This window comes from Harpia harpyja, chromosome 5 (genome assembly GCF_026419915.1).
Source record: "Harpia harpyja isolate bHarHar1 chromosome 5, bHarHar1 primary haplotype, whole genome shotgun sequence".
In the NCBI taxonomy this organism is placed as follows: domain Eukaryota; kingdom Metazoa; phylum Chordata; class Aves; order Accipitriformes; family Accipitridae; genus Harpia; species Harpia harpyja.
In genome coordinates this window covers 10,959,016-11,018,377 of record NC_068944.1, presented here as the reverse complement: position 1 = coordinate 11,018,377, position 59,362 = coordinate 10,959,016, and the positions used below count along the sequence as shown (strand labels likewise).

At 45.1% G+C, this 59,362-nt stretch overlaps 1 protein-coding gene across 1 annotated transcript; it reads left to right on the top strand.

Moving 5' to 3' along the window:
• The first annotated feature begins 749 nt into the window (after positions 1-749).
• SCGN (secretagogin, EF-hand calcium binding protein) lies at positions 750-31,744 on the top strand. The gene is made up of 11 exons (XM_052787868.1): positions 750-851; positions 1,511-1,581; positions 13,527-13,619; positions 14,176-14,265; positions 15,207-15,263; positions 16,163-16,240; positions 26,705-26,760; positions 28,258-28,303; positions 28,415-28,474; positions 29,147-29,215; positions 30,991-31,744. The coding sequence occupies exons 1-11, from the start codon at positions 779-781 to the stop codon at positions 31,117-31,119; spliced, it is 822 nt and encodes a 273-aa protein (XP_052643828.1). The 5' UTR covers positions 750-778; the 3' UTR covers positions 31,120-31,744.
• Positions 31,745-59,362: the final 27,618 nt, after the last annotated feature.

Sequence of the window (59,362 nt, the reverse complement as noted above, 5' to 3'; positions counted from 1 at the left end):
AAGTTGCTAGAAATGATTCCGGGAGCACACACAAAGAAAGACACAGAGCCCGATCCCACGTACTGGAAATCACTGCAGATGAATATATGGGTGACATTCAAATCACATGTAGTGTCAAGCAGTACCATCGTGAATATAAATATCAGCCTTTCTCTATCAGCACTGAGACCTCTGACCCCAGGGTTTCTTCTTCTGATTAGTATTACAGGAGGAAGGTGGTGTAGATTTCCATCCGTCTTCATTCCTGTGAGGGAAACCCTCCTGAGGGCTGGGGGGGATGAGAAGGGGTGAGATCCCTGCCTGCTGCTGCTTCGTTTTCATAAACCGAGGAGGAGGGTTACAAGTTGTAGCAAACTTTTTTCCAAATTTTTTTTTTCCTTCCCGCCGCCCCCAAACACCACTTCTTCTCTGAAGTCTCACGTTTCCCTCCGACACTTCTGCCTTCCTCCCGGGGGAGTTTTAAAACTTTTAAGGCTGTCTGCAAACGGCGCACGGCTCTTTCAAAGCGCCGGCTGTGGCGGGCGTAGATGAGACGGTCCCCACGGGACCGACCCTCACGCGTGGCCGGGGAGGTGGTGGTGGTGGGGGGTGCGTGTGTGTCTTCCCCACCCCTTCCTCTCCGCGCCCCCCCACGGGGCCGCCCCCGGGGCGGAGCCGCCTCCCTCAAAGCCGGGGCCGCCGGCGGCCCGCGGGCAGAGCCTGCGTGGGGTTTGCGCGGGGTTTGCGCGGGGGTTGCGCGGGCGGGCGCGGGGGGGGAGCGGGAGCCGCCGTCAGCACCATGGAGAGCGGCACCGCCCGCCGCCTCGACGCCGCCGCCTTCCTCGGCGCCTGGCGGCGCTGCGACGCCGACGGCAAGTGGGGTCGGCCGGGGGGGGAAACACGCGTGGGGGGGGGACACCCACGCAGGGGGTGTCTGCTGGGCGGGCGGGTGGGCGCCCGGCTGGGTGGGTGCCGCTTAGAGGGTGCCCAGGCGGGTGGGTGCTGTGTGCGTGGGTGCTGGGGTGGGTGGGTGACACGCGGGGGGGGGGGGGGATACCGCCCGAGTGGGTGGCCGTCTGGGCGCGGGTGCGGTGTGGGGTGCCTGGGCTGTCGCACACGTGGATGGGTGCCTGCCGACGCGTCCAAGCTTCACCCCCACGGGGTCCTGCGCGTGTTTCGGAGCCCCACTCTTCCTCCCCATCGTGCCCTGATATCGGGTCTGAAAATCACCCTTTATGGCTCCGAAATTGCTGCCTTTTCATCACCTCCCCGTTCCTTCTGCCGTTGCCTCTCGTGGTCCCGGTTCGTGGGAATATTTTCCTGAAAAGTTTTCTGTAAGGAAAACTCCTAAGGTTGCTCTGCAACGCCGTGCCCAGCACCCACATCGATGTGAACTGATCAAATTGAATAGGAAAGCCCCGAGGGGGCAGGCAGGGCCCCCAGCTGAGACCCCTACCATGCAGCCCACGACATGGTTTCCCAGAGCTCAGGCAGTGCCACCTGACCGTTAATATATTTGACTTTTCTTTAGACAATGGTTACATAGAAGGGAAGGAGCTCGACAGTTTTTTTCATCACCTCCTGGAGAAACTGGGACCAGAAGTAAGTACTGCGCTGCGTTAGTTGTGCATCAAGTCCAAGCAAAAGGGTCGTTTTGCTGAGAGGTGATTTGTATTTGTTGTTCTCTGATTGCTAGCTTCCTTAGCAATCCCCGAGGCAAAGAGCTTTTCTCTTGGCAACAAGGTGGTATTTAAGCAGGTATGACAACAAGTGCAATCACCTGAGAAGTTTGATCAGTTGCTTTCAGTCCAACAGCTGCTGTCACGGTGAGATTGCAGTTGGCACCAGCCGAAGGGGCTGGTTGGAAGCATGGAGAGAAAGTCATTTACTGCCATTGAATAGAAACAAATGAAAAAGCACCGGCACACAGTCTGGCAGGGCGAGCGGGAGGACAAGGGTCCTGATGTATTCAAGCAAGCGCTGATTAGTTTTGTTAGTATGATAGGTTTCTTTCCAAGGTCAGTTTTTAACAAATATGCTGTCATTTATTTTAAATGGTGCTTAGGAAGAAGAAGTATGTCTCTATTGCTGAAAACGGCTAGAAGCCAAGCAAGAATCTATTCTGTTGCTCGTAAGGTCAAGACCTGGCTCTCGTGTGTTTCTGGGATTCTCCCCTGATTTTCTCTCCTATTTTTGGCAGCATTTCCCCTCTCTCACTCTCTGCATCCCAGTTCTACCAGAAGTTGCACGACAACTTACAGGGGCTGGTTTCCTTAGATCCAGGTCATGCGTTGCCTTTGACTCTCGCCATCAGTGAAGGAGAAATCCTACCACTCAGGTCAGCTGCTCAGAAGTATATTCAGAGAATATATTCTGATAACGGGCTTAATATTTTTGCTACACAGTGTGTGCCCAAGTAGGAAGAGAAAATGAGTAAGCATCTTCCAAATGAAAGGGGAGGGTGTGCCAAAAACCAGAGATGAAACAATTCCTTTAAGCAAAAAGTAATTAACGAAAAGGGAAAAGGTAGCTGATAAAAGGCATAAATTCATGAGTATCAAGTGTAAAATCAGAATTATACTGACAAGCTAATTAGGATTCTTGGGTCTTTGGGGCTGCAATAAAAAAATAGAAGCTGTGAATAATTTTTCAAGCATGTTTTTGTTTAATTTGCAAGTAGATTTGGATCAAAATATCGACAGTTTCTGCAGAAATGTCTTTCTAGAGCATGGATGGTTAGATGAACAGATAGGCATGTAAAAAGACTTCAAAGCAAATCAAAAAAGATTCAACAATAAGCACTAAGAATCATTAGGGACACAGAAAAACTGACTTGAAGAGAAATTGAAAAGTTCATGATCGTTTACCCAGGAACAAAAGATGAAATTGGGAGCTGCTTATTTTGGGGTATTGAAACACCAGCGCAAAGCATGCTCAAATGAACCCAGTGACAGCAAACGCGAGGTCTTGAAGGGGAGGCTTAAAATGAGGCTGCAGAGCTCAACACTGCAGCGGGTCACTGAAGCAAGGGACCTCCAAGGTGGGCTCTCTAGAGTGAGCTGTAGCTGGTGATAAAACCGAGGTTTAGCCAGGGATCTCACGCTGCAGGCAGCTTCCTAATGATGAGAGGTCAAGAGGAAACTCCCAGCCCCGCTCTCGCCCATAGCTGCCCTTACACATCCCTCCCATGAGACTTTGGAGACAGCATCACACCAGCTGGGTTGCAAACCCGGTGTGTTATAGCAGGTTTTGTGGTCTTGCTGATATCAATGTGAACTCTATTATACTGTGTTAGGTGTCAGCACACAGAACATGCAAAATGAGGGTGTTCTAGCAATGAACAGTTCTGCTTCAAGAAATCAAGAACAGTTTCACTGATTGCCAAAAGTCATTGCTCAGATGACTCCAGCTTAAACGAGCGCCCTCATCTAGCTTGTATCTCCTTTGGTTCTGCTGTCTAGGTTTTGCCATTAAAAGAAAAAGCTTAACAAATTGAACAAAGAAAAGAACCAACTCCTTCTCTCCGTATTAAACAGAAGAAATAGGCTCACTCTAGAAGACAGCGCTCACTAACTGCCAGCGTGCTCAAACTGGCTCTCAAGTGGTTTTGATCTTCTCCCCGGGTTTTCTTGCCTATTTTTGGCAGTATTTCTGCTCAAGTAGTATTACCCTGATGTGTTGCCTTGTTCCCCTTTGCCAGCAGTCTGGTTTCGGTTCTCATGGGCTTGTAGGGACAAAACGGTCTCCTATCCAGCAGGCAGAGCAGTCTGCCTCGGTGGCAGAAAACCCAAGGAGAGCTTTGTCCTGGGGGGCTGAGATCCTAGGTATGGGGATCGCCTGCAGCGCTGGATTAAAGAAAGGTCTCTACTACCTTTGTACAATATGTTTGTCTAACAGTATTGAGCCATTTTTCTCCCTTTCCCATGATTTGTGTTATACAGGCTTATCGTTATAGTGAGAGGGGTAAAGGATCCCCTTTGCACTGGTTTTCACCATCCTTCAGAAAGAAAGTGTCCTTCATGATACAAGCTGTGAGCTGGGACTGAGCTCGTTTTGACCTTTACTTCTTCTTTGGGCGCTTAACGCCTGTTTCCTTGCACAGTAAAAGAGGGAGACAGTAGTACACTGGCATAACTTCCAGATGTGTCACAAGGATTAATTAGTGACTGTGTCTGAAGTGCTATACAAATGATAAATAATGTTATCAGCACTGGAAGTTGTCTCTGCTTGAATAGCGAATGGCTTCATAATTATATTTTTTCAGCCTGCACTCTCTAAGCTGTTATTTTTCTTAATGACCACTGTACTCCTTCAGCTCTGTTTTTCTTCCCAGCTACTCTGCAGCATCCCCAGCTGACACTAAATGCCAGGGGATGGGAGCAGCTGGGAAAACAATGCAAAAGGGAGCCCGTCGGGAAGCTGAGAGGCACAGCTCTTCCTGACAGCTCTGACCGAGGAAGGAAACTTGAAATACCATCCAGGGAGGGAGGCTAATTCATCATCTTTTATTGAACCATCAAGAATTTGGAGGGGGGAAAGGGAAAACTTTGCAACAAAGGTAGACCTACAATAAACCAACCCAAATTCCAGATGCTGCTTTCTGTCCCTCCTCCTCCAGCAACGGGCAATTGCTGGAGGCATTGGACAATGTCCTTAATAATATGCTTTAACTCCTAGTCAGCCCTGAAGTGGTCAGGCAGTTGGACTAGATGATCGGTTTAGGTCCCTTCCAACTGAAATATTCTATCCCATTCCATTCCATTCTAAAGAAAATGCCTTCAATTTCCAGGTGCGTGTTACATATCCATAAGGCTTCAGTGATTTATGGCACTAAAGTTTATATAAATTCTCCATCAGCTAGAGGGCCTTCTGTGATTTGGTTTGTTTGGGGGATATGAGGCAGAATCGAGGATAATTCAGCCACGCACCAGCACAGATTTGTGAACTGCTGGCATTACCCATCTGCTGGCATTATTACTCCTATGACTTCTCTCTAACCATTTGAGCCTCCAGCTTCCAACCTGCTGCTGCATGGCTGCTGTGAGCTGCCTGTGCTCTCTCCTGCTCGCTCATAAACTTCTTTCTTCTACATTATGGCCACCTTTCTATGCATTTTCTAAAAGGTTTTATACTGAGGTGAAAACTTAGTGGAAAGGACAGTTTCTTTCAGCACTGAAGAAGTAATTTTATTGGAACAGGAACTACAGCCCCTGCCTTTCTCTCTTATATTGCTGTACATCTTTCTTTATCAGTATAGAGATCATTCAGCATCTTCCTTGCTTGCTCTTTGCTATAGTTTTAATGAAGCCCTATGTGTTGTCTCATAATAATTAGGCAAGAAGAGTTTTATAGATGAATGGCTATAAATTTTGGGTTTGGATTACTGAAAGTTTCCATAAAACCAATGATGTCTGGGCAGATATAGAAGAAAATGCACGTTGCCCTTATGCTTGCAGGGCTTTCACAGAAAGGTACTTCACTTTGCTTAAATATTGTACTAAAATTAGACAGAAGACTTTCAGATAAAAGTCGGTTGCCCTCACGTAACTGTAAGTCTGTAAGTGACCACGTGTAAAAATTTTTGAAGTGTAAATTTGATCAGACAAGACAGGTATGAGCCTTGTTATAATGCCCCTGCCCCCAAACCATAGTTTTGATTTGGATAGTTATGACTGGAAGGGACTGAAGTTAATCTTCAGGAGCTCACCCTGAATAGCCTTAAAGGATTTGTCTTTGCTTTTTACTTCCAAAGAAGATGAGCAGCCTCCAGCTACTCTTGCACTTCATCCTTGCTTTGCACAATGTAATGTCTATGTAAATTAGGTGTTTAACTTAGTATGGTCAGGAATGCAGCAGCTAGTCATTCAAACAAAGTTTAATGGCCAAAATATCAGCCAGCCTCCAAGCCATCCAAAGCAGACTTCCCCTATGTTTTGCCACCCTAAGAGACCCAGGATCACAGACCAGGTGTCTGGTGACCAGCAGGTCAACAGCAAGAAGACCCCTAGCAGAAAGCATTCATCTTGCATCCTCCTTCAGACTAATTCAGAAGTCTAAACCCTGAGTCCATCCTGATTGTTAAGACATGAGGAAGACATTCTTTTCTGTGAGGGTGGTGAGGCACTGGAACAGGTTGCCCAGAGAGGTTGTGGATGCCCCATCCCTGGCAGTGTTCAAGGCCAGGTTGGATGGGGCTTTGAGCAACCTGGCCTAGTGGAAGGTGTCCCTGCCCGTGGCAGGGGGGTTGGAACTACATGATCTTTAAGGTCTCTTCCAACCCAAACCATTCTATGATTCTGATTATTGCCAAATACAGCTATTTCTTTAGGTGTGGTTTTTGTCAGCCTTGATTAGCCTGACCAGGTCCTATTCCTGTTCCTGCACATTAAGGCAGGGCACTGCAAGTGCCTGGAAGTATCTCTAAATGCAGACTCAACATGCCTATGAGAAAAAACAGACATGATGTGTTTTCATTGCCCAAAGGCATGTCAAAAAACTTTCAGCCTAGCAGAAAGAGCAGAACAAAGAACCTATCCAAAGCCTAACCACAAAACCGTGATGGCACAGGGAAGGCTGTAATAAATAGCCTTTGTTGGATGCTGATGTCTACTATGTGAAAAAATATTTCCCACATATGTGCTGATGAGAGCTAAAAAAAGAACCAAAACACAACACGGGATGACAGGATAAGCGCTCATCTATTGTAGCATGCAGGATTACAGTAAATCCTAACCAAAATACAGGGCCAAATTCTCAAGTGATAGCACTACGGTTAAGTAAGCAAGATTGGTCCAAATGAGAAGTTGGCCCAGGAGCTGCAGGGTGAAATCCCACGCTAATGCAGGCAATCCAACGTGCAGCTGCATGGATGAAATGAAGTCATTCGTGTGATTCATTTTTTTAATACTAGGGGATTTAAAGAAGAAATGTTTGGCCAAAAAAAAGATTCTTCTTCTAAGGTCAAAGCGTACGTTACTGATGTCTCATCTGGTCTTTGCTGGCCTCCTGTCTGTACTGTGTGGCTTTTGGCATGGTAATAGTTGTTGAGTTTGTTTTCCAACTAGCCTTCTTGGCAGACATAATTTATTTTCATAGATCTTGTAGGAACTTGATATCACTGGAATCCTTTGCCCTTCTATCAAATTTGGCTGAAACGTTGTTAGGAGAAACATGTGCTCAAGCCAGCATTTTCAGATAAGCCTCATTTTTTTTTTTTTTCCAAGAAACAGGCTATAATGGTCACTTATATTTAGTTTCTTCTTGCCTTTTATACCCTTATCAATACTGTGGCTTGCTTCCAAAAATCAAGTCAAGGAGGAAAAAAAAAAAAATCAATTTATGACAAGACTGTCTTGATCAGCATGAATTAAATGAGACGTCCTCTTTCATCAAGTAGGAAAGGCTCCACACTGCTCCATACATTCGCTTTTTACCCCCCAAAACAAATGACCCATAGTTGTGTTTTCATCAAGGCAGGCTGCTGCCAAGCACATGGATCCCTTAAGGAGCAAAAATTTAATTAGACAGCACAAGGCAAAGAGTACGGCAATATAAAACGAATGGGTTAACAAAGAAGACAGATTACAGCCAGGTTTCCAAAGCATCATAACCAACCATGACAAAGAAATTAAATGCTGTGGAGAACAACAACAAAAAAATGTGAGCATGCCCTTTCCATTATTACAAACGGTATTAAAACCAAGATTACCTTTGTGATGCTAAATACTTCTAAAGGGTTTTTGCAAAAGGGAAGACGAAGACTGGACATGGAAAGGCGAAAGCAGAAAATTAATTTGTTATGGCAACGTGAAGCATAGAAGCTTTCCTCTGCAAAACTCTGTGGAAGAGCATCCATAGTAAGACATTTACTCCTTAACCCCGAGAAATGTATGAACAAAGCCATAGCAATATTTTAAACTGTGTGCTTTTATGAGGACAGAAAGGACATGGCCTTCTCCTCATGGTACGTAGTAAGGATTTCTTCCTTGACTGCACAGTGAGAATATGCAGCAGCTCTTGGAAATCACGCAGCATCCGACCTGTGAGGGACCAGGGCAGCTGAAGCTTGACAACTCCTATGAAGCAACCTGAAAAGGGGTTAAAGCATCTCTCCATTCCAGGCTAGCTCCCATCATCATTATAGTCCAATGAAGATCGTATTTCATGGAAATTAGCAGAGGGTTGGGGTTTTTTTTTCCCTTAGATGAGCATCAGGAAGATATTGCTGGGGGTTTACTTCTGCTGCAGGACCCTTTCTTGCCAAGTACTTGCTCTCCTAGCAACCACACTCTTCCTCAGTCCAACCCTGCGCAAAACTGGAGGCAGGTCCTGGTTCAGGTATGTTTTCCAGACTGTGGCAGGGAATCCTCTCCATTACAATGTTGACTGATGCTAAACATGAGCATCTCTATAGCTGTTTCTGCCTTAAGTAGGCAGCAGTTCAGGGGAAATTGTGCTCCTCTGTCAATTAGGGCTATTACTTCTTGATTAACTCAGAGAGGTGCATTGCAGCAGGGAAAACAAGAGATGACAAGAAAGGCCTCCCCATACAGACAGCTACCAGAAAGGATGCAACAAGTCTGCAAAATTTTAGCCCAAGCAGTGAACACTTCAGAAAGCTTTGCAAACCTTTGAAACTGAGGAGGAATCTGCTGCTTGAGACAGGCAACCCAGTCAAGACAGCAGTAGTTCTGATAAAAAAAGCTGGGCTCAGCTACAGCCATTACTTGCCGCAAAGCCATTTCCCCCTGTCCCAGATCATAGAGACAAGAGGCACGAATTTGTATTGTGCTATTTGTACAGTTGCTTTCCAGAGCAGAAAGGTGGTGTATTTTTTTTTTTTTTATTACCCCTCCTGTAATTCATAGCATTTGAACAAATGAAGCGTGAGCCTGAGGCATTTGCAAGCAGAGCATGTTTGGCTTCTAGGCTTTCCTGCTTGTTGCAATCTGTAGTTGAACAGCGAGTTAATAATTAAAGGGAAGGAGGGAAAAACAAACTTCCCCAGGAAGCCGGTGGCCATAGCCCTCGGCGCAGCACCTGTGTTCCCGCCTGGATGTCCCCCCCTTCTTGCTCTCCTGATCTTTCTGCCTCTATCGCAGGACTTGCCCCGATCTGGGAGGCAAGGAAATATTTGTGGGAGCCCAAAGGCAGAGAATAAAAAAATCAGGCCTCTCGACCAGTGAGCTGCCAAGCTTTTACCTTTGGCCTCCCCTCAGCAACCTCGTCGCAGGGTGGCCGAGGCAGCGAGGGGGTCCCCGTACCCCCCCCAGCCCCAGCCCCAGCGTTGGGTGAGAGATGCCCTCTCACACTGCCGGCTGGTTGCTGGTTCCCTGCCCAGGCTGTGCCTGCAGAAACTGCTTTGACTGTAATTTCTTACCTGTGAATAGTTATTTTGTCCCTCTTAGGAATACCTGAATCTTGTCTGTACAAACCACCAATACTATTGAAAAAAAAAAAATCTGCTTAACGGTCACATGACTGTAATTGGTTGCTATATCTACAAGGCTTTTAAAAAAATTTAATAGTCTCCATATTGTCTCTCTTTAATTTCCCTGGCTTTGCTTGCTATTTGTCTCTGTCCATCTCCTTTCTTTGGAGCAGAGCTTGGAGCCCCAGCAGGGGTGTCCCCTCCTGAAGCCTTCCTAGGGCTGCCAGGACATTGCACCAGTACAAATAAAACCAGGGACAACACATTTGGCTAGTAAAATCCTGCCTCAGCTCCATAAATCCTGGACTATTGCATAGACAGTACTTTTGCCCAAATACTCTTCTCCCTCTGTTTCTGGAGCATGCTTTTGTCTAGGCATGCTGAGCGCTGAACCACACACAAGCTTCCCAGTGCCTCTGCCTTGCTGTAGCAATGCTGCAGCCCTGATTTGGAGGCAAAACCATACACGAACAAGATCTAAGCAAGCCAGAGAATTGAACTTGCTCCCTAAGCCTTCAGGGAAGGATTGGCAACTCCAGCCATCTGCCCCACTGTCCTGGCTCTGCCCTGCAGCCTCCAAAATCAGATTACAGAGTCAGCAAATACAGCAGGAGTCTGCAGTTCATGTCATTGCTTGGACAAAGGGAACAAATCATGCAGATTATGTGCGAGGTTTTTTCCAACTATTTAAATGTTTTTGGAATGGAAAGGCAACCGGAGCAAGCTACTGGTCTGCACCACAAGTAGGTTGATCTTGGAGACCAGGTCTCCCAACCTTGGTTTCTGCTTGGAAGTGGCATGGCTTATTTGATTTTTTTTTTTTTTTTAATCTTCTGGGATTGGGGTTTTTTTGGTAAACATAAAGGTCACCTTTGAAACCTAATGGTCATAAACCAAGGTGTATCATTCTCAGTGTAAAAATTTGTAATATACAAATAATTTTGCCTTGAGCGCGCATCTTGGGAAAGCCAGTTTGTGCAGTACCTTTTAGTTTGCTTTTATTCTTTGGGAGTAAAGGTTGGGTTTTAGTAGATCCATTACGACTTGTGTTTCATAAGTAGAATATTTATGAACAGAGAGAGATTGTCCAATTTAAAAAATCCACTGCAGTGTAACCCATTGGACTAAAAGCAGTTGGAGCTATGTAAATATTATTTCAGGTATTTACTTGATGTATCCCATAGTTTAAATCAGTTAAAAATAAAAAAAAAGGCAGTCCTATTTTTATGTAGATAACAATGTTCCTGCTACACAAAGCTCAATGAAGTGGTGGTTAATAGCTGACACAAATTTAAGCAATAAGCTTTCTTAACAAATGACTGGTCTGAACTCCACAGCGCACTTTTCAAATATCAGCTATGATTATCGTTTCAGAAATAACTTATCCTACTGGGCACGGAGGAGGATAATTTCAGAGTACTTTGCAAGCCTATTGAAGTCAGCAACTGATAGGCTTGCCTAACTCCCGGGAGGTGTCTCAAAGCGCCAAGGTGCCGTCAGAAGGCAATTTAAATACCACGAGGGCGAGTTGTAATGCCAAAGGGAAAGAAAACTGTACGTGCGTGTTCAGTGGTGTGCTGTGCCCCCGATGCCCACACCTGGGGGGCCCAGCAGTGAGGACCACCCGGGGCAGTGGTGCGGGCACCCAGCCACGAAGCCCGCAGGGCTTGCTGGCCACCACCGCGGGGATGGAGTATCCTGCAGCCATGCCCTGGGACCTGCTCAGGGCCAAGGGCAGGCCACCTCGGGCACATCCCTGTGGGATCGCTGCTGGGTGATTTATCCCCTAACAACTGGGAGCTGCCAGCCCTCGGCTTTGTAACCCAAGGATGCGCCCCAGGGGATGCACTCAACCTGCCCTACAAAGATCCATGTGTCTGCCCCTGTCCTCCCATTCCCACTCCCAGATTCCCAAACTTTCCATCATCTGGCACATCCTAGTCCTGTATTACCCTAGATAGTGGAGAGATCAAAGAGTTTCACTTGTTCTAAGCAGAGCTCCCTCTAGGTTGTTTTGACTTGACATTTATAAATCAAAGCCAATTAACTCTTTCTCCCCTGATTTCAGTGTAGGATCCTCTGCACTGACAGTGCTATTAAAGATTTCCCTATAAGCCCAAAATGACTTTGTGCAGGTAAGTGCTCATGAGCTCTGAGGCTGCTCTGAAATAAGGTGAAGGGAAATTAAATTATATCATAAATGATCACTCTTACTATCTGCCTATCCATCCACCTATAGAGATCTTTTTTCTGTTATTACTGGCAGCAAATTAAAGCTTTTGGGAAATAGCAGTCACATCTAAACACACGGGGAAAGGTGGTGACAAAGTGGGTGCAAAGGTAGACCTTAGCTTAATGAGCCTAAGCCAAAGAGATCTCATTTTCTTCTTGCTTACCTCATCGGTGACATCCTAGTGTGTTTCTATGCCTCTGACACTGACTGTGGCAGCTGCTGCTGAGCAAAGGCTCTGCAGCAGTACTGCTTGAGAGGAGCTAGAAATTGCTATCGTCAGCTGGCTACTACTGAATGTGGGTACGGCCAAGGAAGTTTTGGGGTGTAAGGCACGTTCGGTTTCCAGGGTGGTGGTTTCAAATACCCATCCGAAGTGAGAACGTGAGCTGCAGTTGCTGAGCGTGCAGCCCGGCCATATTACTCTGCTCAGAGGTGACAAACCTTACAGCAAGATCTCCTTCTACCCCGTGCAACTTTTTGCAGAACAGCACAATTGCTGCTCCAGTTCATGCAGAATCACGGCCTAAAGGAGCACATAAGGCAGTGAATTATCTGAGGCTTGGACACGTAACATCCAGGGCATCACGCAGAGTGTGCACACCCGCTGTTCACTCTGCCTGGACAGGGCAACAGTGTCCTTTCCTAAGAGTGGGGTTTAGATTTGCTTAGCCTCTGAACAGCCAGGTAGGCTGCACTGAGCTACGCACTGAGTAAATTTGAGAAAGTCACTCATGGTCTTGCGTCACCATATTAAGAAAGGGATTGTACAACCTGATGGGCCTGCAATAGTAGCTGAAAGGCTGAGAAACTGGGTTAGAAGACCCAGAATACACAGCTGTAGGCCTAAGTCCACCTGGACGTAGAAATGATAAAACCTTTGAAGGGCTTTTCTTCAGGGGTTGGGAAGAACTTAATTTATTATCTTGTAAAAAATGCTGCAAGATGCCAAGAGCCTGTCTGGGTTCTCCTCCTCCCTCCCTCCTGTCCCAGACAGGGCCACCTCCCACAGGACTGGAAGAGGAGCCAGGACCTGCTCAGTGCGGGTGCAGAGGGTAACGTTGGACTTCATTAATTGCTTGGGTGAGATTAACTTGGTGATCTTCCCAGCCCAGCCACAAAGCTCATTTGACCAGAAGCTTTTTCCTAGGGTGGGGAAATTGTGCTTTGTGTAGCCCAGTCAGACCAGATACCCTAATGGTTACTGCTAAGAAAAAGAAATCATGCCTGATGAACCTAAGCATTGTATTTCACCTGTCACAGCGATGCCTGTCGAAACATATAACCTGACAAGTCCTGAAAACTCCTCACTAGGTATAAATTGATTATGGGCTTGAGCAGATGCAAAGGGAATGTGAATTGCTTGGAATTCCATGCTATTAACCCAGAAACACCAATAGGGCTTGGTGCCAAGTCTGGAACCAGTTGACAGGCAATAATAAGCAACAATCTAACTCCACTGACACCTTTCAAGGCTGATGATCTAATGAACTACAGAGATGTAGTTCAAGGATAAGGACACCTTCCTGAAAAGCACAAGTGGAAAATGAGCTGCGTGGAAACTGCTGTAAGGCACACTCAAGCAAAACCAAACCCCAGTGATATTGTGGGAGCAGTTGGCTAAAGAAGCAGGTGCCACTGAAATACTTTGGGGTCTCCAAACTCTGGTCTTCCAACCAAAAGCTTAGCTGCTACAAAGCTATGCATAGGACTTATTTCCAAAAATTCAGTCGCGGTGGTGTGTTTGTGGGCTTTTAGAAGCACTATCCCCAGTTGTAAGGATGCAGTGATCCTGCTGGTTATCTGTGAGTGAGGAGAGATTTCCTCCGGGAGACTCTTCCAGTGCCCTCAGCAATTTTCATGTGTCTGTTGTTTTCCCCGTGGCAGAACACCATCACCGAAGAAAAAGTTCAGAGGATGAAGGAGCAACTCGTGTCTGCCTACGATGTCACCACAGATGGACGCTTGCAAATCCAAGAGGTATCTCTTCCCAACCCTAGCCCAGGATTTCTTTTGTAGAAAGACAGAGAATTAGGACAGACTTTTTCTTAGGGCCTGTAGCGATAGGACAAGGAGTAACAGTTTTAAACTAAAGGAGGGTAGATTCAGACTAGATAGAAGAAAGAAATTTTTTACGATGAGGGTGGTGAAACACTGGAACAGGTTGCCTAGAGAGGTGGTAGATGCATTCAACATCAGGTTGGACGGGGGTTTGAACAACCTGCTCTAGTTGAAGATGTACCTGCTCATTGCAGGGATGAACTTTAAAGGTCCCTTCCAACCCAAGCCATTCTATGATTCTATGTTTAGGGCCTATAGCAGAGACTTGGGAGATATGCAAGACAGAGCTTGGGTGGGAAGGAGGTGAGTCACGGAGTACTACATTAGCCAGATCTGTTGGTCTGGGGTCTATTTCCAAGGCAGCAACATGCCCAGCTTATATTTTCCCATACTGGGTCAGCAGCCACCCAAGTGTTATCTTTACTTTCATGGTTTGGGTTTGTTTTGGGGGTTTTTTTATGTGTTTTTTTTCCAGCTTGCAAATATGATCTTGCCGGATGATGAGAACTTTCTGCTGCTTTTCCGACGGGAAACTCCCTTGGACAACAGTGTGGAATTCATGCGGGTCTGTATCCCCGCATTGCCTCTTTCCCTTGCACACTAACAGTTTCTTCAATACGTACACTTCCACCCTCGGTAGAACATAGCATGGGAAATACATGGGTATTGTGGAAGCAAACCACGTTCTGACCTGTTCAGGTAGAGAAGGTTGTACATTATTTACACCAGCGAAGCAGAGATGTGGTAGCTAGGACTGGACCAAGGGCACCCGGAGAGTTCATTAGACTTTGCAAGTGCTCTCAGCCACCTATCAGTCATGCCACCAGAGACAAAACCTTACAGTAGTACCTACCCACTGATAAATCCAGCCCTGTTGGGAGCTACAGCCAAAGCTGCAGTTCCTCACCTGCAGCATAGCACAGACCAAGAGGGCAGACCAGGCATGTTTTAAACACCATTTTATCCTGAAGTAGTAGCCTGGCAGGGCGTGGAGTGGAAATCTCCATAAGTTGGGCCAACTGAGGAGCACAAGCCCATAATGTTTCCTTAACCTTGCCCAACCTCCCTCCAATGTCTGCCCCTAAGTACCCCAGCACAGAATTTCAATTTTTCCAAGGCTGCTTGCAGGAACTTTTATTTCACATCCAAACTAGGGACTTCAGATCAATGGCCAGTTGGGTACAGCCTTGACTTTTATTCAGGGCAATAAAAGAAGCTGCATGTACAAATTAGGTAAGAAACACAAAGCGCTTTCTTAGTCTTTTTTTCCTTTTATAGACAGTGTGTCTGCATTAAGTATGTGGTAGCAGCATGTCACATGTATAACATCCAAGTAAGAGCTATTGTGTGGAAAGTTTATTTCATTTCATCTACAATTAATTAAATATTGGATAATGCAACAGCTTGCTCATTATGGAAGTCCTGATTTGAATCTTTACGATCTATCACCCGAGCAGATGATTAACTGCAATATTTATGTGATTGTATCAATCTATCCCCATTCAGATCTGGCGCAGTTACGATGCTGATAGCAGTGGATTTATTTCAGCTGGCGAGCTCAAAGTAAGTTACTCTAGCAAGTCTCTTTGGGCTTGGTCTACAGCTCGCTGATGTCAATGGGAGCCTTTCCATCGGCTTTACCAATTTGCTGCCTTTTTGTGCAGTTGCCGAGTGGCATTTCTAGGTTGTTCACAGTACGTTTAAGGACTGGGGACCCTCCAGCTTTCTGACACGGTTGCAGGGACCCTGCCAGGAGGGAGGATGCTCTGCTGTTGTCCTTGCTGTCGTGCTTCCCTCTTGCCTGGTCGCATGACCTCACTTGTCTCGATGACCCCCAAGTACCCAAGGAGCCCCCCAAACGCTGCCTCACCTTGGCTTTGTGCATGTGCCTCTCTCCCAGCTAAACAGAGCCAAAGCTGTCGTGTTTTATTAATGGGATTTCTTCACAACCTCTTCCTGAGCCTGCAGATTTTCTGAACACTGATTTCTTTTTAAAGCTCAGGCTATTGAGGCAGAAGCCTGTTCGGAAACTGTAACTCAAATGCTTTGAGCCAGCCGGGCATAGAAGTCCATCTGCAGACCCTGCGCTGACGTCTCAGTGTGTGGCTCCAGCCTGTGGCCCAGCGAAGAAGATGTTTAAGCGTTTTGCTGAATGGCAAATATTTTGATTTGAGATCAATTAGCAAATATTGCAGGACTTATGTTATCTTTTGCTTATTTTGTGAGTTAATGATGACTCATTCCAGTATGCCTGCTCTGGGGAAATCTGGTTATTTTCTAATTTATTTGAGAAAATATGTTTCACCTAAAAAAATGTGAACTTTATGTGAAACTGACAACATTAATACTAATTAGGAATGTGAAATTAGATTCATGTAACCCTGCTGAATTTGGATTTAATTTCATACTCTTATTTCTTGAATTTACTCTAAAAGTAAAATTTGTCTCTTTCCTTACTACAGGATTTCCTGCGAGATCTCTTTTTGCAGCATAACAAGATGGTTGCTGAAGTAAAGCTGGAAGAATATACTGATACCATGGTAAGAAAAGATAGTGTCAATATTGTTTAGATTATAGTACTGCCTCAAAATCTCCTTCAGGGTCAATGTCTATAGGGCCATAAATGCCCTCTTAAAAAGTGTATCTTCTCTGGGAGATCCCTGTGGAAATTTAGCACATGCTGCTGCTGTTTCTTTGCTCTGCACATTGGCTGTGAACAGCATTTCAAATATTGTTGTTTCAGCAGAACTGTTTCCTATGAGAAAACAGCTTGACTTTACACCAAAGCAAACTGAGCTCTAAACCCCTTTAAAAAATAGGTGAGGTGCACCCTTCTTCAGGGTATGTTCAGCCTCAACTGGATCTCCAGGTCCTTCCCTCCCTCCCTCCCTCCTAGCGAATCCTTTTGCTCCCAAGACACACAAGTATCCGGCTCTTCTGCTCTGCAAAGCTCAGCAAGCCTTGCTGGCTCCCTGCTTCTTCCCTGAAAGACTGGGAGGTTGAAAGCTTCAACTCTTCTCCTGCCTTATCACACTATAGTTTTTGTACTGCAATCAGCAATATAATATTTGGTGTAAGTTTAGCATCAGTCACCTGGATTTCAGAGCAACTTATTATATCTAATCATTTAAAAACAAGAAAAGAAAAAAAAAAAAGCTCATTTCTGAAGTCATTCTCAAGGGTATTATTTGATTTCCACTAGCAGACATCTACCATTGCAATTTTCTAAATGATTTTCAGATGGGACTGCCTTGATTCTTGGCACAAAATCTGTGTTTGTACCTAAAAACCAGCTTGGTATGCAAGCAAACAAGGAGCTCTCCACATATTACGCACTAGCACGTTATGTATGCATGATGCATCTGTGCCTAGAAATGTGACCCTTTAGAGCAAAGTGAAAAACTGTACCATTACAGAAGAGTGTAGATTCTTTTTCATATTTATAGGACAGTGAAGGGAGAGGAATGCAAGCTACAGAAATTATTTTCCAACTGGCAGAGCTTGAAAACAATAAAATGCCAGAAGCTACAGCTAGAACAAAAATCTTTCTGGTAGTATTTGCAGGTAGCAAATAGCTTTTATGCTGCTCCATTAAGGTTTCCATCCCCAGTGGCTAATCTCTGATCAGGTGCTGGGGAACAGGTGATCTGAAGCTTGTAGACATTGGGCGGTTCATTTCTTTCAACTCCTTTCCCTTTCCCATAATGTCCCAAGAAAGATCTGCGATTTCTGCTGCCCCAACACAGCTAGATATCAATGCAGCCCAGGGCAGACAGCCAGGAGGTCTGGTTTCTATTCCCGTGTTTTTTTATAGATTGGCTTTGTATCTTTGGAGAGGTAGTTTAGTCTCTACGTTACAGGATAAGGTTTGATCTGGGAAAAGGGATGCTTTGTATATCTGGGGAAATCTATGATCTGAAATGCAAACCTGGCTCGTGAGCACAAAAGTTTGCAAAGCTGCAATGCCGAAAGAATCAGGGATGTTAATGGTTATTAGAAAATAAGGATATGGCAGATGATTTTTTTTCCTTGCGATTCTTTGCTATAAACTGAAGATCAAGGATGTTTACAAACACACCTGATCCCAAGAGCTAAGGCAGGGTGGAAATACAACACACGTAATCTTACCCTGTGATATGCTGTAGTAAAATAGAGGGTATGAATTCTGTACGTCTCAGCAAAGTATCCACATGAATAGCATCTCTATAGTAGCAGATAAGCTGCATGAAGTGATTGCATGGGAACTTATCTGAAGCAGGAGGGCAAAATTATAAGTAGGGAAGAAAGATTCAGTCTTACATTTGCAGGGCTGGATTAAAAAGCGAGAAGTGACTCGAGGAGCCAAGAGCAAAGGTACGATGTCAAGGCCCAGGGCAATGAGAGCTCTTTGCTTTCTCTCTGGTTTCCGTGTGGAACGGGGAGTCCTGATGGGACTCTGCCACCATCACCACCGTCTGGGAAAACAGGTGGACAGTGGCCCTTACATTTCATTCCTGAGGCTTTCGCAGACTTTCTGGTGTATCTTCAGCAACTGGCAGCACCAATTCCTTTACTGCAGAATGGAAACACTTGTATTTCTCTCCCCTACCGCTTTGCTCCCACGCTTTTATCTGTTTAGAGCCCAAGGTCTTTGGGACAAGGGCCTGTTTCTGCTGCACACAGCTACAGGGTCTCTCAGGGTGGCCTGTCTATCCAACTCAGGGCTTTCAAGTGCCACTGTAATAACATTCAGTTGAAATCAGCTGTGTCCTAAGGAGCTATAACCCCATCTGTCTCCAGAGGAATTTACAGATCTCTGCTCTCTTTTCTGTACATCCTTAGCCGGCTGCACACATCTTAAGCAGCTACTGATATACTGAGTGGACCCTAGAGCCTTCTGGACATAGGGATAAAGGGAAAAAGAAACTATCATTTTAAAGAAGCTAGCCCAAGCATGAGAAAAAAAAAAGAAAAAAAGGCAATTTATGATTCTGTGTTGGGTATTTGCAGCTTTAGCTTGTGGGAGGTGTGAGCAGACATCATACCCACCAGGGCATGCTAAATACTTGCCACTTACTTATGCTGCTATGAATGATCTTACACCACATTAAAAAAAACCTGGGAAGAGGGAGAAAGTATGTCTTTTGGAAGAGATTGGTTGTCTCTAGAAAGGAACATCACTTTTTCAGGTTGCTTAGGAGACATTTCTTAAGAGGCTATTCTGTTTCCTTGTGACCTTGACATCCTCTCTTCGGAGAACACTGATATAGATCAGGGATTTGATGAACGAGTGATGAACTCTTGGAAAGAAAACAGGTAGTGAACACGTTGGCATTGCACAAGCCCTGTGAGTCTGCTAAATCAAATCTTAAAGAGCACTAAAACCACTGGGGAAAGTCACGAAAGAAAAACATTTGAGTTCTCAAGACTCTTCATGGGGGAATTAAAGTAGCAACCCTGTGCTGAGGAAGCCCCTTTGCAGGCACAGTTCTTGTTAGTTTTCATGCCTATGTATATATATGTTTGTATTAATAGTCATTAAGTGTGTATTAATATTTATTTACATGCACCCACTTGCATGAGAAGATACAGTCACGTGCAGTTCTGAATCCTTGAAAAGATTCTGTAGGTTTGTCGCCTTCCCATGGGCATAGACTGAGCTGTTGGCAGGGAGCAGGTGCTCGGAGGCTGAAGCAAAACCTCGTATTGCTCTGAGCCTCTCGGGGCCATGAGAAGATGCCCCAGGGGTCCTGCAACGTGTGCTCTGGGAGAAAGGGTGGGCATAGCTGAAAATGGAGGTTTTTAAGAGCATGGTGAGAATGTTCTGCCTTCCTGAAGTAACACAAGCTGGAGAAATGAAGATTTGCCCCCTTGGTGCTTCATGATGAGAAGGAGGCTGTGGAGGATGACAGTAGTACTAACAACCTTTCCCAATCCCTCCCAACCTCCCCTCAGCCCCCAAAGTCAAGCTATTATTAGGCTTCTGGGTCCTGGTGAAGTTTCAGCCCATGACTACCCAGCTCACACGTGTGTTTGACAACATTTTGTCATGAGTGACGGCTTCCATATCTGTGCATGCACGTAGCTGGGTACTTAAGCAGAATATTGTAAATGCCAGAACACGAACTGGAATTAAGACATAGTTTCAGATGAAATTAAGTATTCATCCTTTTTTGTTTGGTAAGAACAAAATTCTCACTCAACTTTTGCATCTTGGCATATGCTATTACCTTGTTCATAGAAACACTGATAGCTCATAGCTTCCCGGATAGCAGCATGCTACTTCTAGTTTGTAATCTGTTGTGGTTTAACCCCAGCCAGCAACTAAACACCACGCAGCCGCTCACTCACTCCCCCCCACCCAGTGGGATGGGGGAGAAAATCAGGAAAAGAAGCAAAACCCGTGGGTTGAGATAAGAACGGTTTAATAGAACAGAAAAAGAAGAAACTAATAATGATAATGATAACACTAATAAAATGACAACAGCAATAATGAAAGGATTGGAATGCACAAATGATGTGCAGTGCAATTGCTCACCACCCGCCGACCGACACCCCGCCAGTCCCCGAGCGGCGAATCCCTGCCCCCACTTCCCCGTTCCTATCCTGGATGGGACGTCCCATGGTATGGAATACCCCGTTGGCCAGTTTGGGTCAGGTGCCCTGGCTGTGTCCTGTGCCAACTTCTTGTGCCCCTCCAGCTTTCTCACTGGCTGGGCATGAGAAGCTGAAAAATCCTTGACATTAGTCTAAACACTACTGAGCAACAACTGAAGACATCAGTGTTATCAACATTCTTCGCATACTGAACTCAAAACATAGCACTGTACCAGCTGCTAGGAAGACAGTTAACTCTATCCCAGCTGAAACCAGGACATAATCCCAATGTCTACTAGCCACATGCAGGGCAAGGTCATTACTGAGGCAAACTTCAGCAAATTAAGTTATATATACTGCTGAAACAGTCACACCTGCAACACTGGCATTCACTTTTTGCATTGCCTTATGTTGATAATGTCAGACTGAGCGTATGAAAGTCCTTTAGTTTGAGCATTATTATATTTTAGCAAAATGTAAAGGATAAACCCCCTCAAACCAGCATAACATCTTTGCCTACTACAAGCTAAAATTCTAGAGAGGCAATAATGTAAGTGAACTAATAATTCAACAAGCATTGGTCATGAACTACAGCATTTGAAAGTTTGTAGATGGAAATGGCTGAGTATGAAATCTTAGCCCCAGAGAAGTCAATATAGAAATCTTCCCACCTGTAATGATGCCAGGGTTTTGCCGTGCTTATCTGCAAAGGTTCTCCTGAGGACTGAGCTACGTACCCCGAGCACACAAGCCTGCAGCTGACTAGCTGAGGGCTCCTCATCTTCTCAGTGCAACAGGGAACAGGTTGACTTCTCCCTGAAGACAGTCTGCGTCCTTGAGTATGCATCGCGGACTACCTTTACGGTACCTTGGGGGGATTTCTGGTGCTTTTGTGGCTGCTGCCTGTCCCCGCAGCGAGGACAACGCTAGAGGCTCGGTGTGGTCATTTGTTTGGCTGTGAAAGTCTGTCTGTCTGTCTGTGGTCAGTGCCAAGGCTGGTGTACTTATGTAGGGAAATAGAAGTCAGAGCACAGAAAATCCAGGTGATTTAGCCCCTTAACACCTTACTGGCCAAGTTAGCTTATCTGTGTTAATGAAGTCTCTTATGACCACCAAAGAAATGGTGTAATAAAGGAAAGACAAATATTTATTGTATTGGCAAAAGCCTAAGCAGAGTTCGTTATGTTCATTCACACACGGAGCACACTTCCCAAAGCTCTAGAAATATGACAGGAGTGGAGTATAGCCTAAAAGACTGGTTGCCTAAAGGAGCAGTCTTTGTACGTCCCTTCTCCTGGTAGTGGTCCATGCCGGCCTCCCTCCCAGGTAGCTCCGTAAGGATGCCGTGACCCCCAAGAGACTGCATCTCTAGTGATGCACTGGCACTGCAACCATCACATCTCCTAACCCCAGCCACCATCTATGGGAGCCCCCCCATCCTTGGAGAGCTTCCTCCTGGCTTTGGGGGGGTGCGATTCCTCTTGTTGCTTTGCTGTGTGTGATAGAGGACCCACACAGCTGATGAACACAATGGAGGGAAATCTGCCTCCCGTCTCCCTTCTAGACTTAATCCTGGTGGTGCTGTCATCTCCAGGTTTGTGCCACACTTGCTCCTGCATAAGCCAGGGGAAGCAGAAAATCCCATTAAAGCTGAAACTTCATTTCTGAAGATCAAAACCAACAGAACTCAGGAGCCTGCAGGCTTTTGAAAACTCCAGCAGATAACGCCTTGGTCTTTTAGGAACCAAAACACTCTTAGAAATCCTGCACTGAACGACTCATCTAGATTCCACAGGCAATCTGGTCAGGCAGAGCACTGAGTTTTTGTCCTGAGGGTAACTTGCTGGCCATAGGGCCCTTCTGTCGCTCTGCAAAAGCCTTTATGCGCCCGTCCTTCCCTAAGGAAAGAAACCATAGGCAGTCCTGCAGCTCGAGCACGTGCCTGTCTTTATACACCCTTAATAACTTTTGTACTCACTGGCCAATTTTAGTTACAGCTGTCAGGTATAGGTGCCCCCAAGGTACATATCTGTGACAGGAGGAGGTCAGGCAAGAGCCGACTCTTTCTGTGTCCCACCTGAGGGATAAAACACTTTATTACACACAGAGAACCAGAACCAGAGAAGGTTTAAAAGCAGGTTTTAGTGAGTCCAGAGATGGCAGAACTATTTATTTTAGTTGTTTACTTCCTTCCTTATCTCTGTCATGGAAAATAATTCAGATTTATAATCTTATATTGCTCTTCAAAGCACGCATGTGTTTGTCATATCATGGTGTTTCAGTGGCCTTCTTTACAACACCGGACTGGGAAAGCAGAGGTATTTCCTTTTGCTGAACCCAAAGCCAATGGCAGTTTTGATTTTGCTCTTAAAAAACCAAGATGTAACAACTTTTATTTTGCAAACCCAGCTTTTACTTATGCTCTGTCTGCCTCAGAGTGCATGGACTACTTTCAAACAAACAGAACTAAGGCTTCCTTGGTGCACTGCCATTAAAATGTCAGTGAATTAATTTGTGCAAACATTTTAAAACACGGGGTAGCTTGACAGTAGAATAAATGCATCATTTTATAAAGTATACTGCTAGATGCAACAAAGCTTTTAGTAAAACGGAGTGCTATTTAAACATGCCAGACCTTATCCTTAACCACATGGAGATGTTTCATATCAGCCTGGCAGCATAAATATACCTTTCAAGAGTGTGAACTGAAAATCCATCAAGTTTAACATATCAAGATGGTGTGTAAAGGCAAAAGTTTAAATTAGAAACAATCTCATAACAATTTCAAATACCTGCTTCTCCCATGATGTATGCTTTGTCACATGGGGTGGGTACCCTCTGTCATTCTTTGTGTGCTTACATACACAATTAGCAGATCAGATCAAACACTCGTGTGCTTGAAATTTGAAAGTTTAATTAATAAACATTTCCCCAGGCTTTTCCCGAGTAATGCAGCCCAAGATAGATTGCCATGTAGTGGGCATGCATGAGCTCCAGTTGTCCAGCTAATAGGATTAGGTCTATCTTATTAGCTGTGGTACCTGAACTAATTCAGTGAACACTAGTCCATCTTCCCTACATGTTTTCCATCTTTCATATGGAAGTCACTGGACAAGAATTAGCTCAGCCTAGCTCTTCCAACCAGACTTTTATTTTCTCCCTCTTGACTGGTATGGATAATCAAAATATTGCATATGTTTGAAACATTTATTCAGGATACTTGTTGCAGAAAAAGGCTAAACAACTTGAAAACACAAAGATTCGCTCTTGGTATTGCAAAAGCAGAGCTGAATGTAGGAGGTCAGAGAGGGGAGCTGGTTAGCTGTTAAGTAGACATGGTCAGCCACTGAAAGTTTAATGTTAAGCTCAAAGATAGGGTGCAAACTAAGCCAATTGACTGGGGATGTGGCTTTTCAATAAGCATTCCACTAAGGAAAATATTATCTCTGCAGTTAAATGTGTTTTAATGGGATCTGCACTACTGCTGGAATACTGTAAAGGGTTCAGAAATGGATAGAGTTGAAAACCACCAGCTCGGAAAATTGGTAATGAAGCAGAAAGACTTTCACATCTAAATCATCACCTCTGATCTAGCCTAGATTAGAGGTGCACCCTAGTAAGGGTGCACAAAGCTCTTCAGCCTCCTGGCTATTTGCGACTTCTGAAACTGTGAAAACGTGCTGCACCCACAAAGTAGAGCAGATGCAGGGCAGGTGGGACACTCAAAGTCCCAAGACAAGAACAGCTGCTCTAGGGTGCTTACTTATTTATTCTGTGGAAAAAGAGACGAGACTTGAGATGTTTCACTGAAAAAGTGACTTGTGGCTTGTCTCAGGCCTACAAGAAACGAAAAATGGGCCCTAGGTCTTCCTCTTGGATTGGGAACCACCAGATCTGGCCTGGTCTCAGAAGCTGCCACCATGGTCAGACAATGCAAGAAAATAAAAAACACTTTCAGGAACTCAGAAATGTGTAGGAGAATCTGGGTGAAGTTCGAAGACTGCTAAAGGCAGTAAGTTTTAGTGTGTTTTGGTAAGGACATTGTACCTTTGCATGAAGAAAAGACTAGTGCCTTCAGCCGGAGCTGCCTTGTCCTGGGCAGCAGAGAGCTTCTCCCCGTGCTTCCCACCAAACGCTGTCCTCTCCCACCGCACCAGGCGCCCCGCTTTATGGTGACTTCCTACAGAACGTGTAACTAATGCTCCTCGGTGGCCTCAGTGGAGGGATTTAGAGCGACACTTTCAAAAGCACTTAAGTTACTGTAGAGCTGAGGGACTATGGTATTCCCAACACCCAAATGTTGGTGCTTTCTCTAGCACCAATAGTCTATGGAGTATTTTTCAGAGTAATAGTGTAAGCAAGCTGGATGTTGCAAAGCCATCTGTGGTGGAAGGTCTGCAAAAGTGAACTAGCAGGGGTATCTCCCTCTCTCCTCACACAACAAACAAAATCAGGTTAGGCAGTGGTGTCCCATTTGGAGAGAGGCTTTTAAAATCTTATCTGGGATGAGTTATTTCTAGAAGGAACATTAACCATTTTCTATTGCCTGCAGAATAACTCCTTTATCAGCCAAGGACTGAAAGCTCAGGTTTGTCTCTCTGATGGCAGCAGGAGGCTGTCATTGCAAGGACATTTCTCCTTTCAGTGGCACCAGCAAAGGCAGCTCCTGCTCCCATCCCTTCCTCCAGCCTTGCCCCATTGTGGCCCCAGCAGAGAGCGGGGAAAAGTCCCATATTGCAGTGGGATAACTGATGGGGCAGAAGACAGGATGGAAAAAGTTAGATAAGCTGGAGAGGGACGACTTGGACTGATGCAGCCTGAGAGAAGCGCTTAGGATAGCTCAGCAGCTTTATTCACCTCTCCCGCTCTAGAGCAAAAGAGATTCAGAAGCCTTTCTTCTGTCATTTAGTGGCTCTGCACAGAGTGCGTGCTCGGCAGAGGCCAGTGAGACAGAAAAGTGGCTTTCCTTGTGCCACTGAACACCCGCATGGCTATCAGGATGTCATTTTTCCAAAGATCTCAATATGGGCCTTCAATCGTTCATAGGAGTTTTATAGTGTCTTTCGACGGGAGGAAAAGTGAGCCCACACCGAGTGCTCTTCAAAAATCCCATCCAAACCTCAGTAGTGTAAAGCACTTAGAATAATGAATGGAATAAAATCCTGTCGCAGAATCTTAATCTAAACCCAGTGCAATAAAGGGGTACCACAGACTCCCTGTCCTCAGCATAGCTGCCTGCCTTTGAGCAAGGGGCAGGGAGGAGGCAGCACTGACAAAATAGGCAAGGTCTCCCTGAGAAACGGCAGCTCGCCAGATACTATCTCTCCTGACGCAAGTCTCAGGCTCTGTCCTGATTTCACTGCTGGGAAGTGCTTGGGACCTGCTGCTCGCTCCCACGTGTTCAGGCTGTGTCATAGCGGATGGTCCTCTCCCTCCAAGCCTCCCAAGATGGGGACTGGTATGGACCTTCTCTAGCACGTGTGCAATTACACAAAAGATTTGTAGTGACTTGATTACTTATAACCACTAAATAAGCAAACGAGATTTATCAAGGTAAGATTAATGCATATTCTATTACTGAGTATCTGGCAAAGGATGGCAACCTGTCTTAGTAGAATATTAAGCTTCCCCCCCAGCTTCAATGTGGAATACATTTTTTTCTAGAACTTTGAGCCATGAGTTATTCAGGTTTGCAACTCATTAAACTTCTCCCCCTCTTTCCCTGTAACAGACTCATTTTTGTGCCTTGCAGAGAAACACAGTACCAAATACAATAAATAAATAAATAATTTCTAGTGGTGACTCATCAAAAAGATCATATTAAGGAAAAGGTATATTAAGGAAAGGGTAAGTTTTATATTGGCACAGATTAACCTCTTGACATTGGCAGCCTGAACCTTCTTCGTAGTCTTAGCACTTTCCGATGGCAGTCTTTGAGCCAAGCAAAGCCCACTGGCTTTAGCAGCGTAAAACCCTGACCTGAGTGTCTATCAGAAGGTGACATTTGCACCTCAGCCGCTCGGTAGCCACAGCAACAGTCAAAGATAAGGATGGAGCCGAGCTGGAAGTGTTCGGAAGTTCCCCCCTTTTTCCGGCATTTTTTTCGGGGCCATGGCAAGGCCAGTATTTAGTTTCTTAAGGTGTTTGCTGGAGACCTGCCTTTATCCCCGCGTAAGGCGGGAAGGGAGCGGTGCTGGTATTTGATTGCTTGGGATTTTGCTGTCAGAAAGCAGGAGGGTTTTGCTGTGCTCTTGTCCCACCCTTGCACCTGGTGTTAGCAGAGGATGCCGTGCTGGCCGAGGCTCAGGCAAAGCACCCCGAGCAAGCAGAGGTGAGGGCACAGGGCAGAGCAAAATGTATGTTGGCTTTTTTGTATGTGTGCTTTCCTCATGGCCTATCTATTTTATCTCTGTCTTCTTGATTTTTAGATGAAAATCTTTGACAAAAACAAAGATGGACGGCTGGACCTGAATGACCTGGCAAGGTAGGCTTTAATAATATTGATGGGGGTTTTTTAGGTCACAATGGCAGATCCAGGCAAGGTGATGATCTCCCTGTGGGCATTTGAATCCTACCTCCTTTCAAATTAAATCGGGTGCTCTGATGTAGGTATCCCAGGTCACTAACGCATGGTCCCCACCACAATAGCCTGAGAACCTAGAGCTGGTGACACTGAGCAATGCCAGGACCTGTTTGTGCATTACCAACACACTCTGGCATGACCCGTGCTACCTCTGCGATGCTCCTCAGGACGCGATGAAGCAGCCAGTGACACCATTTCTCCAAAAGAAGGATGACAATCCCCTTCAGCAGGGTCACAGATGTGCATTTATTTCACATCGTTATGCGCAGCAGGGACTGCAAAGAATTTTTCTGCTTGTTTGAGGAATAAAAGTGGCACCACAAAGGAGTTTGCCAACAGCAGTAAGAAAGTATTTGGAAAGACAAGGTGAAGACGCTTGTGAATGAAGCTGGGGACTCAGTCACGGGCCTCTGTCTCTTTTCTGTCCTTGATACCTCAGAGGCTTTTATGTGATTTTCACTGCATACAGATAGAGAGTATGCCTCTGTCTGTAAATGTACATGCAGTGACTGGATGGGACACTAAACATGCAGGTACAGTCTTAAAACACTGGTTTGGGGGATGAGAGGAGACAGGTGCTGGTTTGCCACTGTTACTTTCTGCTTGGGATCACAACAAATGCCAGCACAAATAACTGCAGTGCGTGTGGCAGTTCCCTTTGACCACTGACTATATGAAGAGAGAGAGAAATAGAGGCAGAATGGAGAATAAAGGGGTTTGCCCTTGCATTTTCCTCTTAAATAGGGTTCCCTACAGGCCCATTACCCAGGGCGACTGAGGCTCCCCTCTGGTCTGAACGCATTTCTCATACCTGAAACCCTTCAGCATGGGGACACAGCTCAGCATGCCCTGTGCCACAGGCTCTAAAACCCTTGGGGTCAGCAGAGCGGCTGGAGAGAAAAAAGACTTTATCGGTGCTATGAGGGGCTTTGGGAGGGAGGAGGGGAAAGGAGAGGAATTTGGCTGGTCTTAGTGCTCAGGCCAGTATTACTTTGTCCTTTACTTTTACAACCACCAATTGTCCCTCCAACAGAGAGTGATAAATTACTCTTTCCTCTAGTGCAGCACAACAATCCAGTTACCAGCAATGATTGTCTGGTAGCTCTTGCTTTGGAGGCTGACCACCTCCATTGCGCTGGAGCACCAGAAATGCTCTGGGAGAAGCAATGGTGCTAAGAAACACATTTGCAGCGAGCCAAAGGGCGCTGCCATTCCCAGTCAGACAAGGAGGGAAGCGTGTGTTCCTGTAACAGCCCTCCATAAATAACCCCGCAGGCGATTTTCTTTTTTAAAGGCCTATAATCTAAATTCCCTTTGCTTTACGAACCAAAAGAGTTCAGAATATTTTGTGTGCAGATGATAAAGCGGAAAGATTGTAATTTAAATCTCTCCATTCAGGATTCTGGCACTCCAGGAAAATTTCCTTCTTCAATTTAAAATGGATGTAAGTAGCTCAGTTTTATGATGCATTGTTCCCATCTCTCTCAGCTAAGATAACCTGGGCCCAGACTTGAATCTTTTTCTTTTTTCATTTGCTTGTCCTCTCCACATGCAGGCTTGCAGCACAGAAGAAAGGAGGAGAGATTTTGAGAAGATCTTTGCACACTACGATGTCGTGAGTCCCAGAGGCTGTTCCCTTGGGGTCTTTAAATGACACAGATTTAGCATACGCTGCTCAGACTTCTTCCTCCCGCGGGGTGCTGTGGGGTCACTCAGGAGCTGCAGCTGTGCCCGAGCCCATGGACCAGAGGGGCCCAGGCACCAGACTGGGGGATAAGTTGGGGACAGAGGGGAGCGATGGTCAGAGACCTCCTGGCAAAGGACCCATTTTGACTTTCTCCATCGCCGTGGCCAACACTGCTGCATTAGCAGTATCTCTCTGCAGGAGACGCAAGGGCTGTAGAGGGGGTGGTGGCTTTAGCTCTAGCAGTCTCGGGCAGTTTGGGACCTGCATCACCACCACCTTGAGAAATAAAACCCCTTCCAGTACTGAACCAAGGGTTATTTAGGGAGTCTGGCCCAGGACAGACATGACCACCTAGCTGCCTGTTAGAAAGCAGCAATTCAGTGCCGCTTCTGACAGTCGCGTAACTCCCTCAGGGTGGCGGTGATCAGCAAGCCTCACAAAATGGTGGGAGATGTTGCTCCCGTTTGAGGGGAAGAGATGGTTGGGGAAAAAGGAAGGGATCTTAGTGCTATAGAGCTCAGTGACCAGGTAGACCTACTGACCGGTAAATGTTGTGGTTTTGACTTACTGGAGTGTTTTGATGTTTATTCCATCTTTTAGAGTAAAACAGGAGCACTTGAAGGCCCAGAAGTGGATGGGTTTGTCAAAGACATGATGGAACTGGTCAAGGTAGCTTCATGGCTCTTTCTATTTACTAATACCTTATATTTCAGAGAGCAAGGTACTTGTTTTGGTAAAGTTATGTAAATAGAGAGGCTAGTGAGAACACAGAGTCAAATTTCACTTGGATCAGCAGCAGAAATGAATGTCGTGGTCTCAGCATAAACACTATAGAGCATTTCACCATATCACAGAAATTCTGCCTGACAAATTAATACACCGTCACTCAGCAACTGTGTTTAAGAAAGGTCCATTCTAGCTCATACTATGAATTAGGCAGATGTTACAGCATCACAAACTGTGTCGACATGGATCAGTCATCAGAAGTTAGATATTAGGAAAAATTTTTTTACTGAGAGGGTTGTCAAACATTGGAATGGGCTGCCCAGGGAAGTGGTTGAATCACCATCCCTGGAGGTGTTCAAAAAGCGAGTGGACAGGGTACTCCAGGGCATGGTTTAGTGGGCATGGTTGACAGTTGGACTCGATGATCTTAAAGGTCTTTTCCAACCAAAATGATTCTATGATTCTATGATTCTATGATTCTATGATTCTGTTTTCACTGCGGATATGGTCCTCACCAGCATGACCTCATGGTTTATTAGGTCATCATAGAATCACAGAATCATAGAATCGTTTAGGTTGGAAAAAACCTTTAAGACCATCGAGTCCAACTGTCAACCATGCCCACTAAACCATGTCCTGAAGTGCCTTGTCTGCGTGGTTTTTGAACACCTCCAGGGATGGTGATTCAACCACTTCCCTGGGCAGCCTGTTCCGATGCCTGACAACCCTTTCAGTAAAGAAAGGGCTACACTTGAAAATGACTTGAGCTCTACCTCTAGTCAAGAGCACCATGCCCTGTGTGTCACCAGTTTCTTAGAGACAGCAGAATCAGTCTGCATTGGATTACCTTGAGTTTCCAGATACAGTCCAAGACAGAGCTTTTGATGTAAATATAGTCTGGTCTTTGGCTCCCCCTGAGCCTGAGCTGGTGCATTTCTACACGATGTGACCCGACGCAGGGATGCCTGCGTTCCCATGTCCATTTAGCGGAGAGCAAAGACTGCAGCTGTGTGCTGATGGCTGCGTGTGTATGTACATTATAGCCATGTGGTGTGTAGGGAAGGGTGTGAGGACAGGCAGGAGGCTGGATTTGTGCTCTATGCATGTGTGTTCAAAGGAGCAAAGGTTGTACTTCCCTTCATTGGCATCGTCCTTGGGCACTGCAAGCTGTGCATGGGAATTTGATCTCCTCCTGAGAAAGTGGGAAGCAGAGGAAGTGGTACAGCATTAGGAGCATACAGAGACAATATAGCTTGTAAAGTATGTCTTTAGCATTTGTTTGATCCACTAAAGGTATTTTTAAGTTGCTGGCTAGCCTGTGAAATAGTAGCCTGCTGACAGAAATGCCACATCACTCCTCATGTACCAGGTTTCAGAGAGGAAACCAGAGGAAAGCACAGGTCCAGTAGTGCAGGGATCTGTATTGAACAACTTTCTGCAGACTTTTGTTTGATACGGATCAGACACTGATGGCCTTGACTAAGCATAAAAATCACGTTGCATTTCCTTTCAGTTACTCACAGTCCCATACCTCTTCTGTTTTTGCAGCCCATGCTCTGTTCACTTCCCCACATTGTATGAGCTGATGTGGGGTCAGGCTGTTTGGTCACTCCTCCATGGGTGGATTTCCCAGCCGCTGCACAGCCTGCTGCTTTACAGGGCTGGGGAAATCCAGAGCTGTTTTCTCTCTGAGCCATGTTTTTCTCTTTTGCCTGCAGCCCAGCATTAGTGGGGTGGACCTGGACAAGTTCCGCCAGATCCTGCTCAACCACTGTGACGTGAACAAGGATGGGAAAATTCAGAAATCCGAACTGGCTTTGTGTCTCGGGCTTAAAATGAACCCGTAGCCAGGAGGGTGCTCGTGGTTGTGTTTCCCTCGTGAGATTTGCTTGCTGCTCCTCGTAGAAGTGTGTCCGTGCTGCTGTGCGAGCGGTGGGGAGCCGGGGCACCGTGCCGCCGGGCTGGAGAGTGGCCACACAAAGACATGGCAGAGTGGGATTCGCATGGAGAGCCTCCCCGCTCCGCCAGTCCCTTTGTGGTGTTCTCTTGCTGCCGCCGCTTGTGGGTCCCCTTAGCAATGTCTCTGCCCACGAGCACACCAGCTGCTCAGAAAAAGGGTTGCTTTTCTTCTCCTGCTCCCCACAAAATGCTGCCCTGCCCATCCCCTAGGATAGGGACAAGCATCTCCTTAAAAATGCCACGTTGGTGCTCTCGGAGTGCAGCTGCTAGGTGTTTCTGATGGTCGCCTTACGTGTGAAGTCATTCCTTTGGTGAGCATCGCGCTTTGTTTGTGCATTTAAAATATTGGATGGATGACAGTGTATATGTGCAGAAATAAAAAATGGCAATTACAGAAATTCATTAAGATTGGAGTTTATCTGTTATGTACGGAAAGCCATCTGCCACAGACTGGCAGACCATACATTGTAACCATTTTACGTAAAACACATTAAATGGCAAGAGGTTTTGTGATGCCTATCAGCCTTTCTTCCAATCCAAACTGAAACAATATACCAGTTTTCCATAAACTGAAAAACTGGAAGGACAGAAGCCTAATTAGAGCAAAGCTCTTAAGCACATGCTTAGTTTTTTAAATCTGTAAGAGTTAGTAAAGACTTTTAACCTGTATTGAACTTAAAGCTACCCATCCATCCCGGGCCATGAGTGTGATCCTGGAGCCTAATCGCAGCAGCAGCATTTGTGCCACATATATCCCTATTCCAAAGGCTTTGACTGGTTTTTTGGAAAGTGCCACACCTACACTATCATGCCCAAATGATCCTTTCTTCATTTCTGAAGAGAAAACTGTGGAGGAAGGGTTGTTGGCAAAATTCCCACACACTTCAGCATTTATGTCTCCGACAGATGAGAGGCCCAGATTTGACATTACTAGTGTCTTTCTGGTTATGTTCTTTGCAGAAGATGGTACAATGAAACACTCCCTTTATACTCAGTTTTATAAAAATTAATCAGAAATTACCTTCTGTCGACACAAATAGAGATGGAGACGTGAGTCAATAAAAAGCTTAAGAACATACACAACTTTAGGGATGTGCTTATTTTCTATTTACATTGATGATAAGAACAAGTGCTAAATGCATCACCAACCATCTTTGCATCGTACCTGCAATATGATGTGACTTATGGGCCAAAATAATTATGCCTTTAAGTATATTCTTCTGTTTCTCTCTTTGTTCAGTCTTTATATCATTCTCATTGTTATTATTATTTTCTTAAACTACAGTTTCTATTACTTTGGACATGGGAGCAATTTCCGTACCATCCCCTACAATATATTTCCACTCATAGAAGTATGATCTTTATGCTATTTGTATTTTTCAGTTAAAACACGTCCATTCTGTTTTACCCCTGTTTAATCCTACTGATATCAGTAGTACTTTTTCTCATTTATTAAAGTACAAATTCAAGAATATCCTGCCTTGCCTTGCCAAAAATACAGGAACTTTTAACCTAAAATGAAAATAATCTTTTAATGACTGTATACAACCACAGCTCTCATTTCAAGAGTTATACAACACTTCATCTTTATTGAAACCTTATGCTTTTCACATCCTCTACAGACAATAGTTTTTATTCAACAGACACTGAGCAGTAATGAATTTGATATGTCGGTGTCACAATGTATTTTGCTTCTTTTGTACAGCTCTGGGATTTTTTTTTTTAATACTGAGTTTGCTGAAGCCTTCCTCTCTGCAAGTTCATGCAAATAGTTTTATTAGCTTTAAAAAAGTAAGTGCATAGCCTTCAGTAAGTGAATTTACAAGAACATTTTACAAAACATTAGCAAAAAGTAATTGGGGGCCATAGATTAAAATTTTATATACAGAACTCAGAAGAGGTTTTTTAATGATTTTAAAAGACTTAGTTTTGCATTCCCATGAGGATATTTTTTGTGTCCAGGACAGAAACTAGAGAGCAGGAAAACAGGCATCCATGCTGCCTTGCTTGTGGGGACCATAAGGGAGAGCCATATCCCAGTGGGACTCCAGCCCAAGTGAGCTGCAGGTCACCTATAAGCAACACAAAATGTCAGGAGATGCAGTGGGATTTAAGCCCACATTACAAAGGTCAGCAAGGCAATTATTAACGAGCCATGCTCTTCTAACCCTCTAGCCTCTAAAAGTCAATGTTATTGCAGGAGATGATAGGCATTTTGAGACTTCCCATAGAGAAGATGTGTTCCTTGCTTCCAGAGATTTTTATTTTTTTTAATTATTATTTTCACTTCAGTAATGAATGATCTGTAAGGCCCTTTGGTGTCAGGCTCTGGTGATTTCATCCCTTTAAGCTGCTAGATATATAGATAGGCAATGCAATACATTTTGATAAAACATAGCTATTTGCCATTTTGCAAATTTGAAGGGTACTTTTATGTGCAGTGTGGATTATACACGTTTGAATGGTTACATGAAAATACCTGTTTTCCGTTATTTATATGAAAATTTAGTGCCTACAAAACCAAAAGCATTTACACACCATGATGCCTTCTGTGCTGTAAATACGTTGAAGGTACACAAGGAAGGCTTGGGGCTGTTCGATCAGTGCATCCCCTGCCAACAAAATTTTGCGGATATCACAATATTTAGGAGCCTGCATCTTGGTGACTAGAATTTGAATGCAGAAAGTGAATGAAAATGTTTGCCAAGATATTTTCCCTTGGTATTATCATGTTTTTCTCTAGAAAACTGGGATTAAGGGATTCACAGTATCCTATTTCTTCACAGTGTGCAAATTTACTGAAATCAATTTTAACTGACTTACATCATCATATTTAACAGGTATATTTCCAAAAGACATTTAGCTACCCCAAGTGTAGTGGTCAATAGGCACAGTGCTCCCAAATGTGTCATTTTAATGTTGGTTTCTTCCTTTCCTTGTTTAATTGGCAAATTGCTGGATCTGGAAATCAATGTGTGAAATTCCTTGAAGCAAAGCTATTCCTTTGCCTCCCTTTTCTCTGTGAGTTATTGGAGATTATGCCCTGCACTCCCATCATGCTCCCTGCTCGTCTTGGCCCTTCTCATTTTTGGCACTTGACATAGGTTTTTTTCTGGATGACTTGTCATGACAACTTTATTCAGGAGATGCTGCCTCTGACAGCTTCAGTTGACTGTGTAGAATCAATACCCATGAAAAATGAACATTTATGGGGCTTTTTAACTCAAATCCATCCCTCGTTTATCTTCATTGGTTCCACTGGAAATGATGTTACAAAGACACAATCTTTTCTCCCATCATTTTGGACCTCGACAAGCTGCTTGCTTATCCTGCACCATCACCATGGAGATCTGCCATTGGAGACCCCCAATTTCCTGAGCCATCCTCACAATGCCAAATTGCTCATGTGCCATCTTGTCCCTTGGTCTGTGCAATTTTTTCCCCATAATAATGAACCCAAATGCACATGCTCTCACTTCATTCCCCAGTCTGAACACACTCCAGCAGTCTCACATCACTGACACCCAAACTGGAACCAGATGAGATGTTTAGAAATCGTAACATTTGAGTTTCGCCAGTGCTTTATTTTCAGATTTGCAGTAAAATAATTCTCTCCCTTTGTTCTCACAATATTGCTTTAAATAACATGGGTGAAGCTGCCTGCACATCTTACAGAAACTGCTTTTTATTCCTACTGAAAGCTGAGTTGAGCATCAGCCCCAAAGAAGGGCTCAGAGCATAGGAAACCAGCACAATATTTTGATTAATCTGCTTTTCTGTTTGTGTGGCAAGAGAATAGTGTCAATATTAATGAAAACAGTTGTGACTAATGCAGCCAACAAGACTATCAGAGAATCATCTGCCACAATATAATAGGAACCCATCATGAGAAACACCTTAATTACAGCTATTATCTCTTAAAATGGCTGGGTAACTCTTACATTAATCTGATTTGAAACAGAAAGTTGCTGTTACGTAGTGGATGTTAAATGGGGCTTTGCTGTGTAATTACATGGGGTAAAGTAATTGTGAAAGTCATTTTTGTATGAGGGCTACACTGACTGCTAATGAAAAGCTCTCATTTCGTGGCACCTGTATTTTCAGTAATTCCGTAGAGAATTGTGTCTCATTTTAAGCAACATTTGCACATGGGAAAAGGGGGAGAAAAGAGTGCCAGTTATAACCATCATGAGAGAAAATAAGGGAACCATTTGCCTAATGCCAAGAGGCATCTACAGGGAGCTCCCACTGGGTCCCAGAGGTAGAACCACTTCCCTGCCCTCTCTCACTTAGCTGGGCAGCACCGATTTTCACGAGCTCATCCCATGGTGACGCATCCTGCTGCCCACCTGCCCCACGCTCAGCCTTTACGCCAGCTTCAGGCGTTGCCCTTCCTCTTGGGTTTGTTCCTTCACATTTGCTGTTCTCCAAAAAAAAGCTTTTCCCTGCCCTGCTGCTGTGCTGGAAACTTTGCACAGGTGATGGGTGAACTGGAGCGGATGTCTCTGCCCAGGAAAAACAGCCGGCGCGATGGCACGCACAGTGCGGACAAATGTTCAGGCTGCATTTCTGGCATCTCTTTAGATTAGCTGTTTCAGGAAAAAATGAACTCGATAGGATGTGATGGAGTCACCACAGCCCACTAGAGCTACTGTTATTAGGCAACGTGGCTGGAGAACGGGCATCTGCCCTAGCCTCAAAGACACCCGGTTTGGGGTCCCTGCTCTGCCCGGCATCACGGCTGTGAGGCTCAAATGATTTCGACATGCTGGGTCTTACTGGGGGAAGGTTTCTGTTATGGAAGATGAGAGCACATAACCGCATGTTGAAAGCCAGACGCCTCGGTTTGGAAGTGTACTTTCAAGGGGTATGTTTACAATAATGGCCACCACGTTCCCAAATAAAGGAGAGCTAAAGGTGTTGGTGACGTGAGGGACTGCATGGGCTGCACTTTGGGGTGAATCTGGTTGCCCCTTTGAGGTCTTCCCTCACCAGACCCTGGTTACAAAGCCCAGGGAAGGACGTCCAGGCGTTATGGGGGAACACAAGGAATCTAAGCCCTAAATTAATTTTAAATGCAGCTGCAGCCCTTATCCCTGTACAGTAAGGTTTGTACCAACTCTTCACAGTTCTGCTTTGTAAAATAATCAATGCCAGAGTGTAAAGAGAGAAATAGGTCTCCACTGCTGATGGGGTCTGAAGAAATTGTCCTTCCCGCATTTCTCTGTGAGGTGGCAGAAGGGTTTTAATGCTGCTGGGCAGGCAGAAGTTGCACGAGCCCTAGTCCTGTGTCCCCAGCTGAGCCCCCTTGGCTCTGGTGGAGCCAGGCCAGCTCAGGGCGGACAGAGATGTGGCCATGGCTCCACTACCAGATGCATTTTAAAACTTTTAAAGCGGGGGGTTTCTAAATTAAGGAGTGCCAGTGCTAAAAAGCAGCAGCATCAAGGCTCTCTCAAGTTGACACCACAGTCGAACACCTCTAGATCTGAGAGAAGCCGTTACTAGGCCCGTGTCTGCTTTATACGAATAAAGGGCTGTAACTCAGTTATCAAGGGGTTCCTTGCGGTCGTTGGAGCTAAGGAGAACATGGCCTCGTCTTTTGATTCCCTGCGAAGTCTCGTGTAAGACATCCCTCCCAGCACCTCATAGAGACAAAGATGGAGAAGAGAGATGCACCCAGAATTCCCGTTTGGGTGGCTGTTTGAACAGATTGTTGTCATCTGTCACTTTGGCTAACATGCCTCTAACTTTGATGGTGTGGCCAAACAGTTTTTATTTACCATTGTTAATCCTTAGGAAACGGGTTCATTTCTCCAGCACATAAAAACCAGGAGCCAACAGACTGCCAGGGCTTTCCGTGCCAGCAGGATGTGCCTGGAGAAATCTTGTTTTGAGATGAAGATCTGGGCAGGAGCCGGGCGGCAGAGCCTGGAGGATCGTAGCAGCTGTGGTTTAGGGGAGCCCTGCTTCAGCTGGCAGCCAGAGCGAGGGCAGCTGGTTGCCACAGTTTAGGGGAAGAGGAACCACTTCAGACACGCTCACCGGATCATTGGGAAACCCATGAACGCACATGAAGTTCAGGCCAATCCGTTTTTTCAGATCTTCCTGCAAGCGGCGAGCACGCACGCGACGGCTCAGATGACACGTGGTGCTTGCCAAGGCACCACAATAACTTGATTGTTTGCCTGAGACCTAATTAATGAGATCGTCAAAGGCAACTGTTTCCTCCTTCCTGATGAGTAAATGTGCACAGGAGCACGGGCATGAGTCTGGGATGTTTCCTGGTCATTAAGCTGAGAATGATCTGCTTGGGTTTGGGCTATGTAGAAAATCAATAGATACTTCCATTTTTGTCATAAGGCATAAAATGCTAATAAGCACGGCATATTACAAGGATCTTAAGTTTGATTGATACAATGACAGGATGGCATTTAGAGACTCGTTCTAGAATTTCTTTAACCATCTCCCTATAATACAGAGTTGGTATTTTTTCAGCAAGGATTTCTTTTTACATCTAAAGAATGGAAGATCCTATGGGCTTACGGTTAATGACATTCAGGACATTCAGATAGCTGTGTTTTAATTTTTAAGAGCTAGAAATAGCCTAGTTTTAAAAGTGTCTTGTAGGTGTTATTTTCAGGTTCCAGCACATTATAGTGCATGTTCTGCCTCGTCCCTCCTGCTGACTATGAAATTTAGCATATGCTTTGCCCGGCCACCACTTCCACTCTTTGGCTGGTGGGATCCAGAAGTGCTACTGCCAACACCTGGCATGCAGTGGTTATGAATCAGGCCACACAAGATCAAGCAGCTAGCTTTAAAACCTCTGAAATCTCTCATTTTCCCTTCTCTTCTTGCCTTCCTTCATCTCTGCCTTGCTTTTCCTTTTTAAAGGAACCTGTGGGATTGTTTCTATCATGCCTTCTGGGTCTGAAGCTTCTTGGCCGCCACATCTGCAAGCTTTGCTCTTCCTTAATTCATTGCTCTGGGAGAGACAGAAGTCCAGACTGGTAGGTGGAAAGAAGAAAGGAAAGGTAACAGCATGCCAGTCTAAGGCAGAGATATATGCCATGCCATCACCAAACACGCATCCTTGCCTAAATTCACACCTTTAGGCACCTCTGTCGACTCTGCCGGCAGCCCAGCTCTCCTTCCCCTGCACTTGGGAGATGTCTCTTCTTAGAGCTGCCGGAGTGCTGGTTAAAATCTCAGCAGGCCCCCATCAGAGCTCGAGCTCAATGAAGCAAGGAGGTGTACGGGTTTTTGGTCCAACACGGAGAGGGGTGTAAGGGATGGCACAAGCACAGCTCTGAGGGATGCCTGAGGCTTTCCCCTCAACTTCTTTCCACGGCCTGTGAGGTTGCTGGTGCTGGGGGTGTCCTCTGCTGCAACCTTAAATATAGATTTTGTTGGCTACACTCCTAGTTTTTAAGAATCCTCATGATCCTGCTGGGTTTTTAGAGGCAGGGGTGGACACTGCTTGGGCTCCAGCAGAGGAAACCACATTGCTGAAGCCATTCCTGACCATGTGAGGCCCTCAAAAGCTGTGTGTGAGGGGCTGCAGCAGAGGAGCTGAGAAAATTCCTTGTACCTCTGGCATTTCAAAGCAACCCAGGCAAAGTGCCCCAAGAGCAGTGAGGACATTGCCTCTCAGCTGGAAAGAATTTGGAAAGGAAGCTGCAAAATGCCTCTCCCCCAAGCACGGAGCCCCCCCAGGGCTGCCTGGAGGGATGCTGTGGCCACAGTGGGAGCAGGTAGCTGAGGAGCCAAAAGTCCCTGGCATCTGCCACACAGCTTTTCCCTAATACATCTTCTGTCAAGTACCTTACAGAGGAGCACCAGCAGTGCACGACTGATGGCTCAGCACCATTGCCATCCCAAGGGAGGGGACGGCTCACACCAATGGAGTAATTTTTACACTCTCTTGAACTTCAAGCTTTTTCCTGCAATTCATTTTTTCCATAAAAAAATGCAATAAAAATTCATTCACAAAGGACCTATTTGTTGATGCTGATTTTTGCCACTTCATCATAGAATCATAGAAGCATGGACTCATTTAGGTTGGAAAAGACCTTTAAGATCGTCGAGTTTAACTGTAGCTTTTCATCAAAAAAAAAAAATTAAAATTCGGCTCTAATGCCATAATAAACATATAGAAATGTGTATCACTTCAGCATAGGACACTTATCAAATAGATAACAGCCATCTTCCTAAAGTGATAAATTTGGGAAGGAAGCAGCAACCGAGACAAAGGCCCATGACCTTGTAGAGAAGCTTTAGTGACCACAGGCAGCAGCGAGGCAGAGCTGTGATATGTAGTATGTGATACATAGTCCATCTCCCCGGATCATCCCACTGTGTTGGTTGGCCATCCCTTGGTCAGAGGCACCTGGCATGGCTGACACCTTTGCATCCAAGCAGTCACAAGCCCCAGAGTGTTTGCAGGTTCACAGCTCCTCTGCTCTTGGGACTTGTTATCACTTTACCAGTCCTGTGCCTGTGTCTGGCAATTCCTCCAGTTACCTCTCAGCCGTTGCTCTTCCCATTCTAGTTATATGATGCCTTTCTTCAGCTTTGCAAATAGACTTTCCTCTGCTTTTTGATCTCTTGCTGGTCTGCTTAAGGAGTCTTAAATCACTGTGTGGCAACTACCATCTCGGGGGGATTTGAGGTTCAGCCACGGATTATGTGTGCTAACTGCTGCTCGTGCCAACCGCAGCTGGCTGACAGCAGCATCACAGAAAGTAGAGGTTGGTTCAGAAAACAGCTTGGGAAGAGGACATCTTGCTGTTTCTAGAGATGCTGGGTCTGTACAGGCTTTTTCAAAAAGTAGGATATGCTGTACGTATCGGCTCCATATGAAATGCTGTGGACAATCCCTGCCAGGTACAGCAGCTGTCAAGCAGGGACTGTTCCCAGATGTCACAGAAATATCTCAGGTTCATCTATCGCCAATGATGTGAGTAAGCTGGCTGATTTACCCACGCTCGCATTCACCCTTTCAGGCTGCACAGTCGGACACTTCCCAGGTCAAATCCTGTCCTCATGTCAACGCATGCAAGCCCATTAATGTCAATTGAGGAGAAATCCAACCTCGTATCTGTAAGGGGCACCACAGTTTGGTTAAACTTGATGATCTTAAGGGTCTTTTCCAACCTAAAGGATTCTATGAAATAATTCTATGATTCCAAATGCAATAGGCTGGGCTATAAACTCCCCTGCTGAGTTGTTGAAAGCCAACCAGCAGTGCAGGTGCTGCACCTGGCTTTGAGGAGCCCAAAGCCTTGGCTGTGCAAGGTGAGAGAGACAGGGGTCCCCACAGGGTGGAGAAACACTGAGGAGGGATGAGCTCCCTTCCCATTAACCGGGTGGGCACTGCTCTTCCTCAGCAGCAAAGAACTATTTGGCAAAAACACAGGAAAGCAGAAGTCCCCCAAATCATGTCGTGTGGGGGTAGAAATGGATGTGAAGAGAGTGATGGATTAGTTGGGGACAAAGATGTTTTGTACTTTCCTAGAAGAATAACAAAAAGAAATGGCTTGTGTTAGCATCCCCTGCGTGTGTGTGTGTGTTATCTTCTGCCAGATAATAACATATTAGTATGCTAAAGTACAGTACATGGTCATCTTCTTCAGGAGATTGTCTATTTTTCTTTATTTTAAAGGCCAGCTCAGTAAGCAGCAGTTTCCTACCATACTGTTAACTTCTTTTGAGTTTTGGTAGGGAAGGAGCCACGCAGTAGCTGTCGGCTCCAAACTTCGGCAGGCTCCTTCATCTCTGTGTTTGAATCATCACCACAGCTAATGGTGTCCACAGAAAAATAATAGGAAACTCAGCTTATTTTAACAGACACAGATATGCTTCTCAATCTCCCGCACATAAATGACTTCTCTCAAATAATTGGTGGTGAATAATTGATGCAATTAAAATATCCACTTTTCCTATCTATGGGAACAGATCATTCATTCTGATTGCTTCAACACTTTCTGGGGGATCTTTGATCAGCTTTGTAAAACACACTGTACATTTCCATTTTCTGCTTTAGATAAGTTTTGTCGTTGGGCAAAGGGCTTAAGGAATTAATTTAGCCCATGAGTCTGTCAGGCTTAGATTTCAGTCTATGAAGAACTGGAAATTTTTTAAATGTCAAAGCCTTCCCTTTAAGGGTCATGTAAGCCTTCCATAGGTACCGCCTTCGAGAAATGAGTGCGCTATAAAATGCAGTGCTTGGGTGCAGAGATAACAAAGCCCATCATGGGTGCAACTGCACCATTCGTCTGTTCTTGGTCCCATTTAATCATCTGTTTGAGGCTTTTAGGCCCAGCCGCTAAACAAACAGGCATGTGTACATGCATTTTTATGAAGTATTATTAAAGTAAAGGGAATTCTTTGAAACAAAGGGAAATTAGTGATTGGTTAGCTTAAATTGCTGCACATTTCATTTAAGAGTTGTGTTAAGGGTACTCAGAGCATCCAGATCTCAATTTTGCTAACGTTCCCGTAAACCGCAATACTACATCCATATAAAATCATCACAATGCATAACATCAGCTTTGAAAAATCTAATCCGGCTTTGAAAAATCATCTTTGCCTGGCTTATTTGAGTCCCCAGTGCAATTTTCCAGTGTGTTCTATTTCACAGTCTTAAAATTCACTTACCACGAGCAAGTGTGAAAAGCAGACTTCAGCCAGTCATAAGCGTGCAAGAAAAGAACTGAGACCAGTGGCCAAAGCTCTTTTAAATTTCAGCCAGTACTTATGGAAGTATTTCCACTTCTTCATTTCTACAGAAAACTGTGCATGGGTCAATATTAAGATGAATTATAGCTCTGGGTAGCCTCTGTCTTGTGTATGTTGGAGCTGTTTCCTTCTTGTCAGCACAGAATCTATATGTCTCATAGCTGTACATTAAGCAACACAACCAGTGTCCGTCCCGCATAGCTCATTCTGTCCCTGCTTCTTTCCCAGGGGAACAATTAGATGTGTAGCATTATGGTGTGGTGGGATTTTGTAATTTATGTAAAGGAGTGCCAGGAAAAGCAGCCAAAGTTCACAGGTTAAATTGGTCCTGTGGATCTCTGCAACAGATGTTGCTAATAAAAATTAACATTAAATGAAATTAAATTTAAATGAACTACATTATATTTGAGAATCAACTCAAAGTAAATGACTCCCCATTTCCTTCTCTTTAAGTTTTCTATTGGTAATGCTGCCACTTAAAGGTCATGTTATTTTTTGAAGCCTTTTCATGAGGTTTGTTATTTTGCTGGTGGTCTTTAAATGCCACAGTCCAGATGCGTAGCGGTCTCTGCTTGCATGGTTGAGCCCCCTTGCCCGCAGACATGACTCCTTGTGTGAACAAGCATTTGAAACTACAAATTAGAAAATTAGATGCGATTGCCTTATGGCACTCAAGGAAATGGCCATTTCATGCACAAATTAGAGGTTTTGCAAAGGTGAACACATGGAGCAACACAGAGGGAGATGTGCTGAAAATGCCACCTGAAGAACATACGCCCACAGTGCCCAGGCTTGGGGGGGGGCAGATTTTGGGACATTTGTTCCTGGCTGGAATATATTGCTGTACCTGCAGTGGGCTGCACAGCCATCCCTTTATGATCTGCAATTGCAGTTAAATGCGGTATATTTAAATCACCATGTGCCATAGTCAGGCTTCTGTGCTGGCCTGTGGGCTCATAGAGCATTTTGTAGCTTTGCAAGGACTTTTTCTGGGTTTCTCTTTGAATACAGAAAAGTAGCATTATCGTGCTGCATTGGGTCAGCTAGAGCCACATCCCTCAGAGTGCAGCTTTTTCCAAGGAGGATATGGCTGATAACAATTTTAAGTATCAGCTTAAGCTTGTCTTAACCTTTATTTCACAAACGATGCACTTGCTTGCTAAAAGCGGCCTAGGAAGATTTCTATCCAACACAGCAAAGCCAGGGGTGATGTTTGTATGATTTTGACTACAGTACAAGCTGCCACCTGTGCCTCCATCCCACAGCATGTGGCCGAATGTCTCCCGGGTGGATCCAGCGGTAGCACAAGGGTGGCATCCTGCAGTGCCTAGCCTGTGCCAAGCCGAGCTCTTCCCTTCTGTCAGGCCAACATGCCAGTCTCCCACTGGTGCAGGACCCCCCCCATGCCATTCGCAGCTTCATTTTCCAGAAGGCAACTGGTCCCTTCACATCCCTCTCTGGTTTATTCTGTGCTTTTCTCCTTTGAGAACAGGCAATTCGGTTCTTTTGTTTCCAATTTATAAATGATGCTGAAGGATAATAAAGCTGCATTTACAGCAGCTATGCTGAGCAGCCATAGCGAGGGGCTGCTTTTTTCATAACTGGAGACAAAGGAGCAGTGAAAGCCAGGAGACTAGTTCAGGTAATTACAGAGGGTGAGGAATTGGCTCTTAACCATGAGGCTTTCACTGCTCTCATCCCGCCTTGTATGAACACTGGGAGCCAGCGTTAAACCAGCAGAAGAGGTCACGCAGAATTAGCAAGGCTTATCCAGGCATTTCACCTGCTTTCCCCGCTCTCCACAAAGCTCTTCTCCAGGGTGCTCCCAAACGACCCTTACCCGGCAGGGAAGGGAGATGCACAGGAGGCTCGTGGGGGTTGCAGGTGGTGGGGAAGCAACCGGGCACAGCAGCAGCGTTAGTGCTGCATCCCCAGCTCGGAGGCTGCTCAGCCGCTGCTTGGCACGACAGAAGTAAAAAATCTTTTTATCTTGCTGGCCAGAGATCATAGCTCAGTGGCACGAGCTTTAAGCTCTTTTCTGGACTGGGGGTAGAGTGTTCGGTTAATGCTACAAATGCCATGTTAACGTTTTCCAGTTGCTCACAACTGATCAAACTTGGAGCAAATATTTTACAGAAGGCACTTGAGCATCACTGTAAGCGAGCTCCTAATTTGTAGTCTAGGAGCATATGTGGAGAAGTCAGGACAGAGGTTCTTAAAGGTTGATGGTTAGCAGTAATGAGATATGCTTTACTCCCACCCCGACGTCAAAAAAAATCATGCATTCCAGAATTTTTCCTGGTTTCTTATCTATATTATTTAGCCTGTTTTGCTAAAACAGGTTAATACTTCTGCTTCCGTCTGTATGAGGACAGAGCCACAACCTGCAGGTTTGCCAGACTTTCCTGGCTCAGGAACGCTTTCCAGTGGGTACAGTTTGGACTGAGAGCACCTGTCTCTGACTTTTGAAGTGTGCTTGGTACTCTGCGTACCAAGGAGGCATTAGTGCCAGTGACACCTGGGGTGTGTGACAGGGCTTCACGGGCAGGAATCTAAAATTCAGTTGTAACTTGAATTAGACAACCCCAAATTTCTGGGGGCAACTTACATCAGTCACACATTGCTACATATAGTGGCTGTGTATATGTGAATATATTAATACATGTGCACAGATTAAATGCCAGAATTTCTGTATAGTATCTAAGCATGTGCATATTTATTTTATTCTGAGGTTGCACATACTCTTCAATCAAACAAAACCAACAGGGATGTCTTATTGGGACAACCATGACGGAAGCACACTCAGGATGCCGGAGACACAGCAAAATTACCCTCTAAGCAATCCAAGTCTTCTGGAGGTTTGTTTTGCACTGTAATTTAGCATTTCTGGTGTAAGCAACTCAGTCAGGCCGACATTTAATTTCGATGGTTTGGAACCGTGAAGCCACTGTGGAGCTGGGAATAGCTGGCTGCCTCCGAGTCTGGTCCAGCCCGCTCCAGCAGCCAATTTCTGCTGTTGGCGGGGGATGAAGGCTCTGACATCCCATCTTCCCATCTGCAGGACTAGGCAGGACCTTTCCGATGGCCACGTGGCCAGGGAGCTCTGCAGCGCTGCCGGGTAGAGTCCCTGTGTAAACAGGGTCCCTGGCATTAACAGCACCTTTCAGACCAACCGATTGTTAAAGCTATCCTACGTGATTATTAGCACACAGGTGGTAATTATTATTAGCAAGTAATTATTATATTAGGCTGGAAAACCTTGCTGTGCCAGCTCCTGAATCAATATACCTGAGGAAAGACATCCTTGCCCGGAGTTCTTACAGCCTTGTTTGGTGACTGCTCCCAGGGTGTGGCCAGAAAAACACAAAATAAGTTTCGAGCTTTATAGTTCTGGGGAAATTCTGTAATAAGCACTTACAAATCCCACATGCCCCTCAGCCCCTGGGTACCATGACTCACAAAGGTGAGCTGGTGGAAAGGAAGTTTGCAAAAAGCCTTGCAAACAAATTTTGGGCGAACATCCCACCTTATAACAGCCTTACAACAACAAGGAGTTCCACAAGCAACCTGACATGAACAATTTCATCTCAGCTCTAGCCTCTTGCTGGCTCCCTGCAACCAGTAGATTGCTGAGCCAGCCTCCCTTACCGTCTCTCGAGAGGAATAAGCACATCCGACATTTTGCAAGAAAGTGTGTAAAGCATTAAATAACTACAAAATATAGCGAGACTAGGTGATGACATATAGATGAAAAGCATCCTTTCACTGCGTTCGGCCTGATTGGAATTGTTTCTGTGCGGTCACAGAGTGGATTAAGGACAGGGTTTGGATTACATAGCGTCATGGTCCCAGGGGACTACTTGTTCAAAGTCATCTTCATATAATCATTGCAGTGTACAGTGTAAAACAAGAAAAGGATTTCAATCCATTTCTGTCTGGTTATGATTTCTCATCACAGAAATCACCACTAAATTTTTTAAGTAAAAAAAGTATCCCACCACCACTGGGATAGATGGCAGCTTTTCCTCAGGCTGTCATTACAGACTATTGACAGGCTAAGAGGGGCTAAACCATCTTGCATGATGGCTTAGAATGACACATGTAAGGGCTCAGAAAGTCAGCCTGAGGGGAGTAACCCCAGTTAGGATTCATTTTGGGGAGCTGGAGTGGTCCGCACTCTACTTAGGCTCCTGCACTGCTGGCCCTTTGCAGAGCGTGTGGCCCTTTCCTTTGGGGGTCAGGGTCTCCTCCTCTTCTGAGTCCTGCATTTCAAGTGAAGATCATAAAAAGGCAAATCCTTTTCAGGTGTATGTTTGCTGGCCAGTTGTGAAAACCTGCCTGAGCAGAAGCAAACCAGACACATGGGGTCCCAGTATCAATCCCAGAAAGACATCGCTGTGAGGTCATTTTGCAGGCCTGCTCGGTCAGAAAATCCATTTACCCTCTGCTCTGAAGAAATGCTTATGTCTCGCTTGTTCCCTTAAAGCTTTGCCTTAGTTTACGAAATCTACTATGTTATTGTGCCTGGGTTCATTTGTCCATTAAACATCAACATCATTGCTGTTAAGTAATGGCATTTAAAAGGTATTGCCCTAGGGATGCCAAATTAGATCAGGGCCACTGCCGTGCTAGGCACTGTACATAAATAGCTGCCTGGCTGGGAGGATTTCAGACTCTTTTTCTCTTAACCTCTTCCTACCAGACCTTCAGACACTTGTTGAAGACTGGTGATGACTATGGTTGGTACTGTCAGCATCTGGCTGACCACAGGGAGGGGAAAATCGCATGCAGCTGAGAGGAGGTAGAAACTCCCTTGCAGCCACGTACGGCTCATCGCATGTTGCTTTGAACGTTCAACCTCAGCCTGACCAGAGCTACGGCCGGGGAGGGCAAGTAAATGTGTTTCAAGGGCACAACTAAAGCACCGCGGAGAGCCCTGTCTGCTGGGGTGAGAAGACAGACCCAGAGTGAAGCTCTTAAGCTGTGACAGTGCCATGCGATAGCTTCAGCCACAGCGCCTGAAATTCAAGCTGTTACGATGCAACTGCTCTTCATAAAATATAAAGGGGAAATTCACTTGGCCAGTGGAAGTATCCTCTGTCCCACTAACCAGAGAGCACTTTTCTCCTCTGAGCAAATGTCTTTTTTTACTCTTTTCTTATGCTGCTCTCCTTCACGCTAGCAAACACATGAATGCACTGAGGTCCTTTTTCACAGTATTATGGAAGGCTGTTATTCCTGAATTGACAAGAAGAGATGCTGAGGACATAGGCAGACATAATTTCTACAGCACCCACAGACTGGTCTATTATCTGTTACCGGTGATAGGGCTGGTGGAAACAAGTTAACCTGCTTCCTTCACCTCGCACTGTGACGATCTTTCTCTGATATAAAGGCATACCCACTGCAGCACACAAATGCCAAAATATGAAATGTCTCCCACTTCATCTGAACCCTCTATGCACTAAGAGGTTTCCAAAGGCCACAGACTCACCACTAACTTTGAATACCCTTTGAGTGCTATTAATCCTCAGAGGGTAATGGTGGGGGAGAACACCTCACTGATCACACACAGCTGTGAAGTTAAATCCCTGCAGAGACCATCTAGGGGAAGGAGAGAGCTGGGCAGACAAAACTGTTCTGCTTCAAAATGGCCCCCAAAGGTTGCCCTGGATCAAGGTACTCCGTGGCAGGTGAGTAAGTGGCCCTGAAGGGCCAAAGTTCAGTTGACAGAATTTGTTTCATCTCTTCAAAAAAGTTGCACTGAGAAGAAAGCTCAGAGGAGGAACATGTGTCAGATGTTAACAGCAATTACCATTTTTCCAGTTAACCGTAGTCACTGCTCCTAAGCCAGACTTCTAGACAGCGGGAGCTAGTCTTTTGTAATATTTGATAATATTAATACCCTATCTTAAATCCCACGTTGTGGTAATGCCATAAAATAATTTATTACTCATTTCCATTCTGTTACTTTTAATTAATTTGGGGATTCACAGATGTACCTTTTCTACATTCTTAGAGGAGCTGAGGTGCTCTTGCTGCTGTGTGGTGTTAGGCGAGAAGCCAGGATGATCTCAGGTTTCAGTTACTCACAGCTCTGAGTTAATCTACACTGTAAAACTGCCCTGCCATCAGTAACATGTACAAGATGTACAAAAGTAGGGGTGAAGGCATATGGGGAAATTCAGGCTCCTTCAAAGTCCTTGGCCATTGCCCTGTATTCAGGCCTCCTGCAAGAAGTGCCTCACCCCGATGTCCCAGCTCTGGCAATTAATGCCAAGGCTGTGATAAGCTCTTCAGACCTTCTGCTCTCAAATTGCCAGGCCAAGGCTACCTACAGTGTTCATAGCAAAAAGTTGGTATCCCAATAAGATGAAAACTGTAATAGAAGGTCTCCATACTTGTCCATAGCTTCGCTCCTAGAGTGCATAGTTGCACGTGGACTTCTTCAGGGCAGGACACCAATTCCCCGGGCCCAGGACATTGGCTTAGCTATGAATTCGCAAAAAAGGCACTGCTTTTGTAACTATAAACTCCAGCTATTCAGGGCAAACGTCGCTTAGCTGCAGTATCACGGGTTTGCTTAATGTGTTAGTTCAGTTAGCTAAGTCCTCTCAAGGCAGAGCAACGAGAATGGCACTTAAAGGACACAATTTGCCCTCAGAGCTATTTAGATGCTTCTCTGCTGGGTAGCCGTCAAGAACAGCATACACGTGGCAAAATTCACTAAGCAAACCAGGAAAGCTTATTGCAGCAACTGAGGCAGATGCGTGTGAGGCCTTTGCTTTCCCAAGGCCGTTTGCCCTGGCACCTGAGCAGAGAAGCAAATGCATCCTTGCTGATAAGCGTATGCTTGCTGTGTAACCTACTTGTAGAGTAACTTGTGGAGTTACTCTACTCAGGCGCAGTGTGGCTTCTAGACAACTCCTGTCTCTGGTCCTTATGAGCTCTCTCTGCTAGCATTAACACATCTTGTATGTAAATGACTGCAACACACCCTTGGAAATAATTATTTGCTTACTTTTAATGAGACATACTGATAAATAAGCAGATGCTTGTGTTGTTAACATAATGCCAATCTGAACGTTTAACTAACTCACCTAAGTGTAATTAACTGGTGACAGCTGGGTGAAGAAACTTCTATCCCTTTTAAAGACAAAGATTTTAAACCAGGTATGAGCAGTAAAGGCAGTAACAATCTAAGCTTGCTGGACTGACTACTCACACTCACGGCCAGGACAGCTGCTCAGAAAGGCAGCCTGGTCTCAAGGTGCTCCCGGGAAGGAGGGCAGCCTGGAGCGTGCCGCTTCCCAAGGAGCCCCTTGTGAGGCTGCAAACACCCCATGGGGATATCGGTTGAACATTGCTGGCCTAGAATTCACTAAACGTCTTCATTTCAGTTCTTGCCTGTAACCTAGAGATAAGATTCTTGCTGTGACAAAGGCATAGGAGATGCATAATTAGGCTTCCAGTGGCACACGGACGATGCAGTTTTGCTTAGTATATAAGATTGAGGTTGACTGAACTCAGCCTTTGCCAACCAGTGTCTTAGCCTAGGGGTATCCCTTAATCATGCCTTGGATGCCGTAGTCAACTGCTGATGACATTATATTCATGCTATTTGATTCTCGTGGTGTGTACACTGAAAACAAGGCATTTCAAACCGCAAAGCACACTTGATGTAAATAAGAAAATACAGTTGCTACCAGGGAACAGCTGAACAATATGCAGTGCAATGGGAGCATATGGAGAGCAGAATAAACCCAGACTATAATAAAGGGCTAGCAGGAGCCACGCACAGGGTCCTCTGCACCTGAGGGACGGGAAAAAGATCCATAAAAGGAAAGAACAGTTATAGATAAGGGCTTTTTCTGCAAAATCAAGGCTTCTACTGGCCTACAAGGGATGAAGTTCAAAATGGGTTAACTGGACAACATGGACCTCTCAAGGAGTTTGGAGATTAGCCCTCAGAACAGGTCTAGATGCAGCTGCTGATGATTAAAGGCTGGTGACCTCAAAGTAGCAGGAGGCTATCAGGTGTCCTCAGCTATATCCCATGAAAAGTTTGGGCAGCGATAGCAGCCGTCTTTGCCTGAAGGTTTGATGAGATGGCAAAGCTTGCAGGAATGCCCCTTCCGATTATTCTTTTCTACTCTTGATTTACTGTCATCAGGAGAGCAACAATTCTCCTAGGTTAAAGCAAAAGTGACCCTGTTCTGCTATCTTGTGAAAAATCTTTGCTGTCTTTACAACCCTCTCAAGGCTTGGTGAAGGCACTGAACAGGTGGAAGTTATGTTGTCTGTCTCCCTGGTGGTTTTTTTGGCAGAGCTGCTCTTTACTGTCTGGTATCATCTCCTTAGTGTTACATGTGTTCATTGCAGGGCTGAGAAAAAGAATTTTGTTGCAGACCTTTTCCCTTTGCTTGGCTTTATATCTCCTTTACTAACTTGTCTCTCTTCCAGAAAACTAACTGGGGCCATCTAATTGAGTAAACAGTAGATATTTGAAAGAAAGGAGGTTTGTATCACACATTATGAGCTTCTATCATCTTTTGTACTTCCTCTACACTGTGTAGTAAGGTATTTTATGGAAGTATTAGGCCAGAGTTCTAGAGCAGGAAAGTTTCTCAAAAAATTCAGTTTGCAAATGGTTGTGGTAGCTTATACAGACTGTGTTGGCACCAAAGTCTGTGCCAATCTTCAAACTCCAAACAGTGGGAGTATCCCTATGGGAAGTGAATCCGTTTGATTTTTTATTTATTTATTTATTTTAAATTTATGTAAGTTTTCCCATGGTCCTTCCTTTAGGTTGTTTATATTGGAAAATCATTTTGATCAACCAGTGCTGGTGGGAATTCTTTCTATCCTTATATACTGTACCCCTTGCAGAGACTGGGAGAGAAGCAACCAGTGGAAGAGAAGAATCTGGAGGGCAAAATAAACCTAGATGATAATAAAAGGACTAACAGGACCCGTGCACAGGGGCCTCCGCATCTGACAGACAGGAAAATGATCCAAAAGGGAAAGAATGAATTCCACTTCTTGGATAGAGAATGTCTTCATTTTATCAATATTCTCTTGTTTGTGCAGACATCTTCACGCTAATTAACCTGTCAAAAGTCTTGCTGTGCAGGATGTGTAGAAATGTAGTCAATCCTGAATCTTGAAAATCACTGTGATCTTTATCACTTTCCCAGTTAATTCTGTGCTGATAATGGCTTGTGTCTCAATGCACAAAAACTTTATCTTGTATTGAACCATTGCTCAATTCTGCCTGCTTTCCCTGAAAGACTAACACAAACAATTCCTTCTAGGTGGAACAACCCATTGCTTGCTTAAGGTCAAAGTCCTGCAAACATGTAAGCTTGTATTTAACTGTGCTCTGGTTTCCCATCCCATTGACATCAAGAGAGCTGTTCAGACAGGGAAAATGAAGTATTTCTGTGCACTGTAGCAAAACAAAGTTTTGCCCTTGCTTTTGCTATCAGTCCTGGCTCTCCAGAGTGCCTGTGAAGGCAGGAGACTGTCCAAGCATAGATGAGCCATGAAATAAGCTCTGAACAATTAAGGGGAAGTCCAGCTGTGAATCCATGGCCTCTGCTTTCAAATGCTGCTTTTAACAGCGTAGCTAGAGCCGTTCAAAAAAGCAGAAGTTTTCGTTGCAAGAGGGAGGATTTGTGTCAGAAAGATTAAATCACTCATCAAAGAGGCAGAAGCAAGCTCGATTACGGGAGGTTTTCATTCCTCCTTTCCTCCTGGTGCACAATTGCTGCAGAGAGACAAACACCTTAATGCTGGCTGCTGATGGGAGAAGGTCAAAGCCTTTGGCTCCGGAGGGAACGTTCCCAGGCACACTGCCTGCAGCATAACAGGGAGGCAAAGGCTGCTCAAGTGGTTGTTTCTGGCATGATTTATTTGATATAACAGAAACTTAGTTGGAAAACACATGACACAGTCACGGGCCCTGTTAATACAAGTGGGGGGAAATAGAAAGACGTGGAGGCCGTCGACCATCGGGGTATCGCTGCGCATGTCTGAAAGTGGATCGTGGTGGAACAGACTTTTGCTTTGATTAGTCTCAGGCATATCAACAGGCTGCCGGAGGGTGAGGCCTAGGGATAAACTTGGAATCAGCCTTAATTCCTCTAGAGAGCCTGGTGTCCCTTAATCTTTGGGGACCTCTTGTTTTTGTCTTATATCAGCTGTTCTGCTAAATCGGGTAACGCAGTGGGCTTCTCTCACTTGGAGGTTTTACCTATTCATTCAGCTTAAGTCTCCCTGGAGCAGAAGTCTTCCTCCTTGGGACAAGGGGGCTGGGTCGCTGCCCTTCTCTCCACCACAAGCGACCGCAGGTCAAGCAAGTGCACGCAGCGCTTTGTGCCGGGACGGGGAGCGGGTGTGAAGGGCTGGGAGAGGAGCTGAGAGCCGCCTGCCTTTGCTTGGGAGCCAGAGGCAACCTGCGGGCTGCGAGCCTGAAACCTGCGTCCTCCTGGTGAGGGTCAGGGGAAGGTGCAGAGAGGGATCCGGTGACGGAAAGACACGAAACGTTAAAAGCTGGGGAGGGAAAAATTGATGTCTGGCTTTGCTCCCCTTGCTCAGTAGGAGGATGTCATGCCAGCTTCATCAGACTGCCAAAAAGAGGGTGTTGGGCTGCTCTCCGGGTGGTGGTCGGGCTAGGGCTGCCCAAAACAAAGCCACCTCATCCCTGGTGTGGGCACACAGTGCCGCAGACCAAGCTCCTCCCGGACTGCACCTTTTGCCCACGCAGACAGAGTACCTTCTAGGCATCAGGAGTCTCCTCCCCTGCAGGATTTGGCTTTTGTAAAGCACCATTAGCCAACCACGGGGGCAAGTCCTGCAGAGCTTGGTCACCTGTCAGCCTTGTCAGAAATGACTATACTCAGGACTGGGCAGATGTCAACAGCATCGCTGTGAATATAGTGTGATGGGCATGTCCTGAACGTACCTTTACATATCAGATGTAAGGATCCTTTGCAAAGTGGTACAGACCTCATCAACAAATTTAGACCCCAGCATAACCTATCTTAATAAATTTGAAGCCATTAAAAGAGAAGCTGGTCCATGGTCTTAGCTTTTCTTAAAAATAAGTTACAGCTTTGTCATAAAGGCATTTACAAAAAATTTCTTTTGCTTAAAATATTCTACAGAAATGCAAGTTACTTAAACACAGTTCTAGGCTGCAAAGAGTTTAGAAAGCTCTTCTCCCTCCCCTGCCCCAAACAAAGACTAAATTGGCAGGTGGAGCAACAAATTACTTTCTGAGCTTTTGGGACAATATTGCCTGACAGAACCAGGCTCTACGTTTTTAACTTCATCGTTTGCAATAGCTGGTCATTCACATCATTATAAGAGAAGCAGTGTGCTACAAAACCATACCTGGAATATCTTGTACTTAACCTGCATCAGTGGAAATGACTCTAAAGTGGACAAAATGGTAGAGAGCTGGACCTGTGAGTGCAAGAAAGAAGTCCTTGGCACAGCCCCTCTACTCTGTTCATCCCGTCTCTGCAGCTCTGCTGCGCTGCATCTTCCAGCGGTGCAGCTGCACCACGCCAACATGCAAGTGCGGTACCAGGAACAAGCCTCACGCCAACTTCGTCATGATGCTGAAGGGGAAGAGTGAGGTGAAGACGAAGAGCATGGGCTTGGAAACATTGCATGTTACCCGCACTCCCCTTCCCCTCAGTGGTGCACGCGTGCTCGGGGAGGTCCCCACTGCCAGGGAGGGACCTGTTGCTGAGCTCCAAGGTAGGCCAGTGCATGGTCCATCCTCAGAAACAATTACTCCAGCAGTTCAGCTCGGTTTAATCTCTTTAATCCCTTCCTCAGCTGCCTGTTGGAACCACAGAGAACAAAGTACCTTTTATTTTTGCTAGGGGCTGATGAGGAATCGTGTCTTCATTACAAACATCTACCCCAGAGGGAGACAGATTACCTCTCCAGCCCCACTTTGGCATGGAAGAACTAGCTCTGCTCCAACCACGTTGATCCCTGTATAGGAACCACATTCAGCTGTCTTGCCTTCTGTTTTCTGCTTGCCTTTTAAGCTGAAGAATACACAGATACAGATGTTCATTTACAAAAAAAAAAAACCAACCCCAAACCCCCACAACAAAACTGATTGTGTAAATGTTATTGAAAAAATCTATATTTGATGTTTTTCCTGTGGCCATATCTTTTCTCTCATTTCCTTCAATACTCCATTCAATTATTTACATACTGTGTGTAAGTCTGCCAATCAGTATGATACCTGCTGATATGGATTATGTTTTAAACTGCTCATTCACAGTGAATGCAGCTTGCTTGAAAAACAGTCCCATTAAATTGCTTTTGGACTGTGGATGTTAAGACAGTACTCTCCAGGACTCAGTTCAGGCTCGAGGACACCATGAGCAGGGGCACTGTCTCTCAAAAATCATATTTAGGAAGTTGAAGGCCTTCTAGGGCTTTTTTATACGCATTGTTGGGCAATTCAGTTCTTTACGCTGACTGTGTGACTCAAGACACAGTGGAGCACTGTGGTACCTGAGCCTGGGATCCGTTCTGAAGGGCAGGATGTAGAGGAGGGCTTGCAGGCATCAGACCCAGGTCTCTGCAGTGACCTGTCTGTAACAGTTTAAAGTGCAATGCAGATATCTTTTTTAAGAATTTAAAAAAAAATAAAAAATATGCAGACTGACCTAATAAGAAAATTCTAATTTTGCAATAAAGTTAAATGATCCCAAATATTCCATGTACTAAATCAGTCAAAAGGGAAATAAGGCTCTAAGTTTACCTTTCTGTTTATTATAAGACCACAGGCAAAGATGAGTGACAGGCAGCGGCCTCATGCTGTCGGTTCAATAAACCAAGGCTTTGTGTGTCTTATCACGTTTAATTAAGGCCTGAAAAACTTGTGGCCAGCAACACTTGTCATGGCTGTGTTCATTTGTAATTAGCATGACAATCCTTTCTGCTTAACCGGCTGCCAGTCTGAAACTCTATAGCAAGCCACCATCCAAAACACAGATTTTTGGGTGCTGTTGGCTGTTAAGTCTTTTATGCCCCTGCTGAAAGAAGAGGTGCCCTCCCCAGCGTTCTTCGTAAATATTCCTGACCTTCTTGCCTCTGCTATTGTGTCTTGCTTGTGCAGGATTTGATTATTCATTTCTGAAGGTAATTTTAAAACATCTGGCAGCAATTACCTTGCTTTCAGGGTTTTTTTTTTTAATACCTGACTTTTTTTTGCACTTCAGTCAATTTCATTCAGGCACTGGGGACTCCGAAGAACCCCTTTCTGCGTACACCCCAGCACATGCGAAATAAAACATCAGCCCTTGCTTGCTGCCATGGGGCAGGTTTTATTTCAGCTTAAATCTTAACTGATGTTCTCAGGCCTAATCCTGCCTCCCCCGTGGGCTCCTCTGCAGGCAGTATTGGCCGGGGCAGGCTGTGAAAGCCTGGTGGGCCTCTGTGCACTCGTTCAACAAGACTCGTGGGTCCTGAACCAAAAAGGATTGTATTAATTCACTGTTTTCTTCAGGCCTCCTGCCGAGTAGGTGGCTCTGGGGCTTCTGTGGAGACCTCTCCCGCAGATCTACCGGGGACATCTCCATTACAGCCCCCTGTCCCAGCGTGACATCTCCCATTGAATCAATAAGGGGGTCTTTTCAGCCGCATCTGTGCAGATTCACCCATAGCTCCTCTCCCAGTTTCCAGGAGCTGGTGGTAATAACCGCTGAGGGAAGAAATGCCACCGGCCGCTCATGCCCTCAGAGAACCAGTTACTCCGAGCCAGTTCTCTGGGGCTTTGGGGTACCACCGCAGTGTAGCCAGTGCAAGGTCCCATGCTTCTTTTCCTGGCTGTAGCCACCATCAGTAGTTTCAGATGAAAGTGCAGGAGATGCCACCGCTCCCCATGAGAGGAAATTTCTGAAGGTGCTGAGCGCTTTGGGTTGTACGCTAATGCAGGAGCGCTTGTAGCCCTTCTCACACCACTCCTTGTCCTTGGCTGCTTGATTCATCAAACGTCCTCTTGTGTGAGCCCAGCCTGGCTAACAAACATATCTTGCTTGCAAAACCTCTGGTCCTCCATGACTCCTTGCGCACCAGGGCTGGCACGGAAAGGTATCAGCATGTTGTGCTGGACCCCCAAATGCTGTAGGGAGCATTTTTGATATCTGTATGTAGCCTCAGTAACTATTCTCATTCTTATTGTTCTCTTATGTTTTGATTTTTATTTTAACTGTTACTTAACACATCCAATAGAAATGATTAAATCATGCAGAAAATTTACATAAAATTGCTGTATTGGTGGAACATGTAATTTCTTCCTATTGAACTGACTAGGCTAAAGAAAGGGAAGAGTATTTTCATTTAAAAGATTGCAAACACTTCTAACTTCCAACCATATAAATGGCAGAAAAGGAATAATGTATGATACACAGCTCATTCTCTGAAAAAGTCACTTCTGTTTGAAAAAAACCCTGATGCTGCCTAGTTTGGGATTCATTTTTAGCTATTCTATTCATCTAATTCAATGGCACTTTTCTCCTCTTACTAAAAATTTTTGAAAGTTTTAAAATATACTCATTCTGACTCATGGAAAAAGGCATCTCAAAGCATCATATCTTTACATATATGTGTATATGTACATATACTCCTATACCAAATAATTGCACGTGTTTTAACACATATATGTATACATTTCAATATACTTCTAGATGCAAAACCACAAGGAAAATCCTCTCATCTCCTTGTCAGCAATTTGTGTCTTTGACAGATGTTTCTAATAAAGCAGAACCATGCAAAGGGTTAAACACCAGTTCTGTTGGAGTCAGCGTAGCTTCTGCCATTAATTTCTTGTAAGGTCAGAATCACACTCCACTTTCTGCCCAGACTGAATTAACAGAAAGGTTAACATCACAGGCTTTCCACGTGGGTTTGGATTCAGTGCTGATACCAAATAATCTGTGGACATCCCCTCCCCCCATCCCTTTCTGAATACTGTTAACAGCTTGAAAGGATCATCTCTAATGTTATTAGAAGAAGAGAAAATATTTGAACTAATAATGTAATTTGCCATTGCTTATGCCTTTGTCTTTTATTTTCTGCTATTGCAATATATTAAAAAATAGATACATTTCCTTATTTGCATATTATGTCAATTGACCACTTTTATACAACACATTAAATATGACTTTCTAGCTTTATCGCTAGGAGACAGAATAAATATCCCCAGATTGAGGGTAACATAGGGCACTTGGCAAAGTGTCTGAATCCAGAAGTAATTTGGAAAAGCGCTGCTGTGTACCCGAGAGTGTAATTCTCTCTCTGCCTGCTTTTTCATCCCCTCCTTCAATGGGAAAAGTTTGGGGGGGTTTATTAGAAATGTTTCTGCTACCCATCCTAGTTCCTGAAACAGTTCTGTGTTAAAGCTAAAGGGAGACAGGAGACATTTCCCTCCTCATTGTTTTCGGAGCGGCCTCAGCATCGGTTTTGCCTGTGGAATGCAGGGGTACATCTGCTCCACATCAAAGTTCATTCCACATTTCTCTGCCCTCTGTCATCCCATATTTGCAGTACATTCCCCTCTCTTCCCTTAATTTTCCTTTCCTTTTTCCCATTCTTGGCAGGCTTCAAGGGCACTGGAAAATTCACCATCGCATGTGTTACAAAAACAAAGAAGAATAAGTCTTTGTTATTTGAGGATCATCAGAACAATTTCTGATTCTCAGCACCCTTGGATGCAGCCTGCTTTGCTAATGCTGTTATTGATATAATTTCCAATATAAACTCTCTCCATCCACTGTTTATTTTATTAGGTTTGGGTGAGCTTTGCTGCAGTTCTCCAGATGGATTGCAGTTTAGATTACAAAGGTACCTTTAACCCTGCAACAGCAAACTTTGCCCTATAAAACACAAGTTTTTCTTTTGTTTACAGTGCAGAAGGTGCCAAAATCCACAAAAAAGTGTGACAAACCTCAGTAAAGGTTGACTCATTAGCATAGCACGTTTACTAAAATGACATGCTGCTGAGCTCTCCAATGGCATAGTTTGTTCCTCGTAGGAGAAGCATATGGGCAGATCTCTGCAGTATTTACCTCACAAGGATGGAGCCAAAGAGTTATTTGACTCTGGCCTAGCTAACCTATGAACCAGCAAGTGGTCAGAATACATTTAAAATGCCAGATAAATTTGTTGCCTGGTCGGCTGCTGGGTTGTAGTCCTTTAATCATCCACACTGCACAGGGGATACTGAGTCCCAAGGGTCCCCTTTGGAACAAGCTCTCTGATTTCCCCTAGGACAATGTCTGGAGCTCATCTGCTAAAGGACTAAAGGATTCATGTTCTAAAGAACAACTCTGGGACTGCACTAGGTTTCAGTCCCACTCGCCGCCACAACATTTTGTACGCTCAGGCTGTTCCTCATGCCACATGTTAGAGCATACAATGCGTTAACTTCAGCATCCTGCTATTAAAACCCCCACTCTGGCTGCAATACATCCATTTCAGATGTGCTGAAATGAAAAATAAAGGTATTTTTGGGGTGCCACATCGGGCACAATACAGCCAGGCCATGTACTTTGCAGGGCAGGCGTCACCAGGCTGCACTGGGGGTGGCTACCATGAGTGGCATGGATGAGCCCTTCTTTGTGCCACTTGGCCTGGGCACTGGGGATCATGTCCTGCCATAGATGCTGTTGTGGCTACAGAGGTGTATCTGAAGACATTGAAAACTGCCCCACCAGTGATGTCAAGCAGCACTATTCCTTCTTATTGCACAGTGAAATATGTAACAGCCCTGAGCATCAATTTTGCTGGGCTAGGAGCGACCTTGGCTTCTGTGGTGGGCACATAGGTAATCAGAAAAGCTCTGAACATCCTCCCTGGGTTAGTTTGTTCCCTGGGTTTCCATGTGAGCCTTTCAGTACCAGAACACAGCACTGATGGTCACAGCCGGCCAATAATTAGGTCTGCTTGTAAAACACTCTGAGAACATAAGATCTTTTTATTCTCTTCACACAAACCGGCCTGCCCATCCATAACTAATTCCCAAATGATTTCACTATTTGTCCCCAGCTCCCTTACCCTTTATAGAGATTCTGCATGCATAATTTGTGTGAATTTGAGACAGGAGAGGAAAAATTTTAGTTTCACACAAACTCTTGGATTAGATTTCGGCATAGGAAGCTCAAGACCAAAGGCCCAGAAGGGCCAGCTGAGTCCTACTTTATCTTGCCCATCTTTTATCCTCTTCAGGCTTTTTAACTGCTATCTCTCTGAGAACAGACTTGAGCTCTGGCCCTTTTTCCTTCTGTTCTGTTGCCTTTCTTGCCCGGGAAGGCCACTCACTGGTGTAACACTTGATTGGCCTTCAACAGCTTAGCC

Coding starts and splice junctions, on each gene's coding strand:
- SCGN (XM_052787868.1), top strand. CDS start 779: ATGGAGAGCGGCACCGCCCGCCGCCTCGACGCCGCCGCCTTCCTCGGC. Junction 13,620..14,175: donor GACGCTTGCAAATCCAAGAG/GTATCTCTTCCC, acceptor TTTTTTTTCCAG/CTTGCAAATATGATCTTGCC. Junction 16,241..26,704: donor AAGAATATACTGATACCATG/GTAAGAAAAGAT, acceptor CTTGATTTTTAG/ATGAAAATCTTTGACAAAAA.